Source organism: Prosopis cineraria, unplaced genomic scaffold, assembly GCF_029017545.1.
Source record: "Prosopis cineraria cultivar Desert tree isolate PC_DT_omini unplaced genomic scaffold, ASM2901754v1 PC1, whole genome shotgun sequence".
Classification (NCBI taxonomy): Eukaryota; Viridiplantae; Streptophyta; class Magnoliopsida; order Fabales; family Fabaceae; genus Prosopis; species Prosopis cineraria.
Genome location: NW_026555332.1, coordinates 2882580 through 2944133, shown reverse-complemented (window position 1 = coordinate 2944133; position 61554 = coordinate 2882580). Strand labels below are relative to the sequence as shown.

Genomic DNA, 61554 nt, shown 5'->3' with positions numbered 1-61554 from the left:
CATTCCTATTATCACCCGTAATTAATGATTCATCTCTCTCTCACATACACACACGCACACGTGCACGCGCACGTGCACACACAAAATCTGGATTTCCAAGCACATGTGCTAGCAAATTATGAAACCATGTCAGCCCCCTGTTTTCCTCTTATGATGACAAGTAGATACTGGATGGTTAATTTTGTAGAAAGAAGTTATTATTTCCTTAAGGCTACATTTTAAAATATACAGCATGCATTTAATTAACGCATGCAATGCCTTAATTTTGGAATTTGATTTTTTCATTTATTGAAAATATGATAAAAAATTTCAATCTAGTTTTTTGGAATAATTGCAATTAATATTTTTATTGCCAACTGATCATCATCATCCAATCACATTGAATACTATTCCTATTACAACCTATAATTACTATTGTGCTTTCGCATTTAAAAATTCGGTAATCATTGTTATCTGCAATTATTTCCATCAACATCTGCAATTCCTATTCCCATTTAAAAATATTATCCTTTCGTGTTGCATGTAAATATTAAATCATACAGCAATTTTGAAAACTTATCATTCCTATTATCACCCGTAATTAATGATTCATATATATATATATATATATATATAATAGTAGATATTTAATTTATTTCTTATAATTGTCTGGAATGTGAAAATACTGTCATTCAAAAGAATATATATATATATATATATATATTAATTATGGTCATTGACTTATGTTAGTTTTGTTGATATAAATCTTACTTGATAAACACGCACGGTAATTTCCTCCTCAAATATTTCATAGCATATAATTTTATAGACTAATATATATTGGAACGAAACTTGGAATAAATTGCAGTATATCACATTGATTGCATTTAACTCCATAAATTCATTTAATGTCGACCTACTTAAATTTATTTTCAAACAATCCAGATATTTAAATTTGCAAGTTGCGTGAATACTTCAAACATATACATTGGACTATATATATAGTGGTATTTCTTTCTTTCTTTCTCACGCAACTTCAAACATATACATTGGACTATATATATAGTGGTATTTCTTTCTTTCTTTCTTTCTTTCTTTTTTTTTTTGCCAAATATAGATAGTGGTATTTCAATTGCACATTTTCTTTCTTTCTTTTTTTTTTATCTTTATTTTGTTATAAAAACAACTAAAATAAGAAATATTATGCTTCCATGTAGGATCCATGAATTTCTCAGGTTGAGTCATGTGGATGAAAAAATTGCCTGTTTTGTGCATTTACTGGCATAATGTTTATAACTCTTATTTTGATTCACTTATTTCCAAAACGAAAAATTTGGTTTGACTCTTATTTAATTAATATCAATAAATGATATTACTTAATTATAATTAGTGATGGTAAAGGGAAACTTTCAAGGTCAAAAAATAATAACTAATTGAAAGTTGAGATTTCAAATCAAAACTAGTAAATCACCCGTGCGTTGCATGGGATGTTATTTTTGTAACTTCTTCTAATGATTAGATGGTGAAAAATAGTTACATATTGAGTATCTATATGTCTAAAATAATAATAAGACGTAACTATTATGTAAACGATTAATATTTAAGAGTGACGGTGAAAAATCATGGTGACGATTTGTTAGATAAATTTCAGACCACTATTTAATCTCAGGTAGTTTGTTAACACATATTGTATATGAAGACAACCAATTATTACACCAAATAAAGAGTCAACAAAAAAAAATTATGACATCTCAATGAATAGGCTGCTGTTATGTGTAAGTTAGATTGTTGAAATTGATTATAGCATATATTATATTGTAATAGTATATAAATTTGATGATTAATTTCATTAATGTCATATCTATCAATAATTGGCATATAGTTGTATGGTTCGAAATTCAAACATCCCTTTTATTAATGTTAGATCCTCTATATGTATGGCTCTCTTTTGGTGGGAATCATGTCTTTTGTGTCTTTCAATCGACTCTACAATTGTATGTTTTGATATTGTTCAAGTGATTAGCGTAGTCAAAGAGAATTGGTGGCATTTGAGAAGGCATACTATGGAGAATGCCTTTATCTGGACTTACTTGAAGATGTTGTTTTCATGGTTCGGCGATCATCACCTCTACATTGGTATTCATAGTATATATTACTTTGTTTATGTTTTTGCATGTGTCTTGGGGACTTTAAGTAATATAATTAGATATATAATATTTGAGTGTCTATTATTTTTTACTTTTTGATTGCAATTTGATTGCACGACTCTGTGTGTCTCAGTCTTGCAATAATATAATAATAAGCTTTTGAAATTGATAGAGGGTGGTTTGACAATTCATACAAAAAATTTTAGAAGGAAGGTAAATCCCTTAGAGGTTTATATTACTATGTTAAAAAGTCAATGAAATAAGGTATTTATATTTTTCATTTTCTCCATATGATTGTTCATACTCTTTTATCATGGAGTTCTCAAACATGATAAAATGTAGTGCTCTAGAGTTGAGATATGAGGTATTAGGTAATTCTCAAGAGCGATAAGATATAGTTCTCCATGGAGTTTTAAGTGGGCAATGTAAAATAAAGTTTTGTTAAATTTAACATTATTATTACTGGTAACCATTATAAATGTATAAGATATTATCATCTTGAAATTATGATGTCATAATAGAATCTCATAAATCTATTATGATATTCAAGATGAGGCCTCCGTAAAGTAAGACAGTCTCAATGTCGTTTAATTTCATTCAATCTTAAACATGGTAATATATTTACACACACACACACACATATTATATTAATTTCATTTTGTTACCATATTGTATATATACATTAATTGGTGTATGCAATCTTTATTGAAATTATATTTACATTTGAGATCATGTTGGCGTATTTAATTTATATATAGAGTGTTAATATGGCATTTGATTGTTAAAAATTCATTTGAATTTAGAGGCGTATATTGAATTAACTTGCACAATAAAATGGCATAAATCATATATCTATGTAAAATTAAGGTAAGCAAACACCTGTGCCATTGTATTAGCAAGATATGTCAGCCACACTTTTTCCTCCCATCCTAACATGTGGATGACTAACTCATTGATTTTTAAATAATATCAAACTTTAGGCATCGAGTACTACTCCATCTTTGATTATTCCTACAATTTTTTTCACTAATTTCTCCTTTAATTTGCAATATTTCAAAAATAATCAACCATTAATATTTTAAGTAAATATTAATAATATTGGATGCAAATTTAAATTTTAATAAATTTAATGATTATTTTATTTTGTGGATATAATGCAAATGTCCTTATAAATAAATTTTACCCTCTATGGGTCACAATATAAGTTCTTTTCTAAAAGTTTTTTTTAATTCAAAATATAAGACATTTGATAGGCGTTTTATTTTTTTCAATTATGCTTTTACTTTATTGAATAAAAAATAAGAGTGTTTTAAATAAGTCAAATGATATATTTATCACTTTCAAGGGCAAACAGTTGGAAAGATATGAAATTTTTAGAAAATCAAGATCTTAATGTAATTTATATTGTGATATAGAGGGAGTATTGGTTTGTCCTTTAATTTAAAAGAATTGAAAAATAATCAACTCACATTCAACCAAAAAACATTAATACATAAAGATCAATCACATTGCTTTTAAAGTGCATCAATATTTACTCAAACAAAATTTAATAAGATTCAATCCAAATTTAAAATTCATGAATATCTATGGAAAAAAATAATCTTAATTTTATTTTGTGAAAAAATTGCAAATATCCTTGGTAAATTGTTTTTCAATTCTTAATGATTATTTTAGAAATATTTGTGCAAATATCCATACTAATATACTAACATAGGCAAAATCAATGGCATGCTTGAAGGATGATCCTCTCTGGGATAATATTAGTGAGGTCCAAATCCCAACTCAAATAGATTTAAAAAATTTTAAAATTGAGCTTAGGAAGATTAAATTTCTTTCACTCAATTCAAAAAAAAAAATTGGCCAAGGTATATGACACATATTCATATTAAATACTAATTAACTAATCTCTTAACACTTAATTCATTTTGTATTAGAGGATACATATATATTTAAGTGCATTGTTATAGATATTTTCTTAAAAATTAAGGCCATATTTGGTATCAAAGAACCATAGACTTAGAAATGAAATTGGAACAGGAATCCTGGACAAGTGTTGTTTGGTACAACCTAATCACTATTCTTAAGAATCCAGATTCAAGGAGAAAAGCCATAATCAGATTCCATCCTCTTAGTTAGGAAATTGATTCAATTCCCTGGAATTAATTTCTATGCCTAGCTCTACCCCCATTGTCATCTCCTCCTCCTTGTTGATTATCGCTTTCTACCCTCACCCACTGTCACTCACTTCTGGCCATCACAGCATTAGGCAATGACCACTTTCATCGTTGGTGACAACACACCTTCTAGATCGATTAACAACTTCCACCTAATAAGTGGTTGCTATCTTCGAGCTGTTCTCTACGGCTCCCATATCACGATGATGTTTTCTTTTAGCTGTTTAAGAACCTTTGTAGCAAAATTGCTTGGCAATAGAGCATGGAGATGACGAATCAAGGACTTTGCTCCTCATACTTGATCAGGATTCTAGATTTGATTTGATTCAGTGGCTAATGGTTACCCAATTTTAATAATATGCCCATGCCTTATCTTGCATTGTTTCACCGTGCATCAAATAAGGGATTGCTTTTATTTATTATTTTTTTTCAAGATTTTATCATTCTTTCATACTCGTCTCATTAGAATTATTGCATCGTCATCGTGCACTTGATCTGTGCAATGGTTGCATAAACATATATGAAGGCTATGGCGGTAGTACTGTAGTTGCAAGAGTGTAATGCTGATTTTTTTTAATTTTTCCAAGGACATTTTAGTCTTTTTATATTTTAAATATATATACTTATCAAAATTATATCAGGATTTTATCTTTCTACCAAACATACTTTTAAAATCTAATTCTATTTCTATTTCGATTCCAATTTTGATTTTAATTCCATAAAAAACCTTCCACTGTACCAAACGGAGCCTAAGAAGATTCATATTGTTATGCATATGTGATTTTTAATATGTAAATATCTCAAAATAATCTTGAAAATGTATTTTAATATCAATTTAAAATTTTAAGATTTACATTTTTTCTTAAAAAACAATACAAAATTTTACTTGAGATGAAATGAGACATCTCAACACTAAAAGAGAGAGCTTGCTCTTGATTAATGATAATGTAAATCTTTGTTACCTCAAGTGATATTAAATTAAAGAAAAAAATAATTATTTAGTTTTTCAACTTTTAATTTAGTTGTAACCTAGTTTCTTAATTTTAACATATCGCGCTCAACTTTGGTTGGTCTAAAACATTTATCCTTGCGGTTAGTGGATCAGCATAGACCATGTTTATGCGTCACTAATTAGGTTAACTCCATTAATTTTTGCTTATGTGGCCTATATATTTACATAAATTCAAACTCAAGACCTTATGTTTAAGAGACTAAATGACCCATTTCAATCGAACCAATGACTATTAATGAAATTGACAATTTTTAATATTTCAATTATATAACATATTTGTACAAAATTTACTATATAATGATTATACATATTATATAATATTTAATATTTTATTTATTATTAGCTTGCATAAAAATAAAAAAATACCCCATGCATCGCACGGGTGTATTACTAGTTCACCAAAAAAAAAAAAAGAAGAAGGAGAAAGAAATGGGAGTAAATACTTTTAGGGATAATTTTGATCTTTTATTAAAAAGAATGATTTATTAGTACAATTTTATTAAATTTTTATTTCAATGTTACAACGGTAGATGGAGTTATAAATCTTCAAAGATGGAAGGCCTTTTCTTCAATCAAGGCCTAGGCAATTTCCGTAATTCATTGTTCAATATAATTTTTTGGAAAAGAACATTTTTCCTTTATTTTTCTCATGTCTTGATTTGTTTATTCTTAATACATACTCCTCTGATTTTATTTATAATCTAAAACAAAGAAAAATATTAAATATCATTAACTTTATCTAAAGATTCAACAATTTCTAACTTTATTCTTATTAAATATATATACCTTAAAAACAAAATTTTCTAACATATATAATAATTTTTTAATATTTAATAGGGGTAAAAGGATAAAAATAAAAATGATAATTATTGAAGCATTATACAAATAGGATTACTTTTTGTGTTTGCTCCATCCCCGTGTACATGTTAAGAAATGTGATAGTATCACCACAGTGACGGATCTATAATTTTTTTCTGGGGGCCAAATTTTCTTCTCCTACCCATTTTGAGTGGGTTGTGGGGGGTGTTGAGCTACAAAATTTTTATAGCCAATTTTTAAAGTTTGACTTCAAACATTTCCAATAACGTAAATATTTGTAGCTGAGCCTGTTTTACAATGAGGCAAATATTTGTGGTTGGCCGGTATTAACACCACTTGTGTGGAACCGTTTTACCGACTGCGATTTTACAAGTATCTTGCCATTTTACCAACTACTAAGAGTGCTCATTGGTTCCGTTGGGTTTGGTTTTGAGAAAAAAATCAAACCAAACTAAATCAGTTGATTTATTATAATTTGAGATTTATTCAGTTTTTTCCTTTGATCGGTTTGGGTTTGGTTTAAGTGTAGATCAAATTTAAACTTTTTAATGAGATATTATTTATAATCACCAATATATATTCATGTTTATTGATAATTTTTAACTATTAATTATTATTTGCAATGAAAAATCTCTTGAACACAAAAAATATTTTTTAACAATTAATTAGCATGTTGGAAAAAAACAATTAATTAGCATATCTAATTATTAAAAATTAATGTATTATCTTTAAAACACTTGATTATAAAATTTAAAAAATTATCTTAAATAGTTATAAATAACATTTAGCTAATTATAACTTATTTTTATTAATGATTTATAAATAACTAAACTTGAAAAAGGAAAATTTTTTTTGACAAATTTATAAAAAATATATAACAAATATAATAAGACTTGGTTCGGTTTGGTTTAAATTTTCAAAAGTAAAAACCTCAACCAATCATTTTTGTCAAAATAAAAATCAAAGCAAACCTCATTTATAATCAGTTTTAATTGGTTCATGTCGACTTGGTTTGGTTTGATTTGATGTGATTGGTTTGGATTAATTTTAAATACCCTTACCAATTATAGTCTCAAGTATTTTGGGATGCTTTTAATATTTTTATTTAATGTAATTGCATATTCTAGATATCAAACTTAAAATTTTAAGATAAGTTGATTCAACTCTCTAGATTAATTGAACCAAACACCATTTCATCTCAATACTACTTTAATCTATCTTTAAAATATGTGGTTTCGGCTTTGGTTCTTAATTTTGTTAGTTTTAGTGATTTTTAAAATCATTTTTCAATATAGTATTATGATAAAATAGAAAAATTATAATGTAAAAATCATTGTTATAATGAAAATGCAATTTTTTTTTTTTCATTAGGGAATCATGTCAAAGCGGCACGAGCTGATATCTTAAGGATAGGAATAGGATCATAGAATGGTGTTCATCCACTAAAAGTAACAAGTCGACAACAACAATAAAATAATGCAAATCTTTGACTAAATGCACCGTTGCTGGCGCGAGAGTTTTGAAATTTTGAAGGACCAATTGCATATTTGACTTTGACCAGCTTTTACTATTCGAAGTAGGCTATAGAAAAGAAAAGAAAAAAATGGAATTGCATTTTCCAATTGAATACCACCTTTTGGAATTTGGAGTACACAACTCTTGACTTGACCACTGACGAAGAAAAAAAGGAGTCCATGAAATTATTTTTTTAAGGAAAAAACTTATGCACTGAACATATCATTTGAAAAAACAATAAGAAAAAAGAATGTGAGTAATGGGGATTTTTCTTAAACATCAATAATTAATATGCCAATTAACGTTCTTACCAAGGAAGGATTTAATTTTTTACACATTTATTTTGTCTTAAGTGTTTATTAGATCTCCTTTATATCCCTTTGAAAATTGTTCTGCCTCTCCCTTGTTTTATATATACGTAATTTGAAAAAGAGTTATAAATCGTAATCATATTTATTAAAGTAAAAAAAATTAAAATATGGGCACTCTTATAAATTTTTCATAAACTCGTGGTCAAATCTAGTAATTTGATCCATTTTCAGCCAGTTATTAAGGACTAAGGAATGCTACAAACTACAGAGTACAAACTGATGCTTGTCTGCTAAAATAAACATTATATATCGTCAATGTCATTGCTGTTATAACACTTGTCTTGGCTTTATTTAAGGAAGATGTCAATTCTTGCTTGAATTAGTGTTTCTAGAGTACATTATTAAAAATCAATTATTGGAAAATACACGTAACTATTTTACAAAAAATAAAATAAGACGTTACATTATTAATTCAAAATTTGATTAAGCTATAAAATAAATTTACAATTATATCAATAGCTGCTGATTATATTTTAAAACTATATACCCTCATTTGATAATTATTATGGCCGTCACCTCCTTTTTTTTTTTAACCTATCATGTCTCTCTTTTTTTCCCCTCCGATCATATTATTAAAAGAAAGAAGAGTTTGCTAGGTAATATAATAGCAATAACAATATTATGAAGACCCAATAAAACTAATAAGATCATATTATCTTCCACTAGTCTTATTTCTCCTTCTCTCTCTTAAATGAAAGAAATCAAATGAGGACCTTTTAGTTCACAACAACACAGATAAAATTAATCCGTAAGTATTTATGATATTTCTCAATTTTAAATTAAGTTTTCATAATTTATTTTGTTTGAATCCAACATTTATAATTTGATTCATTAGATATATTAATTTCTAAAAGTTAAAATTATTAATGAATGATTAATTTTTTTCCAAACAAAAACACTTTTGAAATTTATAGAACATTTGATCTAATACGTTTTTTAAAAAAATTAATTTAATAAAATATTTATATTTTTATAAAATATATATACATATATATAATTATTTAAGAGACAACTTAATTATATAAATTTTGAGTTATAAATTTATGTAATTAAATCTAAAATTATATATATTTTTTAAAAAATATAAAAGTGCTTGATTTCATTGTTTAAATTTTTTTTAACAATTTTAACCTTTACAAATTAATAATTCTAACGGATCAAACTATAAGGGTTTAATTCAAACAAAATAAATTACAAGAATCTAATTTAAAATTGAGAATAACCATAAGAACATGTAAATTAATTTTTCTATATATATGGTAATATTTTACATTCATTAAATAGTAAAGATTTCTTAAACTATATATACGACCTTAAGCATCAATAAAAATAAAATGTAGGTAGTAATTAATCTTCTCAAATATGTACATACGTTTAAATTATCGCTATCTCCCTATGTATACATAAAATACCATTACACTAAAAGAAGAATGTCAATATTTCTAGAATTTAGTCCAAAAGATTGGGGAAAAAAAAAGGCATCTACATGAACCCTAAATATAATTAAAGTCAATGACTGTAACATACATGGTTGATTATCTAGGGTTAAAACAACTTGTCACTTTTTGTTTGGCAAACCGTGTTTTTTTTTTGGGGCTCATTGAAATCGAGATCTGAAGTATATTTATTTAATCGACCTCTAGTTTATAATGAGACAACGAAGAAAATTGTGAGGTAATCATGCTTTAATTGGTCGTAGCTTATGTGGCAGTGTGAACATATTAGATAATTACGAACCTAAATTATGAAGAATAGTGATCTTGTGAGTGTCTCTGCGCGTGTAATATTACAGAAGCACAAGAAAACATTGCACGTTCGTGATGAAAGCAATAATTAATAAACAAGTTTTAAATATTTAAGAATGAACAACGTAAAAAGTAATACGCTCTTATATTTTGACCTGTTGCGATTGAAGATATCCGCAAGTGCCGAGCAACCGTATCAAATTTTCAATCCTTCAGTATTATAATACATTGTACACTCTTAATAACTTAATTAATTATTTTTAAAATTATATATTCTCATTTTATGTTTGTCACTAATCATTCAATATGATGTTTTAATTAAAAAATCTTATTAATCATTATCTCTAATTACGGATAAATTCTTATATTGATCGAGTATGCCACATCATTTATAATATATCCAATTAAAATGCCTCAAGTTTCTAAATAAAATTTTATGTGACATTATTTTAATTGATTTTATTTTATAACAAAATGCATATTTAATTTTTTACTTTTCCTCTATTTACTATCAATAATGTCAGAATTAATTTATATTTAATGTTATCTAAATGTCATGTTTTTATTGGATAAACTATAAATAATGTAACACCCCTAGTCTATGCAATAATTTCTCCTAATTAAGGCTGGTTTGGATGGAAGGAAAAATATTTGAAATAAAACTATAATAAACAATTTTCAAAAATAATAATTTTTTAATCCTTTTCTTAGGACTTTTCTCTCCTAGCTTTCCTTCCTCCTTATTTTCCACCTCATCCAAATTAAGGGTTAGGATATTTTTGGAAAAATCTTGTTAATTGTACATTGAAAAAACCCAAAATGACTTATATTTTTTAACATTATATATTTTTTTAAAAAAAATACCTTACAATGTGGAACTGAGAGGGAGTAATAGCCTAACAGAGATGAATACACACGCAATGCATGATTATTGATGAGCTGGTAATGACAATATAAACTCAATAATATTAGTTTGAATCTTGCAAGTCTTAATTTGGACAAAGTTCTCGGAAAGTGATTTCTTTAATTTCTTTAATGTTATTTAATTAAATTATATACAAATTGCTGTTTCATGACTTTTTAATTCCCCCCCCCCCCGTGGCCGCGACAGTGACTTATTAAGACAATTTGAACCTATTAATTAAATATATGTTTGTCGCCATGTTAATGATCTCTGGAATAGTTTTGCAATGCAGAATAATACGTAACTTGCAAAACTACTCCAATAAAGGCTAACGAACTCATATACTTGAGGAGTGAGAATATTGCTTTCCTGCCAAAAGAAACGTCTATAAAATAATGTACTCATGGAGAGCCGAGATAGGTTCCGGACAATTTGCATTATAAGTATAAGTTAAAAAAAAAAAATTCATTCTAAAAGATTAATCCGTTAGATGAGTGAGTCTCTTAAATTTAAAAACCCCACTTTTAATATAGAAACTCTTTGATGTGAGATTTATATATAATAAATTGTACTATTTAGGAATGATCAAGGACACCATAGTTGATTTCTCAATCTCCATATATATAATTTATTAGACTCACTAATTATATAAATTTATTAGATTATATTATATATTTATAAGTTACAAAGAAATTGATAAGTGGTTACAATCCCACAATTTTATTATTGTGCAGCGTGGTGTGAATCCAAAGTATAATATTCAATAGTCAAATGACCCGGGCATAATTTTCAAGCTCAGAATCATTATTATTATTATTATTATGTCACAAATGATTATCATTTTGGAGTATCTTATTATTAGTCAATTTTTATTTGCGGTTGTATTGGCCAAAGTGGCCGTTATATTTGAAGACTGCCAAATTTGAATGTTCAATATCCGTATTCTTCAAATGCTTGTGGGTTTCAAATTAATATAGCAAAAGCGATCTGTTTACTAACGATGTCTAGCGTCTTTTCTTTTCCTTCCTTTTTTAATCAGATATTTGATATTATTAAGTCAAATTCAAGTATTGTTAAGATCTTGACGAAAGATAATTATTTTGAAAACATCTTTTACATTCATATAAATTCAAATATAAAACTGTGTTTAAACAATTATAATTTCTTTCATCAACACTAATCTAACACATATTGATAGTATAGATATCGATTCTTGGTCTAACTCTAACCTAGTTAATTATATCAATCAAAGGATAATTTTAGAAAATTATAAATTTTTTTAACATTTTACTAATTTTCTTAATCTCAACAAATAGTTAATGGTGTCAAGTTTTTATACTCCCTCCGTTCAAAAATGTAAGATATTTTTAATCGAATGTCACCCTCCAATAAAATAGTTAGCTGCTTTTAAACTAATTCTATTTTTTTATATTTACCCCTATTAAATACTCAATAATAAATATAATCACTATTAATAGGGACACTTTAAAAAAATACAATAATTACATCTCAAAAGACTAAAATACATTACATTTTTTAATATTCAATTTCTCAAAAAATAACTTACATTTTTAAATGGAAGGAGTATTAAGTATGCTTTAAAATTATTTAATAGACTAAAATAATTTAAACTATTTGGTTAGAGATGTTATAAATTTTATATATTCCTAATAAATAAGGTCTAACAAAAATCTCCGTGATTTGTGCCTCGTACGTTCTTCGCTAGTTTTTTTTTTTTTTTTAAGGACCTGAATATGCATCATCCATCATCTTCCTCAAAAAAAAAAAAAAAAAAAAAAAAAAACTGAAAACGGATTAAGGGATAATTTTAATATTAGTTGAACTGAAAGTGATAAAGTAGGAAATGTTTTTTCTTAGCATGAATAAAATAGAATACTACACTGTAAACCAAGGGATTGAATTGATTTTTAAAAAAGCAAAAGAAAAACTCAAACGCTAAAACTCAAACTAATTAAATCATACTTCTTTTTTAAAAAATATAAAATATTTTTAATTAAATTTCACTCCAATAAAATAATTACTTGTTTTTAAAATAATACAATCATTCTATATTTACTCTTATTTAATGTGGTATTTTACTTTAATATAAATATAAAGTGATTTATTTATTATAGACACTTTTAAAAAAGTACATTAATTTCATATTGAAATACTAAAAAAAACTTTATATTTTTTAATATTTAATTTTATTAAAAATATCTTATATTTTTAAATAAAAAAAGTATAGACATATTTTTAAAATTGAATTGAATATTGAATCAAAAAGGCTATAGTTTACGGTTCACATGGTCGAACCGGTAACATAATAATTAAATAAAAATAATATCAAATATATATAAAAAATAAATACAAGAAAAAATTTATAATATGTTAATAAAATGACATAACATAACTGTAAATTAATAACATTATAAATTATAATTTTATAACTTATCAAATATAGATAGATTTTGATTAAATTAGATACGAGTAAATTCAAAAGTATTTTTGTTTACATCTTTAATTGTCAGCATCTTTATAAAAAATGGTCTCAAATTATATTTTATATATATGAATTGTTTAAAAATAAAGCTGACTTTTAGTAGGATCTAATTTTTAAATTTTTCTACCTTTTTAAAATTTTTAAGCTTTTTTTAATATTAGGTTTAAAGCAATTTTCTAAAATCTGCTTCTGTTCTAGGCTCAACTCCGGTTTTTAGCTCAATAGCTGTTCAGCTCTAATTTAATTCGGCTCAATCATAAAAATGATTTTTCGACCCAAACCACGCCATTAATGGTTCTATTTGAAGGTCCGATCAATTCGACCGTTCAATTTAGTTTGATTTTTAAATCATTAGTAGAAATGTCTCAAACTTAACATTACCCCAGAAAATCCCATGCACGTGGTCCATCAAGTTGAAATTTATTGGAATTTAGTGTATGGATATATATCACGGGTTGAGATGATTATTGTACTTATTAAAATCTGTTTATATTATTAATGAGAAATATGTTTTATTTTACGTTCGTATGAAGATCGTCATAAGTGGTGTAGAAGTGCATTACATTGTTCAGGAGACAAATATAGGTTGATGCGTTTATGAAATATATACTGTTATATATGCGTTATAAAAATCAAAAGATTCAATGGCCAAAAAAAAATTAAAAATTATTTATTTAATTTTTCAAGTGTTTTTTGGATTCCCATTTATTTCTAACAAAATTTTCACAATTTTAAAATGTCAGTTCCATTGTTTTTCAACTAATTAATATTTTGAAGTTTACAACCCTTACGTGAATTATAACTGATTTGCAAATAATCTTTTTTTAATTTCAGCAACAAAGTCTTTTACTCTTTACAACTCAATTTTCAGAATGTATAATTAATTTTTTAAGAAAATTTGTTTGCAAATATCAGTATAAATAATTGTAAACAAGAATAGTAAAAGTAAAATTTGAAACTTAAACGTTTTATTTATAATTAAAACTCCTGGATTTATAAACGTATGGATAGGTATTGATAATTTATTTTTTAGAATAATTTGTTGAAAATTTAACTATAGTTAATTCATTAACTTTTCTCTCCCATTAATATATGCTTTCTCTTACGTATGGGCTCCAGCAGCAATAATACCTCAAGTCTTTCATCAATATACTTGCTACAATATTGAAGGTATTCTTGATAAGACAATTTTTTGTGGGATTATGAACTTAATTAATTATTATGTTTTGCCATCTGTTAACTTAATTATTATAACCTATTGTCACTGTGTTACATTAATTATTGCTTAATTTAAGCAAGTTTACAAAAACCAAAACCCAATCTCTCCATTAACAAAGTGTGTGCTTACTGAAAAGTTTGATCTGATTTTTAAACCTTTTTAATTTTATGAACCAAACAACTTGCATGTTTATTTATTTGGGCTTCCTTAGAGCTTAGAATTCAATTCAGGAATAGTCAGTATCAATATCTTCAAAATTAAATAGATATATCATCAAATTAAAATAATGTTTGATTCCATATTTAGATTTAATAGTGTACTTGGAGCCATATCGAGGTTGAACTTCTCTGCCCTTCTCTCTCACACGCACATTTGCATTCGGTGCACGGATGCTCATCAATCTTTTTGTTGATCTGAGCCATTCATTTCGTTTCAAAATAATTTTTGCCGTTTACTTTTTTTAAAAAAAGTATTTTTTAAAAAAAATGACAATAAAATCTTTCGGAAATTTGAAAATAAAAATCTAGTTCTTCAAAATGTCAAAATTTTTTTGAAATTCTTAGAGACTTTTATATCATTAATGAACTTAAGTAAATTATCAAATTACCTTTGTTGAAAATAAATTATTCATAACTTTTCTTTTTATATTCACAACTTTTCTTTTTAAATTCACAACTTTGTATATTTGCTGTTTTATTGTTACAAATATAAGAAAGAAAGTTACAAATAATTTATTTTAAACAAGGATAATTTTAATAATTTATATAAATTCATTAATAATAGAAAAGTTTGTAAAAACATCAAGGAAATTTTGGCATTTTGTGGAACTAAATTATTATTTATATATTTTAAAAAAATTTTATTATTATTTTTTCTATTTTTAATATTATAAAGCGCATTAACTGCCATTGTAGAACTAGAGCGATTACATATCTAAGCTAATACATTATTGGTTTGGGAGATTGTGGCGCCCAGACAAAAGTACTCAATCCGTCTTAAATTATAAGTACTTTTGAAAGAGTTTTTTTATCCTAAAATATAAAATACTTTGAATAGATTAATATTTTATTAAATGTACTAATTTTAATATTACCGTTTCTCTTTTTATAATTAATTTTTATAATTTTTTTAATATATTAAATGATGGGTATTTTGAGAAATTTATATTTTTATCTTGAAAAGATAAAGTTATTAAGTATATTTAATGAGATTTATTAATATATAAAATTTTATTTAAAAATATTTTATAATTTAAAATAAAAAAAGTATTTAATATTTTTGTAGTTTATGACAACGTACCCTAATTTCTCAAATGAACACCGGTTTTTTGTCCGTTGGGTTTGGCAGGCAGGTATGCCATATACCGGTTCCTTACACGGATTATTTGTTTCTTTTATTTTAAAAAAATGACGAAAAAGTATTTTTAAAATATGTAAATGATACTCCCTTTGTTTAAAAATATAAAATATTTTTAACTGAATCTTACCTTCAAATTAAATAGTTACCTATTTTTAAATTAATACAAACTTCTATATTTTTTATATTAAACACTTTACGATAAATATAAAGTCATTTATCAATAAGGGTATTTTTAAAAAAAAGTAATGATTACACGTAAAAAAACTAACATATAACTCCTTAAAAAATATTTTATATTTTTGAACGGAAGAAGTAATTAAATAGTGACATTTTGATTTTTGACCAATGACTATTATATATTGAGAAATCATTAATTTAATTAGGATATTAATTAAAATGAAATAAAAAATAATGACTTTTTTGCCAAATTTGACTGTCTTGTCATAAGCATACTGAACAGTAAATAAAAAAGTAATGATTACACTTTAAAAGACTAACATATAACTCCTTAAAAAATACTTTATATTTTTTAATGAAGGAAGTAATTAAATATTATGATATTTTGATTTTTGTCCAATGACTATTATATATTGAGAAATGATTAATTTAATTAGGATATTAATTAAAATGAAATAAAAAACAATGACTTTTTTGCCAAATTTGACTGTCTCATCGTAAGCAGACTGAACAGTGAATTTTTCGTGAGAAGGCTAATTAGTTTTTATGATATTTTGGTTCAAGGAAAATGAGGAGATATATAATTTTAGGCCATTTGATTAAAAAACTAGAGAAGAAAAGTTAAAAGTTTTTAAAACGACTTTAGTTACTATTTCCCTCTTGCATCTTTTGCCTATTAAAATCTTATAACCCCACGCCCCTATCTTATTTTAAAGTGAATTCATTAAATTTTTCTTTTCCCTTCCTTATATTTCCTTCAAATCAAATAGATGTTTAATATCCTTGTAAACTGCATGGGTCTAAAATCTAATTTATTTAGTTCATTGATCTTTTTTTGCTTACATATATTTTCTCTGATTTTATATATAAAAGAAACTGTCACTTAGTATTTGTTTTTCTTTATAAACAAAGTCACATTGTTCAGTAAGTATTTATTACAATTTTCTTAAATTACACCTCATAAACTCATAATTTTCATTCACGAGAAATAATTAATGCAGCCTTATTTTGATGAAATATATGGGTATTTTAGTCCAATTTTTTATTTCTAGATACAATTATTATAGTTAAAATTTCACAATCCATCTCAATTAAAATCTGATTACAATCAAACTTACACGCCACCACCAAACCTTTCAAGGCCACTGAGCATTTAGCTTTGAGGGGAGAATCTGCAATCACGCTCTTGCCAAGTCCACCCAAGAAATGACCAAATTCATTCCTGCAAACAAAGCCAATACCTGCGCAATTCAAGGAACTATTAAAAGAACCATCAATATTAATTTTTATTTCACCAGCCAAAGGCTTGACCCAATGCAACTTCCTGAAAACCTGCCCATCTCCCGTTCCTTGTTTCTTTTGCTTCCCAACAATTTTTAGATTCAAGCATTCATCAACTATTCAAGTAGTAGACTCAATAACCTTTCTAGCATCCACCCTATCACCATTGAACACCTTACTACATCTTCCTTTCTAAATTTCCCAACACATGGCAGCAATCAAGGCTGTCTCCTGAATGCCAATCTCTCTATTATCACCAAAAAAAAAAAACATTAAAAAACCAAGCTGCAGCATTGGAAACGTTGCATTCAGTCATCAAAATATCCAACCTACTGCCAAGCCAGCACACCCTAACTCAAAAACGTCTAAATAGTAAATGTTCACAGTCTCATCATCCACTGAGCATATGATATAGGACAGGTTGAATCTCCAGCACACTTCCTGCAAAATAAGGCACCTTTTGCAGCAATAGCACCATTTAATACCCTCCACATAAAATGCCTAATTTTTTGTGGAACCTCTAATTTTCGAATGCAATTTCATAGCTGATTAGATGGCACTAGTGTACAAATTATCATTTACATGAGACTTTTAGCATCAGTACAAAGGCAAATGGTGAAAAAATAAAGGCATGTCTAGAAGATTTTTAAGTGAATAAAAATTTACCCACTGTAAAAAAAACACTTACAACACTGGGTATACATTTACTCAATGTTGTAAGTTTTTAAATTTAAAAAAAATAAAAATTTTTGCACCCAATGTTAAAACTTAATTAATTTTAAAAAAATAAAAATTGTCATTTTAACATTAGGTGCCAAGGCACCTGATGTTAAAACTCTTTTAAATGTTAAATCAACCCATGCCCCTTTAGTTTTTAACTTTCCATCCTTTTCAGTCTTCATCTTTTTCATCTTTGGCCCCTATCGCCGCATGCCTCCACAGCCCCACTCCCCTTCCTCATTGTCTTCCCACTCATCCTCTACCCCCCTCACTCGGCCTTCCCTCCTAGTCAACCCCTCCCACGCCACCCCTCACCTTCCATCTGCCATCCCTCCCCTCCCCTTTTCCTTCACCTCCTTGCTCTGCCCCCTCCCTCAGCCTCCCTTCCATACTGCCCCCTTTCCCTCTCGTCCCCCCAACTCCTCCCTCCTGCTTCATCTTTTTCTTCTTTTCTTCATGTTTTTCTGGATATCTAAGCTTATTTGAGTTTCTCCAATAGGTGAGGTAATAGAATAGTACTTTTTACCAGAGATTTCTCTTTACGCAATGTAATAGCTAAAAACATTAAATGTTCTGACAAAAGTAGGCGAAACTTATATACTGGTGTAACAGATAGCGTACGTGTTATGACTAGGAAAGGATAGACAAAATGAACAAGTTCAAGACAATAATTGTGTTTAAATATCATTTAGTAAGGTTGTAGAGAAAATACAATTGATTGCAAATGAAAAGAATAGCTAAAGAATGAGTTTTGAAGAGATTAAAAACAGTCACAAAAGCACAAAAGAGCAAGGTAGTACCATTGTTACTAATGATAGCACTAGTACTATAAAGATGAAAAGCCTTTTCCAAAGAAGTTTAGCACATGTGTTGCTTTAATAGTATCAATGCTGGGCTTCTTCATAAATGATAAAGATTTTTAACAATTTTGAAAAAAATAAAGAATATTATGCAAGAACCAACTTAGCATGGGTGTTAGAGAATATAACACTAAAGATAGATATTTAACACTTAGCCCCTGTAAGAGAAGTTAAGAAGCAATACTGATGCTATGTTACTAATGCAAGTGTTAATGGAGTTATAAGCAATCAAGTACTGATGCTACTTAATAGCATAGGTGTTAACTTATCCAAAAAAATGGATCAAGATAGAAGAGAGGTGCAATATTGATGTTATATAAAAAGTACCAATGCTAATTAAGGATAATCAAACGAGAAAAGATCAATTTGAACAAACACCCAGGATAATACCGATGTTAGAAACTTCTAATACCAGTGTTATTTAGAGCTCGACACAAGAATGAAGGAAAGAGATGAAGGAACAGAATAGGTAGTATTGGTGTTAAAGGTATAATATTGATGGTAAAGACACTTAGCTTAAAAAAGTTTCAAAAAAATATTTTTAACACAGGGTGCAACTGAAAATCTCTAGCATAAGGATTATAATTAAGTCAAATACTTAACTAAGGTAGAATTACTTCAGAACAAAGAGATTCTGCTACATAGATAAGCTATTATGTCAGTTTTAGTTCAATATTTAGCTAATTGATTTTTAGTTAAGATTAGATAACTTGTAAAACATAATCTTCTCTTTTTTTTTTTTTGTAATCATTAATACCAAGGTTCAACAAATCTCCATGTTGTTTTAGCCAAGAGGGCAATATCAATATTGAAGGCTTTAAAATCATAAAAACCCAATCCTCCTTTCATTTTAGACTTGGTTAACAAACTCCATTTCCTCCAATGAAATTTACCACTGCCATCCTCACCGTTTCCCTACCAAAATTCAAAAATCAATCTATCTAATTCTTTACAAGTTCTAATAGAAAAGGAAAAACAAGACATAGGATAAACCAGAATAGGATTTGCAACAGCTTTTATTAACACTTCCCTGCTAGAGAAAATCAACAATCTTTGCCTCCAACCTTGAATCTTCAAACTTACCTTATTCCTATCAAAAGCTAGTGAAGCCGCTGTAGAACAACCCCAAATAACAGGAAAACCAAGATATTTTTCATGCTAATCTACATAAAAAAATTTGCAAGACAGAAGAAATTTCCTCTCTATCAACTCCTTACTACCATTGGTAGGAAAAGAAACAAATAAGATTTATACAGATTGACCATTTGTCCAGAGGCAGTGCAATAAATGTCGACAATATTTTTTTAAAAAAATTAGACAATTCTCCCTCTCAACTTTCATAAAAAAGAGCGAGTCATTTGTAAAAAAATAGATGAGATAACACTGGACATCCCTTTGCCAATCTTATACCCTTCAAATGACCATTTTCAACATGATAAAGAACCATTTGAGATAAAACATTAGTAGTGACTATAAAAAAGAAAAGGAAAGATAGAGGGTCTCCTTGTCTCACACTATTTTAAGGCTTGTTGCAATACTTTTATAAAAAATCATCAATTCAAATTCCATAGACGAAGCACACTCCATAATACAATTCAGCCATTTCACATCAAAATCCATTATAATCAAAACAGCATGCAAAAAATCTCACTCAACATGATCGTACCCTTTACTCATATCAGCTTTCAAAGCAAGTTTAACAATTTTACAATCCATCCTTTCTTTCAAATAATGAAAACGAAGTGTTAGTTGGGATCCGGAACCTTTTAGTATCCATTTTTCTCAGCATCCCTCAGCATCTCAATTTAGCCCCTTAGATCTGTATCCAATGTTTTATATTTTGCCACATCATCCTATATTAAAATAATTTAATTTTTTAAAAATAATTCTTTCTTTAGATTTTTTTTCCATTTTCTATTTTCAAAACTTATTCTAAAAATTACTTTGTAGATTTTTGCATAGGGACTTACAATCTAACTTATTTAAATTCTAGCTTGACATATTTTATAAAAATCTGTTTAAAAACAATCTACAGGGTAAGCTTACAGTCTGGCTCATTCAAATTTTGGCTTGACTTATTTAAGCAAATCTATAGTTTAGCTTTTTCAAACTCTGGCATGACCTATTTAATAAAAACATGCTTATAAAATCTAAAGAAAAAAATTTTTAGAACAAGGTCAGGCCAAAATTTGAATGCTCACTCTGTAGATTTTTTTAAACAAATTTTTATTAAATAGATTAGGCTAGAATTTAAATAAGCTAGACTGAAAGTTTCTTTACAAAAGATCTGTAAAATAAATTTTTAGAATAAGTTTTGAGAATAGAAAATAAAAAAATCTTTTTTAGATTTTTTTTAAAAAAATTAAATTATTTTAATATAGGTTGATGTGGTAAAGTATGGAATATTGAATCCAGATCCAAGGTGTAAAATTGAGACGTTGAGGGACGCTGAGAAAAATGAATACTGAGAGGATCCAGATCCGTGTTAGCTGCGAGGAGAAAAAGAAAAGTAAGAGAACAAAGGTGGTTGGGCGATGATATCAAGGATCGAATAAGGGCAGTTGGAAAAATTAAATGGAGGGGAAATTTGATGTCCTTTTAACAAATCTTGAATTTGATGTCCTTCTCATTTAGAGCCCGAAGCAACTTAAATGTAATGTGGCGTGTAAATTTGTGACATTTTTTTTGATTAAGTATCCGATATTCATGATTACTGAGTCAAATTTGATATTTGTGGAGCTGATCAATTTGAGGGAATTCTTTTGATGTTGAAGATATTTTTTTTGCATTTATATAAGCTTATAATTTATAACTCCTTTTATTAGGAGAAATGTTTGCCCTTAATTTATGACATTTTAAGATATTAAATGTAAAATATATATATATATACTTTCTAATTTTATTGAAATTAAAAATTTTTTTAAAACTTATTAACTCTATATTAAAATTAAATTACTAACTTTATCTCTATTAAATATATATACTTTAATACTCCCTTTGTTCCAAAATTATAGTATATTTTTAAACAAAACTTTACGTACAAATAAATTTTATTAAATACACTTAATAATTTTTTAAAAAATAAAAATATAAAATTTTAAAAATACTCATTATTTAATACTTCCTACAATCCTATTTAAGGCACCTTTTATAAGAAATTGTTAATCTAAAATATAAGATATCTTATAATAATTAAACTATTTTTTTAATTTTACCCTTTTTATTAACGTGAGTATATTTAATATAATTATATTATTATTTAAAGTTAAAAGTAAAAATAAAAGCATGTCTTACCTTTTTATGACATCAATAAAAAAAATAATAATCTTTCTTAAAATGTGTGAAATAATTGAAAGTATTTTATAATAAGAACTGAAAGAAGTATATTGAAAAGAAAGTTATATAAAAATTAAATAGAAAGATAAAAGGTAATATTAAAATATGACTATTTGATAAAATTTTAATCTTCTCAAAATGCTTTATATTTTGAAACTCCAAATCTCTTCTAAAAATATTTTATAATTTAAGATAGAGAGAGTAACATATATGTTCTCTCACTAATATTTAATGGAAGTAAAAGGAAAAACTTATAATAAAAAGTAAATGATATGATTTATAAGTAGAACTAAATAAATTATTTTTTATGTCTTATAAATAGAACCAAAGATAATAATAAAAGATGTCATAATTGTCAAACTCTCGAATTGACTTTTCGAATTTATTATTTTTATATTTTTAGCGTATAAAATCGTGTTAACTCACTCATAAACTCAGATTAGATGAAATTCAGTTAAATTTATGAGTTAACTCTTTGAGTTCATTGTTTTTACGTTTTTAATTTACAAAATCATATCAATTTATTCATAAACCCTAAACTAGTTGCAATTAATTAAATTTGCTAAACTTGTCAATTTTTAATTGAGTTGAGAAAATTATATATATAAATATATATATATATTGTATAGAACTCACTTCATAGAAGTAATAGGACACAATTAAAAGGAAAATCAAACTCAAAAAGCAAAAATTAATATTAATAAAAAAAATAACAAATTAAGTTGTCTTGTTTTAAAATTTTTATGTTTAGTATGATAATCTATCAATATAGTTAGATTTAATTTTAATAATTTATATTTAAAATATATTCAAATCAAATTATGATCATATTTTATGTTTTTATTATTCAGTTATATACTTTTAATAGCTATTTATTAATAAAAATAAATTCTTACGAGTTTATGATTCAAGTTTACATTTCTATTACGAGCTTACTTAATATTAGTTTAACAACCTCGAAAGATGTACATCCTTTCTATAGTATAGAATATATTTATTTTATTCTATTTATAAGTCACCTCATTAAATTTTTATCCCAAATTTTTCCATTTGACCAACAATATTGAATTTTAAAGAGAAAAAATATATTGTTAAAGTATGTAAATTTAATAGAGATAAAATTAAAAAATTATTAAATTTTTAGATAAGAGTTAATGAGTTTTAGGTACTTAAAATTATTTCTTAATATATACTCTCTCCGTCTTTATATATAATAAATCTTCTAGAACATTTTTATTCCTAAATTTAAGAGTTTATTGACATATTTTTTAATGAATGAATTATTATACTTTTATTAAATTAAAAAGAGAGAAAAATAAATATTATCATTAATTTATTTTTAAAAAATTATTTTTTATTTATAATAATTAAAATAAAATTAAAATATTGTTATATTTTTATATAGATAATTAATTTTTATTAACTTTGATTAAAAATAATTTACACACAAAGCCAAGCATTGGGATGTGTAACGTCGGTGGTTTGAGGCGTATCAAAAAAGGCAGGCATTAATTGCATTTGGCTGGACAAAAGAACGGGCAATTCCATATCCCAGACGGTGAGGGAACTTAATTAGAAATAAATGCTAAATGCAGACCACGCTCCTTTATATATGTATGTATTCTATTTTTTTACAACAAAAAAAAAAAAAGATAAGTTGGATTTCTAGACCTCATAAACTACAATCCAAAAAGGTCGTTATAGCTAGTTTCAAGTAGCTTTACAAGTTGTTAACCCAACATAACTCTCATGGACCCATATCACCTCCCCTCCATTTAAAATATTTCATTTATTTATATATATATAAAAAATTTTATCACACAGTTTAAAAAAATAGTTAACTATTATAATTACATCTAAAAATAAAAAAAATAAACTAAAATATCCTGTATTAATCAATATAAGCATACATTAATCGCCTCTCGTTAATGTAAATTTTGAGATGTAATTTAAGAAATATATATTAAATACTTATTAAAATGACTGATTTTTTTTTAAATATAAGCTAAAAGTATTAGTTTCTGTGACAATAAAACATGGAGGGAGTATGCTCCTACAACAAGGGTATAGAAATTGAGGGTAGAATTTGAATTATCTAGAGTCTCATAGTATGGTCCATTAATTGCAAAACATAAATTTAAGTTTAAATATATTTCCCCTTCTTTATGCTTAGTGCCTAAGTGAAAAAAATATCAATAATAACAACATTATGCATGTTGGAAGTTAACCAGAGAAAAATGAGTTCATATTTTTTTAAAAGGATAAAGTATATTTTTGCTTTTGAAGTATTCTTCGAGGAGCATCCTGCAATATCTTCAAATACTTAATCACAATTAAGTTTGCAAATCCAAGGTATTCAAGGGCCTAGCTCCAATAAAGATCACTAAGTTTATAATTTATAGACATGAGTTCTTAAGTTTTTATAATTTATAATTATTTAAAAAATCATTTATCAAATTTTTAATTAGAGTAAAATATTATTTCAGAAGCATGAGATACCTCATAAAAATAAAAAGAGTCAAATTCTATTGAAAAACATTAAGTCATGAAAAATAGAGGGACGTCTTGTGGCATGTGCACATGAGTCGTGGCTATCTCTCTCTGTACCAAGTGTCGCGACGTGTTGCACATAACATATAGCAATTCTACCGTCATTTGATAGTAGCTCGGAGCAACTTTCGACATGCCTCATTTTTTTGTCCAATGTTCAAATCAGGTGATCTTGATGTTTACAGAAAGCTCTTTTCATAAACTAGCTAATGGCATAAGTTTTACTTTCAAATTAAGTCACATAAAGAAGTTGAATACCCAAATACATTTTTATAACTTTTCACACTTTTCACAATTCAAGTGTGTTTAAAATCTTACACGTGTACTATAAGCAATTCTTAACACCTAGAACACACTTAAAGGACTTAAGACTATTTGTATAACACCAGACACACATAAATCTATCCATTCCAAGGATTTAAGACTATCTGTATCAACATTCACAATTATGATCGAATCAATATCCCTATACTTACACTAGTGTTTGGCCCTATCAATACTTTAACATTTTACATATAACATTCCAGAGCTCAAAATACATCTTAGTTTCATTAACAACAGTATCGTGCAAGTGTAAACAAAATGTATCGTAATTGAAAATATTCAATGTATTACATAAAATAAATAAGATGATAAGGTTTTACAGTAGGAAATCCATGAATTCCTAAGCCTTTAAGGTCTTTCCCTTTTCTACACTAAAGCTAGAGCATGTAAAATATTAAAAGAGAGGGGTGAGTCTAGCCACTCTGTAACCAAGGTATGCCATCCTATGTAGTTACATATCAATTGATTTCTAGCAATAAAAGAGAGTTGAATACACAAAAATATGAGATTACACATAGCACAAGAGGGTGCTTTTACAAATAAACTCATTTTCATAACATCATATATAACATATGTGTATTACAAATTCACCATCATCTTGCTATCAAATATTTCACATATTCATATTCCGAGACGCATTGCCACAATACAGGCAACCATGTGACAATAGTTCAATCAACAATAATGATGGACATTGCCACAATACAGACAACCATGTGACATGTCAAATACACATATGCATGATGATTCCTCCTTATTTCCTTTGACTGAAACTATAGGCTATAATATCAATCAAGGTTTAGTTCATGTGACTAAACTACCTAAGCTTACTAATTGTGAGATATGACCCTACCAAAGATCATAGTATTCACTATTGAACCACGGCTTAATTCCCCTATTCTTAAATCTCTAGGGTGTCGTATGACCTTAAACTAAAGATCATAGTTATCTCAAACCTTTGAAACGTTAAAGGTTTAGCCCTCAATATTTGCTTCCAAGCTTGCTTTCCAAGTCAAATATGGTGCCCAGAAAATTAATCTATAATTAGTCAAGTCTAAACTTATTGACATTGTCAAATACACACTTCCAATTCTCATTTTCCACTTCTAAATTACTCAAAGCCATTATTTCTTACATTTAAGCCTACCTATTAGGTGTATTATAAAATCTCACTCTACTAATCACAATTAACCAATCAAATCATGATAATCAAAGGATTAACCCTTTAAGAAGATTACCAAGTTATAATTTTTAAAATACGGGATCCCAAGTTTTCATAGTCAAAATAAGTTTAAATCAATCATGAACTTGAATATTAGAGTTAAAACAAGTTATGGAAGCATGGAATACCTTAAAGGAGTGAAAGAAATTAAAAACAGTTAAAAAACAATTTATTGGCTATAGAATAAGGCACTGCACTGTGGCTCGTGCATGCTACACCACGGTGTGTTGTATGCAAATGATAGTAGATTATGTTGTCATTTGATAGCAGAATCGAGGAACTTTTGATCCATCTTGATTCTCTATTCAACATCTAAAAGACATGATATAGGTGTCTATGAAAAGTTTTTTTCACAAACTAGTTAATGGCACGAGTTTTACTTTCAAAGCAAGTTACACCAAGAAGTTGGACATCCAAACATATTTTTACCACTTTTTACAACTTTCACATAAAAAGGGTGTCCAAAACTCATAACAAATATCAAAAGCTATTCCTAACACCTAGACCATATCTATTGAACCTAGGACTATCAATACAACATATCACATGCACTTAAATATCAGTTTAACATAAAATCACTCATCAACTCCTTTTTCACTAAAAATAGAGAGGGAGGTAATTTGCTTTATATTGCATCAAAATCCATCATAACATGATTAAAACATTATTTCTACATTTACATTAGTATTTTGGCCCTATCAACATATATATCTCATATACACAATTACTCAAGGCCCAAAATACAATTTAAATATTTACAATAACAAAATAGTGCAAGTGCAATAATATGCAACCTAGAATTAGTAACAATATTCTGTTACATAAAATAAATGTAAACTAGAGGCATATAGTATGAATGAACTAATTTGTAGCCTCTCGAGTCTTATCCCTCTCTGTACCAGAACTAGAGCCTATAAAGTATTAAATAAAAAGGGTGAGTCTAACTACTCAGTAATCAAAATAAAACCTACCTTATATAGTTATATATCAATTGTAAATGAACACCTGCATATAGAATCAAGTTCTTAAAACATGCTTTAACACCTATCATATCTTACTAATCCAATTAGCACATTTTCATCTCATACATCCTGGGTACATAATTACAAGACACTTAGCCATGTGATCATGACCCAATATATCATCAACTTGCCACAACTCAAAACATGTGACATATCATAAGTTTACATAGACAATGATCAACCAACCTTATATCGTTCTTATTTCCTTCGATTGAAACCGTGGGTTATAGCACCTAATAAGGCTCCGTTCGTATGAATATATTACCCAAGCTCACCAATTGTGAGGTATGACCTAACCAAGATTACAATATTTACTCTTAGATCACGGCTTCCCTTACTCTTAAATCTTTGAGGTGTCATATTCCTAAGCTATTCTTCTCAATAAACTGGAAGAAAAAGTTAGGTTCTAGTCTTTTGACAAACTATAGGACAATCCTTTGACAAACTATGGGACAAGGCTATATCCTCGTGCATCGAAAGATAGCCTAAATATCATATGAATTTTCCTCTACTCTTAATTCTTAAGTGAACTCCCACCCACAAATCATGCCATATGTGATACTTATTCAATTTTCACAAGCTCATTTAGACATTATCAAAGACAACACATTGGGCTCACAACCGTGTACTACCTAAGCAAGCATCAATACTCCTTTTCATACTTATCACATAATCCACTATTTTTAAATCCAACCATCCGTCAATATCACAATCATCATCAACTATTCAATTTCACACATAATTTCAATTTCCATTCACTTCGAAAGATCACCTTTGTAACATTGACAATTCATTTTTGAAGTAAATATATAAACATAACCTTTCATTGCATGATACACACATTTGCCAATCACAATTCATAAGTACAATATATATTTAACATCACAACACAATTAACATATAATTTCTTAAAGTAAAATTCTCTCAATTACCTTCAACTTTTGAGAGATCAATGATTTACCCCTCAATTTTAAGCTTTCAAGTTCAATTTTTCAAGCCTCAATGGTGTTCAAGAGCTCAATCTACAATCAATAAAGTTGGATTTCATCAACAATGTCAAGCACACACAATTCTCAACTCACTTTTCATTTCTAGCTCACCCAATGCCCATATTGCTTATATTTGGCCTACCCATTAGGTTTATTAACTATCTTTAACATTATATAACTTTATGTAATACCCACATTGCCATTAATACCTCAACAACTATAATAATTATAGATTTAATGTTCATTTTTGGGCATTTATGGAACTCATCATCCAACAACTGTAAGGTCCCCTTTACCTAACCATATTTAACTCCATAATTAAGGTAATCAAGGATTAACCCTCAAAAAATTACTAAAGTTGTAAGATCACAAAAATGAGAAGAATTCTCAAATAATTTACAATAGGATCCCTAAATTCAATATATATAGTCTCTAACAAACATTTGATATGCTCAAATTAGAGTTTTAAAATAATATGAAAGATTAAAAATCATATGGGACCCAAAACAATAAGTTTTAAAACTTAAAACTATGTTTTGTATAAAAAATGACCTATTTGCCACAGCTTACTCACCGCTATGCCGTCCACTACGACACATTGCATGAATTTGATAGTATTAACTACTGTCATTTGACAGCAGTAGGAGCAAACTTTAGATGCGTTCTAAATCACTGTCAGATGTCTAATTAAGATGGTTCGATGTCTATCTAGAGCTTTCTCCTAACTTTAGGTAATGGCACAATTCACAGTCAAATTTATTTTCTATAACAAGATACCAAAACCTATTTTTACTACTTTTCACATAAAATACAAAATTTTGGTATCCTAACTCAATCACAAATGCCAAAAGCTTACACCGACTCTTTGACCACATTCAATAGACTCTAGTGGACTCATGCAATACACCATACACAATCAAAAATACTTATTTTTCAAAATCATCACTCAACCCTAAATTCACAAAACACAAGGGGGAGGAAATTCATGCACAAAACCATCATTTTCATTTCAAATTATTCAAAATATACATGTTCCTACTTGTACGAGTATTTTAGCCCTAACCATGAGTTTACAATCAAAACTCACTAACCCAGGGCACAAAATACACAAGTTTACACTATAGTAATGCAAATAGTACAAAATAATGACATATGATCCTAGTTGGCAATTATACAACATCAACACAAAAATAGAGTAAAGAGGTATGAAAGCAAGATTTCACCACAATTTTACGCCTCAAAATGTTTTCCCCTAACTGGATTCGATGAGCTAGGCCTTGAAAATATTGAGAATTGAGGGGTGAGTATAATCACTCAGTAACAAGTTTCACCTAATCTTTACAATTGCATATCAATTATAAACAAATGCAAATAGGTAAAAATATACAAACATAATATATATGATGGGTTTAGCCACAGTTCATAATACTAATAGCCATTTGACCAAGCTCAGGGTACATATTCATATCCACAAAATGTTAATGCACATCCTAGAGTCACAATAATACCAACCATACGCCCTTAATACTTACTCAACCACAATACTAACAACTATGTGACCAAATTTAAATGCACGATCAAATGCCAACCTTATATCCTCCTATTACCTTTGACATAAAATCGGTAGCTATCATGTGGCTACATCCTTCACGAACTAACCCAAACTTTCACTTGTGAGGAGTTACCAGGCCAGGGTTACTCGCTTCCTTGTGTAATCCATTTTCCCCTAATACTAATAATTATGAAGTGTTGTACCCCTAATTTAACCTCCTCATAAATCAATCGAGAGTAATTAGGTTTGAGTCCCTCATAGAATAAGTGGGATAGTCCCGAATCAATCATGGGACACGGCCTATCTCCCAATTCTAACAGTCAATGCTAAAGCAAATTCCTAATTCTAATGGTTAGTATCAGTACCATGTAGATTTAAATCAATCTACTCCTCTCCTTAGGTGAACTCCCGCCAATAATCATACTATTCACATTTTACATAGAATATGCATTTTAAATAATCAATTCATAGCATATAAACTCACATACTCATACTTAAATACTCTACATGCTCAACACATTACACATCACAATTCTCCACCCACAATAACATGCCATAATTAAATTCATAAGTCACAAATGGGTGGCATGAAAAAGGTTTTCATTTAGCAAGCCATTCACAAGTTCATCATTTGCCAAAATTGCATCTGTGATTCAAAATATAAATTATAATCCAAATCAACCCATTTTTAATCAATAACCAATTAATATTCAATAATATAAAGTTAGGTTTTTTCTAATTACCTCAAACCTTTGAGAGATCAAAGATTTACCCCTCATACAAAACACTTCTAAAGCTTCTCACAAGCTTGAATGGTGCCACAATGATTCACACTACAAACACAATACAACAATACCATCATTATCCCATTTGATGAGTTTTTCAACATTAATCTTCACACACTTTATTCTATCAATCCATAAATTTACTACCCATTTATACTTAATTGGTTCACTAGGTTCCATCAATATACATTATCATTGATAAATTTTCAAACCGCCATTAAAGGATATCAAACTCCCCCAACTACATCATTAATGGCAATTTTCATATATTAATGGCTCTACCTAACAAACTCTTAATAAAATCATCAATGTAGAATTTATCTACTATAAACAACTCCCATTATATCTATTTTAACCGATGGGTTCAAGCCCATAGCTCCTATGGACTGAAAATCACCATTAATGCTTAAACCCAAACTCAAATCTCTATAAGTGAGGAAGAGAAGGGAAGAAAGAAGAAACATACACTCACCTTATAAGTTAGGAAGCTCTAAAATATCATCAATAATCCCCAAGGTCATGCTCTAACAGAGCTAAGTGGTGCTCTTCGTGTTTCTCCTTCTTCTTCTCTATTTTTATCTTGTGCAGATACGAACTAGATATATTTAATTTCTGGCCATGCGTTGCGATGTATGCTAACCTTCATCATAGCACATGGCACAGAGAGTTCGTTACATTTAAATCTACCCCTATGGGCCGCAGCAAATTGATCACACACTGCAATATGTGGCATAAAGGGCTTCACCTTACTTTTTCTTCCTCCTTCCTTGCCCCGATGGCCTACCATTAATCTGGACCCACTTTTAGGGCTAAAATCATAATTAATTGCATCAATTAGGCCCATCTGGTTACACACATTATTAATTCATTAATCATACTCATTAAGTTAACTAATCAAGCTTAACTTTTTTGGATATTACAACAACCATTAAAATCATTAATACTAGATTTTAATAGTCTAAAAAACTCCCATTAACTCCATTTGAGTCAATGAGTTTGGACTCATAACCTATATGGATTGAAATCATCATCATCATTCAAACTTTAACTCAAATCCTTGAGAAAGTAGAAAAGAAAAGGGTTTAAGAATCTTAACCTAGATGATTTGAAGCTTCAAACCTTTTCAAATCCTCCCCTAGTTTGTGCCCTAGTAGAGCAAGTACAAATTCTTATGTTTCCCTTTACTTTCCTTCTATTTTTTGCATTAATTTGTGATTTATCTTTGTAAAATTTACACATGTGGTATAGAGAATACAGTTTCTCGCCTTGTGGCCTTGTGCGTCGCGGTGTACCATGCATGCATTGTGGCATATGACACAGAGGCTTTTCAACTTGTTTTTCTTCACTTTTGATCCCCAAGTAACCCAATTTTACTTTAAACCTAAATTGTACCTGAAGTTCCAACTAAAAATACTTATTATTCTCCTCTGATCACACACCACATAAATCTTATTAATGATGCTTGATTACTTAATTATTGGAGGTTAAATTTTCAGGATGTTACATGTATTAACTCTCTTTAGCTCACATTAGTTCCATTAATTATTTCTAGGCTCATTACCAGCTTCCAACAAAGTCTAACCACTATAATAAATGACATTTTTGGCTATTAATACACTTATAATCACCAAAACATGTAAATCCATTATCCTTGGGTTTAAATGTCTTAAGCAACTCTTATTAACTCTATTTGAGTCAACAGGTTCAGACTCATAGCCTATATGGACCGAAAATGGTCTACCATTATCAAACCCTAACATAAACTTAAGAAAATGGGTTGGGAAGGAAGAAGAATAGGTTAGAAAACTTACTTTTAGGATTTGATAGCTTTAAAATGCTTCTAACCTTAAAATTGAAGCCCTAGCAAAGCTTTAAGTCTCATCCTTCTCCTTTTCTCATTTTCTCTTTTATTTTTCTCTGTTTTTTGCATTAGTTTTGTATCTTAATTCTAAAGAAAGTATACCATGCGCCATAACAGCTGTGCCAAACACCATAGTATGTGGTATAGAGAGGGATCTTTGAGTTCTAATTGGCCTGTACATCGTGGCATGTGGCATAGAATCATTCCTCTTTGTTTTTCTCACTTTTTCATGCCTAGGTGGCCTAACTTCACTCCAGACTCAATCTTAAGGCTGAAATCACAACCCAACAACATCTATTAGCTCTCTATAACCATATATCACGTTAATCTTTAGCCTTTCTTAATTATCCGCTACTCCATTAGCAAATTAAACCTAATTATCTTACTAATTAACTAAGAATTATAATTCAAGATGTTACATATCTAATATCCTAAACTATTTGGCGTGGCATTTTTGCCCCTAAAGTAATTAAAAGGTAGCATTCTTCACCCTAACATTAAATAATTGCAAACGTTTGTTAGATAGTTAAACTACCTTCTCTCACATTATATTAATAGTCAACGTCTATTATTTAATGTCAAAGTAAAAAATATCACATTTTAATTACTCTAGGGGCAAAATATTACACCAAATAATTTAGAGTACTGAGTGCTCTTCAAAAAATTATTCAAACGAAAAATGCACCTTTACAATTTTGAAAAAAATAAAAGTTTATATGAGCTGGTCCCAAGCTCATCAAAGACAAGGCATGCTTTCATACTAAAATAACTCTTATAAATATGAGAAAACTCACATTCAAGGACCACTCAAGCAAATTAATCATAGACAAGGACTAACAATAACTTCCAATTTAAAAAAGGCAAATCTACATTCCCATAATAACAATCTATTCTATATTGGTTATTGTCTATAAATAGTTTATTCAAATGCTTCTTGAATGTAATTCTCTCATAAAGATATTTACAAATTCCCCATTAATAGTGTTTTCATATCAAGATTTAATTTCACATTTGGACCAACCTTGGGAAAGTGAGGCTGTTATAACCAAACCAACGATAGGTTTGGTGTAGCCAACCTTTTGCTTCTGAAAAAGTAAGTGCATATAATCCAAACGGAGGGCCGAGAAAAGTTCGAAAAGCTTCAATATGACTGCATGAGACTTTTTTTTTTTTTGAGTGTTTGTTAGACTCACTATGTACTGTTGTTTTATCGCTCTTGGGTTATTGTCGTTCACCTTTGGGTCCTTTTTGATTGTATGTGCACGCAGCAACGTGTGTTGGAATTGCAAAGCGTGTCTGCGTGGGTAATAGAACGTTGTGTCAAATCCTTTTGGGGGCTGACTTCTATTCCTCACTTTATTCATATGACGTCCAAATCAATTTTTCCATTTTAATTATTTATATCATGTTTGGTATTTGGGAATCTCTTTAAAGACCCAGAGACTTGGAAATCTAAAATGAAGATGATTTTTTTTTTTTAGTAAACTAGTCTAAAAGTGTTACTTCCATTTTATGACTTGCACCTTATTAAAATAATAATTAACAAGTAAAATTTTCCAATTTATTAAAAAAAATTGTCATACATATCACAACTCTTGGTTATTATTTATAATTTTTAGTTTTTATTTAAATTTAATTCAATCTTTTTTTCCTTAAATATCATTTCATCTTGATATTTCGACTATTTTCTTCCCTATATTTTTTAATTTCTTCTTCCGCATACTCCAACCACAAATTAAGCTCGAGAGCTACTTAAGCTTAATTATACGAAGAACGTGGCGGCATATAAATTAAATTGCCTTCAAACTATTCTTCTCTCACACAAAACTTATTTCAGTTTGACATGATAATGATCACGGAAGCTTGTTTCTCAATTTTTTTTTTAAATCCTTAACAACTCGCAATCCAATTGATCAGTTGCTCTTCAAAGAAAAATAATAAGTCATTCAAAATACGCACCTTATTAATGGAGACTTTTCTTTGTTGAGCTTTTGCATTAATTCATATATTTCTCTAATTGTATTTATAAATCACTTTTAACATGTTTTATTAGAATCAAGGTAACCCTTAATACTCATTAACTCTATTTAAAAATTTAATGAATTTTGAATTTTGCCTTTATCAAATACTTATTTTAACAATATAATTTTTTCTCTAGCATTCAATGAAGAATAAAAGAAAAAACTTATAATTAAAATTTATTGATATGACTTATAGATAAAACAAAAAAGAAATTCATTCTACCCTATAAATAAGACTAAAGAGAATATATACTAATTAATTCTTATGCCTCAATCATATATATATATATATATATAATCCCCACATGCTTGATATTGATTCAGAATCTAATAAGAAATTAGCATTTTCACTCCACCAGGACAACTCTTTGCCCACTAAATTACTGTTTTTTATTTATTTTATCCAGTCTATATATATATATATATATATAATTTTGAGAACTTATCTCATATCTGCAGATCCAGCTATGAGTTTTTGAATTATGACATATATATTCATTTTCATTTTCCCATGTGTCAGAATGACTGGCACATGTGTGGACCAGTTGTCATCCCCAAATCATACAGGTCAATGATTTTTGAATAGTCAGACTGTTATTAAGGCTTGTCTTGATTCCTTGTATTGCGGCTTTTATCAAATCTTGCTTAAACTAATCTGAATCGTTATTATTTCATATGTAAAAGCGTTATTACCAACGATAACTTTACAGGTACTTTAAAATTTGATATATTTATTTAATATAATTATATATTTTAGAATTTAAATTTCATGTGTAAAATCGTTATTATCAACTATAACTTCACATGTATTTTAGAATTTGATATATTTATTTAATATAATTATATATTTTAGAATTTAAATTTAAAATTTTAATATAAATTAATTCAACTCCTGAACTGTTGATTTTGTCATTGTTAGTCGAACATTGGTACTGTGAAGTCTTTCTTTCTCTCTATATATTCATTCGGCCATTCCAATACTTTGCATTATTGTGAAGAACGAAACCGTACGCCAGTGCTCAGTGATATTAGGGGGAGTTCAATTGGTGGAAGAGAACGTCATGTCGTTTTAGGGAGGACCACCGTCTCTGTTCCCTGATACACCAAAACGACACAAGACATACATATTCATAAATTACCATGGTGGTCGCCAGAGGAAGACCTGTCACCGGTGTCCTTGGGTGGTCGGACATGAAGGGTCTGGCCATGCAGGTGATCGGCAGCCGATGGTTCGTGGTGTTTGCGTCGTTTTTGGTTATGGCGGCGGCGGGAGCCACCTACATGTTCGGCTTGTACTCGCCGGACATAAAATCTGCTCTGGGCTACGACCAAACCACCCTGAACCTGCTGAGCTTCTTCAAGGACGTCGGCGCCAACGTGGGCATCCTCTCCGGGCTGATCAACGAGTTGACGCCGCCGTGGGTGGTGCTGGTGATCGGCGCCGTCCTCAACTTCTTCGGCTACTTCATGATATGGCTCGGAGTGACCCAAAGAATTTCGAAACCCAAAGTTTGGCAGATGTTCCTCTACATCTGCATAGGTGCGTACCGGCGCTTTCATCACCCATCACCAAAATTAGCAATGCTCCTCAATTTTTATTTTTTTTAAATTGTTGTTATCATTTAATCTTGTGAACAAATCAACAAATAAATAGAGTTTCTTTCTTTGTTTGTCATCACAATTTACTAAATCTTTTTTAAAAATTCTTATAATTTTATACTCCAGGAAAGTTAGCATGAATTCTGGATTATGCTTTAAAAAAACGTTAGTTAATATTTTGATTTTTAAAAAATATTCTCGTCTTTCTATTTATATTTTTGAGTGAAATATTTAAACTGCACTTATCAAGTATAATAATTTCATTAAAGCAAGAGTATAACTGTAAAAAAAAAATAAAGCATAAAATTTGCTCAATACCTTATATTTTAGATCATGCAATACTTTTAAAAAATTACTTATATTGTAGTTCAAGAAAGTTTTTTACCACCTTATTTTTAATAAAAACGAAAAGGAAGGGGAAAAAAAAACTTTGGGCAGCTATGGATCGTTTGAATTTATGGCTCACACTCAGGTTTCAACAGCAATAACAATAGATACACCAATAAGAACAAAACCTCTTGACATGGATTGTGATTTTTGTTGACATAAATATGTAGGTCTTGTTTATTTAGTTCCCGTTTTTTATTTTAAAAAATGATTTTATAAACTAAATTTTAAAAATGTAGTTTTTGAATAAAGTGGGATAATGAAACTTTTGATTTTTTTTTTTAAATTTTACTTCAGTTACAACGATAAGCCATCTGGTATCTGAAATTTAATTTTTTTAATCGAATTTTAAAATTTCATGGCTATGCACAGTTAATCTTTTAATGTTATTTCTTCCTCAAAAAAATAATGAATTAGGCATAGTTTTGAAAATTTCAAGACTTAATTAATAAATAATAATTGAGGTTTGACTTATAAGACAAAATTTTCATTATCCCAAATAAAATAAAAGAAAAAATTTGTTTGGCTATGTTAATTTAAAAATCAATTTTAAAATCTTTTTTCAGAGCCATCAACCAATGACAGTATCACATGGTGATGGCCTGTAATAAGAATCCGTTAACAGTGGTTAACGGTGACATCGGTGGCGGTGGCCGGTAAAAACGAGAACACAATCAAACGTGCCTATAATTCCTCTTAATCAATGGTATTTTAATTTGTATTTTCGATCAAAATTAAAAATTGTGATGATGAATCTGGGTTTGCATAATTGCAGGAGCCAACTCGCAGACGTTCGCGAACACAGGGTCTCTGGTAACATGTGTGAAGAACTTCCCGGAAAGCCGAGGCGTAGTTCTCGGCATTCTCAAAGGCTACGTCGGTCTGAGCGGAGCCATCATCACTCAACTATACCACGCCTTCTACTTCGACGACACTAAAGCTCTCATCCTCCTCATCGGCTGGCTTCCGGCCGCCATCTCCTTCGCCTTCCTCCGCACCATCCGCTACATCACCCCGGTCCGACACCCCAACGAGCTCAAGGTCTTCTACAACTTCCTCTACATCTCCCTCGGCCTCGCTGGATTCCTCATGATCATTATCATCGTCCAGAAACAGACCAACTTCAACCAGTCCGAGTACGGCCTCAGCGCTGCCGTCGTTCTCTTCCTCCTCTTCCTCCCCCTCGCCGTCGTCTACATCGAGGAGTTCAAGCTCTGGCAAGCCAAACGCCTTGCCCTCCTCGAGCCCGTCAAGAACATCGTGGTCGCCGACCCGCCGGAGATAACCGAGACCAGTGCTCGTAAAAGTTCAAGTACTACTTCCGGTGATATAACCAAAGCAAGACGAGAAGGTCAACCAGAGATAAGGTGGTGGCAAAATGCTTTCAGCCCGCCGGAGAGAGGCGAGGATTATACTATTCTCCAAGCACTGTTCAGTATCGACATGATTATACTGTTCTTGGCTGGCATTTGTGGGATCGGAGGGACGTTGACTGCGATTGACAATCTGGGTCAGATTGGGGCATCCTTGGGTTACCCGAAGAACAGTATAAGCACGTTCGTGTCACTGGTGAGCATTTGGAACTACCTAGGACGTGTCTTCTCAGGTTTCGTGTCTGAATATTATCTGTCCAAGTATAAATTCCCTCGTACACTCATGCTCACTCTGATACTCATAGTGGCGTGTGCGGGACATATTCTGATAGCCTTCAACGTGAAGGAAGGTCTCTACGTAGCTTCTGTGATCATTGGGTTTAGTTTTGGAGCACAATGGCCTCTGATTTTTGCTATCATATCTGAGCTATTTGGGCTAAAGTACTATTCAACTCTGTATAATTTTGGCGGGTCAGCTAGCCCGATAGGGTTGTACATTCTTAACGTGAGAATCACTGGTCATTTGTATGATAAAGAAGCTAAAAAGCAACTTGCAGCTTTAGGGTTACGAAGAGAGGAAGGCAAAGAGTTGGTTTGTGTTGGGGCAGAATGCTTCAAGATGTCATTTATAATCATCACAGCTGCAACTTTCTTTGGTGCTCTTGTATCTCTCATTTTAGTCGCCAGAACAAGGAAGTTCTATAAAGGTGACATCTATAAGCGGTTCCGTGAGGCCGCCGCTGCTGAGGAGTCTGCCGCACCTGTGACGACGGAGATGGAGACCAAAAACACAGTCATGCCGGCAGAGAACGGTAGCGCCGGGACCAGAGAAGCCAACCGCGAGAAGGAAATAGAGATGAAGGGTTAATTAGGAATAGCACATCTTGTGTAGATAGGAACGAGAAAATTAATTAATGGATGCTCGCTTCATAAGGTTGTCCGCGTTAGTGTAAAATGGTGATGAATCTTGGATTTCACAAAGAGCTGCAAAATTTTGTTATTTTCTTTTCTTTGTATCTTGCTCCATATTCTATTCAACGTGGAATAAAATATGGCAGTGATGGATTTGATAATTATTGTAATAATCTGCCATTTTTTATGCAAGTTTTCCTTAATTTGCCTTTTAACGTGACAGATAAGATCGGCAATGATGCTGGCAGCTTTGTCTAAATGAGCATTGGGTTTCTCTCTGCTTAATATTTTTTATTTAATATTATATGGATTTGGAGATTATCATATCGAGCAGCCATGAAGGAATCCAAATTTTTTGGATTTTTCTAATGAGGGCTTGCAAGTTGAAGATTGATGTTGACATATCAAGAGCTAGCATGAACCCCAGCATTCGACCCATGGATATCCACTCAATAGCGATTATTTCAAGACAAAAATTCAAATATTTAAGGTAAAATAATAATAAAATCTCTTTGAATTATATAAATGATAATCTAATCACTCAAAATATCATAGTTTCATTAAAGTATCTAGGAACTTATGTGTTTATAAATTTTAAAGTAGAAAAGACTATTTTACTTTTATTGAAAATAACAAACCCCAACCACAACTTTTACTTAAGGAATAATAACTTTTATTTTATAAATCACAAGACTTAAATAAAGAGTCACAACTTATCAAACGTAACTTTAATTATTGAAAAAAAAAGTTCTTAAAATAAAAAAATATACTCACAACTTTATTTAAGAAATAACAACTTTTACTTAAAGAATTATAAAAATTAAACAAGAAATCACAACTTATCAATGAGGATAAAATAATTTTTTTAATTTAAAATTTATTAACATAAAGGTTCCTATGGACTTTAGTGAAATTATGTTATTTTGAAGGACCATATTACTATTTATATAATTTGGGGAGATTGTACTACATTTTCCCATGAAAGAAGTGTGTTAATTTTCGTTTTCTTTTGTAAGCTGGTTGGTAGTTGATTCTGTTTGCATAGTTTTTATTTGATGGAATGAAGTTTTAAATACTTATTAAAAAAATGTAAGCTTAATATTTGAACGTTGGATATATAGAAATAAGTTATATTATTTATGATTATTGATAATGCGTCTTTGCAAATTTTATATTGTATATTTTATTTGATATATTGCCATGAAAATAACTATCACAAAATTTAAAACAAAGAAACAAACATTGTGATGTCTTAAATATTCACTCAAATTAAGTCTTCAGCGTTAATTTTTGAAATGGAATGATATTTAATTTGAATTTGTTGCAACATAAAGTTGCAGCAGTGCACCTGTATATATTATGGGAATGGCATTTAAGTCCCATAAGGGAATCAATAATAGTTATATTTTCTACATAATTATCTAAAAATAAGTTATAAATATTGATTCAATTTTCTGTTAAGATTAATTCATAATTCTTGGAGGTATGCATGAAAAGCATCTCTTGGGATAGCATAACCTCTTGAAAGGCACTTAAATTTTTTGATGGATTAATTTCATGGCTACCAATTGTAAGGATATCTTGAGAAACCAAAAAAAAAAAAACAACCATGTTTGCAATCATTTAAATAAATATTTACTCATTTCTTTTAAAAATATAAGACATTTTTTACCGAATCGCACCCTCAATAGAGTAGTTACTTACTTTTAAATTAACCCTGTCTTTTTATATTTACCCCTATTAAATATCCTATAATAAATATAAAGTCATTATTAATAAAGGTGCTTTTGAAAAAACAAAAGCAATGATTACACATCAAAAGACTAAAAATATCTTATATTTTTTAACATCCAACTTATCAAAAAATGCCTTACATTTTTTAATGGAGGAAATGTAAGTTATTTTTTAAAATTTTTTTTCAGAAACTTAGTTATTATAAATTTTCTTTTTAAGACTTTAATTTATCTTATCATTCTTCCTACGCACATTTATCCCCAGTTTTCCACCGCGTAAATCAACATTTTAATTTGTTTACTATACAACATGGACAAGGACACATATTATAGGGATGGAATGTGGATGGAATTTAATGTGGGAAGATTTTATATTTAGATATTAATTTTATTTTTTGTTTATTTTAATTTCACCATTTGGATTGATTGTTTTCAGCTATATACTTCTTCAGAGGGCACCGCAACTCATATAAAGTAGGGTTCTTATTTTATTTTTGTGGTCCAAAGATCTAAATGCTGATTAATTTGAGAGAATAAGAAATCATTTAGCTCGAAATCCCAAACCTTTGTTTTAATAAGGGACCAAAATGAAGTAATTACAATACGTAGGGGGCAAAAAGACAGATAAATTAATCTGATGTCCAGATTCCCTTAGAAAGGGCTTATCTACACCAAATTTCAAGTCAATTAATGAGTATTAATATTACGTGGAATCTGTTCAACGTTCACAGGAGCTTAATACATGTGCTTTAAGATAACTGGTGGATTTTGATCAAGCACTGATAGTTTAAAAGTTTGATTAACTTGTTAGAGATAGCACGTTACATTTCTTTTTAATTAAAAAAAGTTTTTTGACTGATCTTCGTCACGAACTCCGAGTACTCTGGGAGAAATTAATTAATTAAGCGCAAATTGATTCAAATTCAAGGTGTTTGATTTTAAGCAATGTGCGAATTATTATTATTATTTTTTTTTGCACGAGTATCTAAAGTGAAACTATTCCCTCTTCAATATTATGAGAAAATTTTTTGAAGTATCATACTAAATAAAAGAAAACATGAAAATAATGTGTGATTTTAAAGGTTATTCACTTATCACATCGAATTAAAACTGCATGTATATGTGAGGAGTCCAAGCAATCCTTGTTAGTTCATATTACTCAAAATAGCGATTATGTGCGCGCGCGCACGTTAGGGGAAACAAATGGTTAATTGGCAGATGGAATAGTTGGGCGATTTCACCTAATTAACATATCCGTTAACAATTAATAATAGCACCACAACTTTCATATAATGAAATAGCCACGTCATTATATGTGTTTTTTCATGCGGAGCGTCCAGTACCTCCATATTAAAATTAAAGTCTTTTTCATGGAGCTTTGGATGCTTGTGTCAATTTTGGGGAGCTTTTAACACCACCCAAGCTAACTTGGGTGAAACTGTGAAATGGGGCCCTTTCTAGCGAAAGATGTTCCATTTTTAGGATTCAAATTCAATAGCGGTTAATTGATGCAAGTTTCTTACCCATTAGACCAATCATTTTCTAGATATAGAGGTCGTACGTATGTCCATAAGGAGGGCTAAGTTGAATTTTGTGTTTTCCAAGGTGGTACTATTAATGCCTCTATTAAAAGGTAGAAAAGGCCTATCTCTAAATATTGAAAGATAGATTATAAATATATAATATATTTAGAAAGTATCTCATTAAATGACTTAAATTATTTTAGTGGAGCATATTATCTTTAAGCGTGTTGAATATAAAAAATATAATAACCTCCATTCACTAACAAGATCTTCATATTAATAATAAAATTTGAATTTATAACCTTGTGAATTATGAGTTAAATTCTTACAAATTAAATCAGCCTTTGTTGATAAAAAATATTTTTTTGGCAAAATAATGTTTAGTTGAGTTGGGTCTCAAGAATTCACAAATATTAAGGCATACCTCTGGATTCAAAGAGTATTTACAAATCATTCGTCAATAAAGTTTTCACATCAGCAGTATGATTTGATTTTACAATCTTGTGGATTATATATGAGCTAAATCATTACTAACTAGCAAATCTTTGTTGGTAAAGAAATATATTTTTAGATCACATCTAAAATGTCTTAGAAAATGGGATGGAGGGGGTATTAAATCAGTAATTAAAGTATCAAAATTAATTTTTTGTTTATGAAACAAATCTTATTACGAGGAGTCTGCCTTCTAAGGGATGTCATCAGTCTTTGTTTGCCGTGAAGGATGCTTTTAGTCTCATCAAAAGATTTTGTAACTGAGCTTTTTATATAATATTTTTGCGAATAGTTAACTTTCTAAATTTTATCTTCTTTTTTTTTTTTGTCATTTCAATAATCTAGAATGAATTTCACCACAATACATTTTTATATGTAAATTGAAAAATATCATTACGTGAAGAGATTAAGTGGAAAAATATTTGTATAAAAGATTAAAATAAAAAAAGTGCCATTTATTAAGTGCTAAAATGAGGTTTCAAGTCCATCAACTTATGGACTAAAACAGAAAGCAGAGAATAATAAGTTTTGAATACTTTTTTAGATATTAGGCTGAAGAATCTTTTTTTGTTTTTTTGGAGGATATGTTATGTGTTTTATTGTCCTTGATCTGCAAATATTGGTATCCTCTGAAGCACAAGGGCATATTACACCTTTAATCCGTGAAAAATTGGGCTTCTAAAATTAGCCATACTTAAATTCAAAGCCTTGGCTCAAAAACCGCTCAATGATATGCTATTATAGTTTAATTAAAAAACAAAAAACAGCGCTGTTTACTCACTTTGACAATTTTAGTTTTGGGCTTCTGTGTTAGGAATTCATTGTAGAAATAAAAAGTTTAAAGAGCCCAATGGGTATGCTAAAAATATTTTGAAATAAATTCGAATGATAAAAAAATTTGCTTTCTTGGAAAAACTTTTCAAGCCCAAATTTATATTCTACCTCCTCGTTTAATTTTACAAGTTTTCTTTTTGGTATGAACAACAAAGAATTCAGCTATAAATAATATATCAAGCCTACTAAGTTTTGTAACTCATTTATAAATGAATTTTTACTTGTTAATTACATATAGTAACTTGTTAATAATAAAATGTTTTGTATTTATAGTAGAGTAAGACTTGTAAAACAGGGATCATTAGGTCTTTTTTTTTTTTGGAAATCTTACTTTCAAATATATCCCTGAAATGCAGTGATATTTTAAATTTTTGGGATCCTTTTTTAATATTAAAACGTTATAAGTAATCTTAGATGATATTTTTGCTTCTTCTTTTTTTCATCCTTCGGTCATTGGATAGTTTTAATTTCATAGACTTTTGTTGGGGTTATTTTCTCTCTGATTGCTGGGAAAAGAATCCGGGAGAACGTCATTGACACTCCAAGAAATAATATTATTGCATTTTGGACTCAGAAAAAAATTCTTCTATCGACCCGAAGGGCTCATGTAAAATTATGTTCCAAGAAATTAATAATCACTTTTTATAATTATAACCAACATAAAATAATTTATGTTTTTTATTAAAATATCTATAAAATAAATTATTTTTTATAAAACCTTTAAACTATATAAAAATCACTTAATTTAAAATTTAAATAAATTGTTCCTTAATTAATTATGCCCTTTATGAATGACCATTGAGATTAGCAATAGGTCAAAATCAATTTAATTATATTAAATTTTGCATTTGGGTCACATTTGCATCCTTACTAATCTGCCCATCCACGAAAAGTACAAAATCGATATCTACCCAACTTGGTTGTATATATCCATCATCTGAAAAATTTAAAACTGTGATATTGATTTGTTTTTATATGACACTTTAAGACGTACAAGGGGTGCCTCTGAAGATCATGTCGTTTATTAACTAAGTATCTAGATTTCCTTTTCATGACAACCATGTTTGAAAACATCTTCATAAACTTGTTTTCCTCTTCCTATTTTCCAAACAAAAATTTACGAATTCCGTAATTCGTTTGTAGCGTCGCACGCATTCAGAAAACCTCCACGTGTAGAGAACAAACACCTTTTTGGTATTGATGGCCTGGTGGGGACGATTCACAAGTTCCATACATGCTCAGAGCGACTGGATTCAATGGCTTAGACCAACACACGGTTCACAACACAACACATCTTCCAATGCAAAGTAGAATCCAGATCAGCTGGCTTATTTAAATTGGACTCATTTTAAATTAGATTTAAAATATTTTAATATATAAAAGACAGCCAAATCATTTAGTCAAGCTCTAGTGTCTGACCCCAACACCGTGAGCGTTTAAACTTATTTGAACTAATTCAAATGCCTGAATTATGAAATATTACTTTTTTTCAAATTTTATGTTAAAAAATTATTTTTTTCAAATTTTATTTTATTACTAATAAAAAAATTTGAGTATTCAAGTTCATATTTAACCCCAATTTCTTTAAACTTATTCGTGCAGTTCGAATAAACTTTAGGTGAAGAGAATTTTCTAAACTCTTGATCAGGCTTGAATTACCGCTCTACTCCAGAGCCTGAAACACGATTTGTTTCGCGGTCATCACGTTCGTCCTTGAGTTTATATTGATGATGTTTTCCCCAATGCCAAAATCAACTCCTTCATTGATCAGGTAACTGCGATGAACCCAAAAGACATGGTTGGCCGGACTCAGTTTATTTTTTTTTTAAATTTTCATAAAACTAAACTCACAGTATAATATATCAAAAAGTAAAAACACAAATTGGGAAATATATGCTAAATGCATACCAACTGCGATGTTTGGTCTCAAATTTAATATACTATAGTATTAAAGTTTGAGTCAACTTGACTAGTTGAACTGCATCAATTGTATCTTAACTTGACTAGTTTAATAAAATATTTTATTTTTATGACTAATCTAATTATGATTTTGACTATTATTAATCATTAAACTTGTGCTTTAACCAATTTAATAATTAGCCCAATTTTCAATACCTTACAATACATCATGCCTAAATGATGGAATAAATATATAAACATGTGGAGGATTTGATATTAAATATCAAATATAAATGATATGGCTATAAATTTTTTGGATAGCCGAATGTTTATACCAAAGCAAGACTATTTGTAAAATGCTAAAAGGGTAATTAAGTCTTTTTTCTAAAATCTTATTTTTAGATATGTCCCAAGGTTGCAATGATATTCCAGATTTTTAGATCAGTTATTCTTTAATATTAAAATGCTATAGGGATTCTTAGATGATATTTAATCTTCCCTTGTCCTCTTCTTCTATGATTGGACAGTTTTAATTTGGAATAAAACAACTTTTAGCCCTTCACATTTAGGGGTTCTATTTATTTGATCCATCAACTTTAATTGTTATAATTTTATTCTTTAACTTTTTCTTCAGTTATTAATTATTTCTTTAAGTTTTGTAAGAAAAATTAGTCCTAAAAAAACTAATGTGAAAATTAGATAGCTAACATGGAAATACGTGTGAAAATTAGTTTCGCATTGGTGGGGACGATTCACAAATTCTTGCACAAGACTAGCTTAGAGCAAGATAGCTAGCTAGATTCAATGACTTAGACCAAAACAAAGTAATCACAACATGCACAAACATGTTTGTTTCTCCCTTATTAAGAAGGTGACGCTACACATCTTCCAAACCCATATTCTAAAGTTTGAAACATAGTCAGTGGCCTCATAGTAGAAAGATTGACTTGCACAATATTTGAAAAAATACTTTCTCTCACTGCTTAACCTCAATGTAGTAGAATGTCCATTATATAAAGAGAAAACAGTTACAATGCTCTCCAATGAGAGAGTGACAGCACAACAATTGTACAACCAAAGGATAAGAACACAAGGTATAAAGGTTACAACATAAGCCCTAGGGAATATTCCAGAATATACAGACAATAAAAGAATATTACACAATATTAGTTATACAGTGTTATGGGCTTCTGGACATGTTTTCTTCTTGGGCTTAGACTTATAAATGTTAAGTTCAGTATCATCCCCCCTCAAACGATGGGGTAAAGTAGTGAGCCCCAGTCTGTTATGAAGAAGAATGAATCGAATGTGGAAAGAGGCTTAGTGAGACCATTTGCAACTTGATCTTGAGTTAGGACATAATGAACAGAAATGACTTTATTGACCATTAAATCACAAATGAAATGAGCATTGATTTCTATATGCTTGTTCTGTGCATGAAAAATAGCGTTGGATGCCAAGGCAAAGGCATTAATATTGTCATAACATATCATAAAACTGCACTTAAAGAAGAAGGATAATTTGAGAGTAAGGAACGCAACCAAACCAATTCAGCAGCGGTGTGGGCCAAGGCTCAATACTCAAATTCAGCACTTGAGCCATCTACTCTCGTTTGCTTTTTGAAAGACCAATAGACGAAAGATTCACCAAAGAAAATCATATATGCACCCATAGATCGTCTGTCATCAAGGCATACTGCCTAATTAGCATCTAAGAAACCAATCATGTCAAGGAAATTGGAGCCTTTGATGTGAAGACTAAGATTTATTATGCCCTTAAGATATCTAACCAAATGTTTAATGGCTGTCCAATGAAGTGTGGTTGGGCAAGAGAGAAATTGACTTAGCTTGCTAACACAGTAGCTTATATCAGGTCGTGTATTACACAAATATTGTAAGGCTCCAACTATGCCTTTATACAGATGAGGATTAGAAAAAAGAGAATTGTCATTAAGAGGAAGACTTTGACCAATGGTCATAGGAGTAATCACTGAATTGCTGTTACTATATTCACACCTTTGGAGTAGATTTAGAATGTATTTACTTTGATTAACATAAAATCCACTAAAGTCATGATAGATGCGAAATCCAAGAAAATAATGTATGGCTCCCATAACCTTAACGAAGAAGATAGAGTTCAGTTTTTGAACAAATAGATTTAAACTTGCCATGTTGCTCCTAGTAACAAGTATGTCATCAACATAAATCAAGATGATCATTATCTAAGTAAAGTTTTTGAAAATGAATAAGAAAGAGTCACTCTTGCAGGATTTAAAAACCTTAAGTTACTAGTGTATTCTTCAGTCGTTCATGCCAAGCCCTCGAGGCTTGTTTAAGCCTATAAAGTGCTTTGGATAGCTTACAGACATGTTTAGGATGAGAAGTATCCATAAACCCGTCAGGTTGTGACATGAAAATAGTTTCACTTAATTAGCCATTAAGGAAAGATTGTTAATATCTAACTGATGCACATCCCAATTGAAAGAGGCTACAAGAATGAAAACAATGCATATAGTTACTAGTTTGATAACAGCACTAAAGTTATCACTAAAAGCAATGCCAGCTTTTGAAGGTAGCCCTTAGCTATTAGGTGTGCTTGATACTTGTCAAGTCTTCCATCAGCTTTCTTAAATACCCATTTGCAACCAACAACATTTTAAGATAAATGAGGAGGAACAAAGACCCATATTTTATTTCTTACAAGAGCATTAATTTCATCTTGCATAGTAAAAGTTTAGTATGGTGATCTGAGAGCCTTAATAGCAAATTGTGGCTTTAAATCAGAAAGTGTGGCTTGAACCATATCGACATATGGTTCTTTTAGTTTAAAAATACCTCTTTTAGCACAAGTCACCATTGAATGATTATTAAGAGGCATGTCATCAGTACTTGAATTTTTAGTATTAGGAGCAAGTGTGGTGATGACTATAAGAGGAGTATTAAAGCCACTTTCTAGGAAGACAAAGCAAAAGTTGATCCCAAATGTGACATGGGATAGTTAGGAAAAAAAGGAGGTGTATTGGTGGTGGTCCCAACTAATGGTGGTTTAATTGCAGATAAGGACAAATTTGTCAAAGGCACTAATCTTAGAGAAGGAGAATTGTCAGATCTAGAGATAGGTTCTAAGGAATGTGTACCTGTAAAAGGGAATTCTTGCACATTAAATATTACATGGCGTAAATTATAAAGTTTTCTTGATGGACTCAAGCATTTGTAGCCTTTATGGTCCCCACTATAACCCAAAAAGGTGCACTTCTCACTTATGAATTCCAATTTGTGCTTGTTGTAAGGATAAAGACAAGGATAGCAAGCACACCGAAAAGTTTGAGTGCAGTATAATCTAGTTTTTGTTTATACAAAACCTCATAAGGTGAACATTTTGCAGAATAGGAGTGAGTAGTCTGTTAATAATATGAACAATCATGGCAAAGGCTCCCACTAAATATAATGGCATACTTGCTTGAGCCAATAAACTAAGGCCAACTTCTACTACGTGCTGCTGCTTTCTTTTCACCCTGCCATTGTAGGCAAATGTGTGAGGACAAGGGTGTGTAAATAATATCCTAGCATCATTAATAAGAGATACAAAATTTCTATATTCTCCTCCCTAGTCACTTTGGAGAATTTTTATCTTACAACCAAATTGATTTTCAACAAGTTGTTTAAACTGAGTGAAAGTAGATAAGGCTTTATGTTTAGCAAGCAGAGGATAGATCCATGTAAAATGGCTGAAATTATAAACAAAATTGATGTAATATTTACAGCCATTTTTGGATAGAACAGGGGATGGACCCTACAAGTTAGTGTGAACTAATTCAAGTAATGCTTCAACTTTAGAATCAAACAAAGAAAAAGGTAATTTATGGGATTTTCCATACTGACAAGCTTAAAAAATTGAGATTTTCATTAATGCCAATTGGTATATTGCAATCGCTTAGGATTTTTCTCACTGTTTACAAGAAGCATGGCCTAATTTTCTATGCCATGGCTGTAACTCAAATAAGAAAATGGTTGGCTCTATGAAAAGCTGAACAAAATGCCTAAGATCTGACACAACTTGGTATTTCATCTAGCTTGTAGAGTCGGTTGCTACTATTAAAATGATGCTTCCCTTGGAGCAGCACCTTGTGGGTTTGAGCATCCTTAACAACACAATCAAATTTAGAAAAGACAATTAGAACATCATTATCATCAGCCAATTCTTCAACACTAACAATATTTTTCTTAATATGAGACACTACTAAAACATCTTTCATGTCTAGTTTAGGCTTATGTCCATTAAGAAAAACTGCAGAAGTTTATTGATGTATCTTTAAACCACAAACATCACCAACTAAAAGGTTACTTGCATGCTAATTGATATTACTATTTGGAGGAGTATTATGGGTAACATGGTTTGTTGCTCTACTATTTAAATATCAGGTTGGGTCATTAACAGTTTTAGCAAATGCAAGGTATGTAGATGCATCATTATTATTGTTATGGTAGGGGACTTGCTCATCATTCCTAGTGTAGGTTCTATCAAACCTATAGAAGCAGTTGTATGCAGAGTAACTAACCCTGTTGCACACTTGACAAGTAGGTTGGTTATTGTTATTATGATGAGAACATCCTCAGTCCCTACTAGGCCACCTCGACTATGCCAAGGAGGATGAGAATTATTTCCAAAATGAGCTAAAACTGTATTAGGACTAGCAAAATTATCAGAATGAATTACTAAACTAGCAAAAGCATTGCTCATAATAGAAGTGTTAATAGAGTGGAAATGTTCCAAGTGCCTCTCAAGGGTCAGAAGCTGATTTTGCAACTCCCTTCAAGTCATATCTCGATCGAACAAGTACATGATAAAAGGAGTATATTTAGTATGTAGTCCTAAGAATGTCTGCATAATGAGATCAAAATGTGAGATTGGACTTCCAGCAAGTGAAAGACAATCAACAAATCCTTTTATCTTCCTAAGGTACTCCTCTATCTTTATTGCTCCCTTGCGAATATGATAGAGTTTGTTTATGTACATGATGATGCGAGACTTGGTATCTGTTCTAGCATATTCTATCACAGCTTTCTAAATATGAGTAAAGGTCTTACAATAAAGAACCTAAAATGCAACATCAGTGGTGATGACATTTAGCAGCCAGCTAAAAATAAGTTGGTTTGTGGCTAGCCAATCTTCATATTAAGGACTGACCTTAATATCATCATCTCCTTCAAGTAAAAACTCTAATAGAGCACTTTGGTGCCCAGCATGTAGACATCTAAGTTATATCCTCTAAGAATATAGAGAACAAGAGAATGCTAAAGAAGAAAGTTGGTTTTATCTAACTTGACAAAACTAGCTTGGTTCAAACTTGCAAGAAATGGAACAGTCTTGGTGTTCGTCATCACTATTGGAGTAACAGCCCCAATAGAGGTAGATGAACTTGAAGAACTCATGGTTACCATTACCAGTATGTTAGTTCTAATACCAAGATTGACTTACATAATATTTAAAGAAATGTTTTCTCTCACTGCTTAACCTCAATACAGTAGAGTCTCCACTATAAAAAGAGAACATGATTGTAATGCTCTCTAATAAGAGAGTGACAGCACAACTGTGATATAGCCCAAAGGATAAGAACACAAGGTATAAAGGTTACAATGTAAGCCTTAGAGAATATTCTAGAATATGCAGATAATGAAAGAATATTATACAATATGGGTTATAAAGTGTTATAGGCTTCTAGACATGTTTTCTTCTTGGGCTTAGACTTAGAAATACTAAGTTCACTATCATAGAATGACATGTAAACTCTATTGCCCATTTGGGTACCCATTAAAAGTACTTTTAGCGACATCCTAAAAGTGATTGGAAGCACATTTTTATTTTTGATGGTGTTTAGTTTATTTTCAATTTCAGTTTGGCCGACATTTCATATAACTCAAATAGACTTTTACTCAACTCTCACTAGAGTTTCTTTTGGCATTTGGAAAAGCACATTTGAAAACTTAGTTCCCATATTGCCCTTTAACATTTTTATAGTATTTATATATTTTTTCAACAAATAAGTTCAATATATTTTATTCAACATATCATATTCAAACACATGTTTTAATGAATAAAGTTCACAATTCAATCAAAAATAAGATTTTACAATATAGATTGAACAATTAATCATATAAATTTTCAATATTAATATATATTTAACTATTTATTATATAATTTTTTCCAATATATCAAACTATTTTTTTATTCTTATTATCTAACATATTAGATTTTGTTATTTAGCATATTTATCACATTTTTTAAACATTTTTAATGTATTATAATTATATAATAAAAATTATAAATCATCATAAATCAACGTCGTTTTTAGTAATTATACATTCAAAAGTAAATTTTAATATATATAATCCAAATAACTTTAAATTTAGTAAACTAACTTTTGAATAAAAGTATTCAAATATAAATTTTATTATAATAACTGACTTTTACTCAATTGACTTTTGTTAAATAAAATTTTAACAAATCAACTATAAGTAGGAGGTTGTGGCTTATTACATGCTGATGATTTGGCCATCTTCTTTGAGTATACTCAATCTGATGTTCAGGTATTAAAGGACATTATTGATGTTTTTTGTCATTAGTCTAGGCTTTAGGTGAACTTTCATAAGTCTTCACTCCTTTTAAGTCCAAATATATTAGGGAACATACAAGAATCTCTCTACACCCTTTGATGCAATTAGTCTTTTCATGATGCCAACATTTGGTCTTTCCTATTAATAGATACAAAATGTTAACCAATACAATTTGTGGAGGAGGAAAATATACCTAAATGAGATAAGTTGCACTTGATAGGACGTATGTGGGAACGGAGTCATGATGCAAACTTAGTTCAGGAACACATCAAATGCCTAGAGAGAAGAGAGAAAAGAGATGGGAGAAAGTTTTTTGGGAATGCAAAGTGTCTATATTTTATCTCTAACTTATCCAGTAAACCACCCACAAAGTGGTTATGTAGAGAATGTGCATATTCTCAGGGAAAGCTATTCCTACTTAAAATTAAAAAAATGAACAATGGGAATATTGCACTTATAGTTCCAATTTTATTAAGCACAAAGACCCATACTTCTAAAGTATTTTGGTAAAGCCACAACTCTGATTTTGAGCTTTGATTCACAAAGGAAGAATAACTCAATATCTCCCATTCATACTTGGTGGATAAGATATGACTAATTTTATCCCTTTCTCTTCCTTATTTCATTCTAGATGCCTTGTCATTACCACATAAGCTTGGTATCTTCATTTTAAGTATTTGTACTAGAAACTAGTGTTTCTAAAGCTGGATTGGATAGTCAGACCGGTCCAACCATTGACTGGTCTGATTTTCGGTCTGGTTCATACAAAAATCTATTTTAGAAGTTGAGTCATTTTGAACCGACGGTCGGACTGGAAACCAGAATCAAGTTGAGAACTGGATTCGGTTTTCAAAAACTGGACTGTTCAAAAAAACTTTTTTTATTTTTTATCAAATTTTTTAAAAAAATGACTACTTTTTTAATCATTTGATATTATATTGTATTATGTGGCTTGTTAAGTCATGATAAACTTAAAATATTTTGTTTTTAAAGTTAAATAGCAATTTTATATGTATTTTTTATATTTAGATTATTATATACATATATAATTTTTTTTAATTTAATTATCACTTCATCAGTTTGACCATCGGTCCAACCTGGTTGAACTATACAAACTATGAATCGCTGACTTTTCTAGTTCAATATCCGATCTGATTCTAAAAACAGTGCTAGAAACCTTACTAAGGATCAACACAAATAACCCTCTAATTAATTTATTTTTAATTAAATTTATGCCTTGAATGTCTTAGGTTTACCCATGCACACTTTTTTCACCATGACTAATCTAATCCTTCTTAAGTCAATTTGAGATTTAGATAGACTCTTTTGTATACGAAGTATCCATGTAAAATCACCTTTATATTGCCCTAGTTACTTAACCACAACCAAGTTTAAATCAAATAATAACAAGTATGGGATCCCAAGTTTTCTTAAAATAAAAATAATTTCAAACCAAATCAAAATAATTTATGTCAGAGTATAAATATAGCAGAAGTACGATAATCAAATTAGCAACTTCAATATAGTCAGGGTAAATTTCAACTTTGGTACATGCATCTCCTAACCCAAAATAAATTTAATCCTGTATAATCCCAATATTCTCATCAACTAGAGGAGCTGAATTCAATTTACATAGATTTAGGCCCATATCAAAATCAACACAGTTTGATGAATTTTTTTTTAAATCTGGTTTTCTTGATGAATGCTTTTTGTTTAATTTACGTATAACTTATGACAAGTTATCATCTTGCTTGTATTTAATACTAACGGAGTCTAACTTAATGCTGCTCATATGACATTTATAACTTAATGCTGCTCATATGACATTTATTGTCATCTCCAAAATTAACTATCTTAAAATCTTATATTTATTTAATATGGATATGAATAACGTGTAGCTTGCCCCTCTTTTCCTTGGCTTACATTGAGAAATATTATAAAATCTTTTCTCATTGATTAAATTAAATTAAAAAAACAATTGGTCTATAAGTCTTTTACACTCCGATTTCTTTTTGTCACGTTTTCTTAAAGTTAAGAACAAGGCCCATATTCTGTACAAGTCCAATGCCAATTACAATCCACATGATAGGTCTAAACCTAAGTCTTTTATATCAAAAGATACTAGAAGACATTAGAGCATATATTTTATTTGTTCTTATCCCTTATAGCATACATGTGTACTGTACCTTTTTCATTGTTTCTGCACAATTGTGCGCTTGCATGACAGTGGCTCTACAGGTTCTATATAATGTACCTTATTCACAATCAGTGATACTAACAAGAATCATTTTTCTATCATATTCTCTCTGTCATTTTTCTTGTTTTGGTATCAAGAGTCATGGCTACCTTCAGTTCACCTTCCGTCACCAGTACCAAGAATCCCCCCGCCACAAACACCAACGTTGCCACTGTTACCACTTCCTTACTCAAAATACCTTCCATCATGTCATCAGGTTCCCAGGCTCTCTCAATCAAGTTGGATCGAGATAATTATCTTCTATGGCAGACTGTTGTTCTTCCTATTAAACGTGGCTACTTTCTGGAAGGACATATTGCAGGGGCAAAGATGTGTCCCTCAAAATATATGTTCGAGAATGATGAGCTAAAAAGCAACCCATCCTTTTAGGAATGGCAATCCAGTGATCAAATGTTGATAGAATGGCTTTATAATTGGTCTTTTCGTGATGCCAACATTTGGTCCTTCCTTTGAAAATTAAACCTTCCATACAAGACTCTGCTCTTTATTTAGAATCTTGTTCACAAAACTATTCTAACTAGGGATATACTTCTTAAGCATCACGTACCGATATCTATTTAATGTGTTTTTGGTTGTGATTGTAATGAATCCCTACAACACATTTTTCATGACTATCCTTTCACTAAACCATTTGGCATGCATGGCTCATGCTCTATCCATTCTCTTGCTATTTTTGCTGTATTAAGAGTTGACTAGATCATCTCTACATTGGAAGCCCTATATCATGATGATGAGGTTCAAGACCTAAAAGGAATCTTCTTTCTCCTCCACTTAACATGGGTGAAGAGATGTATAGGGCTTTCGAATTCTCCCCAACTTCAATTATTCGAGAATTTCAAGGGCTATTAAGCTTTATCAAGAATATCTGCCAATGGAAGCCAGCATTATCCTCGTCGGTAACATCTAACTCAAAAGAGGGCTTGATTGTTGGATTGCCACAGGCTAATGGATCACTAATTTCAAAATTCAAAAAAGGTAGACTAATCACCTATGGAGCTCAAATCCTGTACAATGGTGATGAGTTGAGCAGGTTTCTAATTCAAAAAGCTTGTCAGAAGGATCCTCATACTTTTGGCTTGCATGCTTGAAAGAAATTCTTTACTAAATCTACAATTTCATGGGTAGCCCATATTGCTCTCATAGTCTAGGTCACATCACCATTCTCACTCAGAGAGAAAACTTCAAGCAATCTTTGAAGGAAAAAGTTAATTGCTTCACTCAAGATGTGCTTCAACTGCTTGGTTATTTTAATATTATTTCGATCAAGAAGCAACAGTTGCAATAGTCTTTTAATTTTTTTTATCTGTAATTGTCCTTTTTTTTATTGTTTTTGTTGTAAAACTATTTTTTATACTTTTTAGTGAATATAATCATTTGACTTTATTTCAAAAAAATATGAAATAAAAAACAGGGGGGAAAGGGAACTCGGAAGAATCAATTAAAAGCCACGCAATCAGTTAATTATGTCTAAATTCTAAATCCGTTACCTTTGCTCGTGAACTTCTATGCAACACCCACTAATCATGAGAAAAGGTAAGACAAAAGTAAATATATATTGAGTAACTTTACAATACCACCCTCCATTGGGTGCTTTAATTAACCCGCTATATTTGCCTCGGTGGTCCAGCTTCTTTGTGAACCACACCAATTTCTGTCTCGTTATGAAGATTTTTTTCCTCTGATCTGAACTTCTTGTAAATGTCACTTCTGTAAAAGCTTCTTGTCCTGGCCACCAAAATAAGTGACACCAGTGCCCCAAGCAAGGTCACTCCTGTGATGATGAAAAAGGCCAATCTGTAACACTCACTTCCATTACAGTTCAGTTCTTCTCCTTCCTTCCTCTTCAATCCCTTCGCTGCCAATTGCCTCATCGCTTCCTTGTCATACAGATGACCCGCCACTCTCACGCTCATTAAATAGGACCCTATGGGGCTCGCCACAGACCCTACATTATACAGCGTCGAGTAATATTTCAGCCCAAAAAGTTCCGAAATTATGGAGAACAGTATCGGCCAGTTCGCACCGAAACAGAACCCTATAATCACTGAGGCCACGTACAGTCCGTTTGGGACGTTGAAAGCCACGAGAAGATGGCCCACGCATGAAAGGACCAGAATTGATGTGAGCATGAAGGGTCTTGGGACTTTGAGCTTTGTAACTACGAACTCTGAGATCACCCCTTGCGCTATCTTCCCCAGATAGATCCAGATCGCCATCAGAGACACGAATGTTGTTATGCTGTGAGCCGAGTACCCTAAAGCTGTCCCTATCTGGCTTAGATTGTTCACCACCGTAAGGGTACCTCCAAGCCCACATATTGTAGCTGAAAACAAGATAGCCATGTCGAGACTTAAGATCGCTTGCAGGATCGTGTAGTCTTCCCCTCTATCAGGTTTTCTGAATATGTTTCTCCACCATGAACAAGACGTCGACACGGCTTCTTTGTGTTCTTCAGGCTTGTAATATTCAAGCTTGGGCTTTTCTGTGGTTATGGTTACTTTCTGTGGTTCTTGTTGGTTGGCTTTCCATAGCTTGAGCTCCTCCGTGATTACAACCACGAAAGGCAGGAGGAGGAGGAGGAGCATGAGAGAAGATGAGAGATAATACTCTTTCTGGGTAAATTTCAGACATTTTTCCAGAATGATGAGGATGAGGAGAAATCCTGCGAGAAGAAGCGACAGGTAGACGAACTTGTAGAAATTTCTGGTGTCGTTTTGCTGTTGAACACCCTTGTGGTACCTTATTACAGGGAGAAACAAAATCGAAGTCGCCGTGGGAAGCCAGGCCATGAGCAAGAGAAGTGACTTGGAATCGTTCCCATAGAAAGCGTAATATAATTGAGTTATAATCGCCGCGCTCAAGCCCAAGTAGCCGCTCAGCATTCCGATGACGATGCCTCGGGAGCCGGGGAAGTTCTTGACGGAGGTGACGATGACGCCGGTGTTGGTGGAGCAGTGAGAGTTGGCGCCCATGAAGACAAAGAAGGCCATGAGGGCGACGCTGGGCGGGAGGGGGAATTTGCGGTTGACGGCGAACCAGATCATGAAGTAGCCGAAGAAGTTGAGAACGGCGCCGACGGAGACGACGACAAACGGCGGCGTGACCTCGTTGAGGAGGCCGGAGAGGATGCCGATGTTGGAGCCGAGGTCTTTGAAGAAGGAGAGGAGGTTGAGGGTAGACTGGTCGTAGCCGAGGACGGACTTGATGTCGCGGGAGTAGAGAGCAAACATGTAGCTGGCGCCAGAGACGGACATGATAAGGAAGGAGGAGGAGATCATGAACCACCGGCCAGTGAGGAGCTGGCGGGCGAAGGATGTGGTCGGTCGGAGCCATGTTGTGATATGTGGTCCTGAAGAGACGGCCATGTTAATTTTTGGGCCAGAGATGATCAGTGTATTTAGGAAGAGATAATAACGAGTGAATTGATATGCGATTGTAACACACTTAGCTTGGCAAAAAGAACTGCGATGATAAGTCTTTGCTGAGAAGATGTGGAGTTATATAGTGAAATTTCAAATTAGGGGCCTTTAATGTACTCTTTTTTAAAGTTCTTATAATGCCCGGACATGTCAATTTTATTTTTTATTTTTCTTTTAATCATTAACTTCTACGTAAAATAACAGACATTTGAATATCTTGATATCTTAAAACGATAAAGATTTATATTTTTTATGATTTTTCAAAAATAAAAGGGTGTATTTATGATATTTTTCTTTAAAAAATTATAAAAATATAAATCTTCATCATTTTGAAATATCAAGATATCTAAATATTTTTTATTTTATGTAGAAACTAATGACCTAAAAAAAATAAAAAATAAAATTAAAATGTTGAGACATTATAAAAAATATTAAAAAATGACACATTCGAAGCTACTAGCTTTGAAAATTTCAAGGAGGTTCCATGTGATAATCCTTGAAGTGGTACTGTAGACCTGTTGTAAGTCAAGATTGAGGAAGCCGTCAAGGAGAGGAGTGGGTCTCGGGCGCATTTGCGTGTGAATTGCGCGGGACCAGTCTTCACAGCGATGAAATTTGCACCATCTACATTTTAATTTAGACAGTACAAAATACATCTAAATATTTAATATATAATAATTATAAAAATTTAAATATTAAATTAAATTATTTAATTTAGATTTAAAGTAAAAAAATTTATAATTTTACAAATTTTTATTTTGATAAGTATAAAATAAAAATATATAATAATACTTTATATTTATTAGATGGTTCAAATCTTATTACAGTGATGAGCATTATGGTATTGATTACTATGATAAGTATCGAAACTGATCCCATGAATTACGCCATGATGGGTCCTTTTTGTTGAAAATATTTTTGTAGCTTTAAAAATATTTATTTGAAATTGCTTATCATAAAATGTGTTATTACTATTTATTTAAAATATTTTCTTTTTTGGAGTTGAAATATTTCTATTCTCAAACATTAAACTTGAAGTGTTTTACCTTGCCTAGGGCATAATGATCTAAACAGAGTTTTTAATCCAGATTCAATGTTTCAACATTTTAAAATATGTAGTGATTAACGGGAAATTGTTAATCCAGGTTTGATGTTCTAATTTTTAGAAATTCGCACTTTTTAATGATGAAGTTTTTAATCCAAACTCAATGCCTAAAAAATTCCTTATGAATATTTGAAATCAATTATGCTTTATATTTATTTGTGATTAAATTATCTATTAAATAAAGTTGAATATAAATATTATATTCAACTTTATTTAATAGATAATTTTATATAACAGTCCTCGCCTCATTCCACCAAAGGTATTTTGGATTAGGCTCCAACACTCCTTACGAAGCTCAAGCCGGCTTTTCCAATGTGATACTTGAATTATTCCTCACCCTACCCTTATAGGGGTTTTTTGGAACCTCTTCAGATTTGAATCTCTAACTTTACCACCTTACAAAAGTTAAGCTAAGTCTAGTACCATTGAGTTAAATTGACTCAATGGTACTAAACTGGGCTTCACCCCACTGGAGGTCTTTTGTATTGGACTTCAACACTTCTCACGGAGCCCAAGTCGACTTTCTCCAAGGTTATATTTGGAATTTGGATGGGTTAAAAATTCTAACAACTTATTACAAACCTAACTAAGCTCTGGCTGGGTTAGAGCTAGGAATTCGGACGGGCCAACCCTTTTGGGGATCGGCCCGAATAAGTCCAACCTAAATAGGTCCAAACCCAAACAGACCCAATTCTCAAAAAAGCTTGAATAGCTAAACCCGGCCTGAATGTCCAAATTTTATTTTAAAAATCATTTTTAATTAATTTTTTAACTTTAAAATTAATTATTTTATTTTATAAAAATATAAAATATATATTTTTGATACTTAAATGATATATAGAACTCAAATATATGATATTTTAGCATAAAATGACTTAAAACTTAAAAAAATTAATTAATATTTATTATATTTTATATATTTTTAAAAAATAATTTTTTTTCATTCGGATATTCGGGCCAAGCCCTGAACCCGATAGGCTTGGCTCGAATTTCTCCAGGCCTATTCTGGCCTGAATAGACCTGAATATAAAATAATCATAATTTTTTAAAGCTCGACTCTAAATTTTTTCGGGTGAGTTCGGGCTACCTTGTCGGGCTGGCTCGAATTACCGGCTCTAGGGTGGGTTAGATTTTTTGACCAGTATACTCTGGGTTATTTTTTGATTTGACAATTTTACCCATCCAAAATTATATCCATATTTCATCTCTCTTTTACCCCGGACCCGGCGGCTTCAGCATCCAATTCCAACCTTCGGAAAATACAATTTTTCAGATTGGAGGAAGCAAGTTGGCAAATTGACTCTTATGCTACCCAAAAAAAAAAATATATATATTTACCCTACTATACTTTTAAAATTATTTCTCTACATACTACAAATTTAAAACTTGGTTCATATCAAACCAAGCTTCAATTTTTTTAATCTTACCGTACAAAACTCAATGTATGCTAAACCGAGTTCTATACTTGTACATTAAAAAAAATAAAAAAAGGCAAAATGTAGGCTTAGACTACTCTGCATCCACTTCCTTTATCACTGCACGTTTTCTAATGATAAACATTTTCGTGGTGAGTGGCCTCTTTTGCTTTCAACATATATTTTTTTTCCTTTTTTTTTTGGCAAAAGAAGACCCAACATTGTAATTGAATACATATATAATATAGATAATATATTATGTATCAAAAAATAATATATTATTTTTTAATTATAATTATAATAATTATATACTTCTAAAAATTATAAAATAACTACATAATCAGTAACAACATAAAATTATATAAATTTAAATCATAATATATAATTTTAGGGTTAGATTGTTAAAGATCATTTCTCCTTTCAATGTTTTTCTAGCAACATCTTATAGGGTATCATATCTAAATATTTTATCCGTTCAAAATGTAAAGCATTTTTAATTTTTTAAAATGTAATCATTATTTTTTTACTAAAAGTACCCTCATTGAATAAATCATTTTATATTTATTTTAGGGGTCTAATTTTTTTCAATCGAATCTCACTTCGTAATAAAATAATTGCTTGTCTTCAAACTAACATTCTCTTTTTATATTTGTCCTTATTTAATAAAATGTTTCACCCTAAAATAAATATAAAATAATTTATTTAATGAAGGTGTTTTTGGTAAAAAAATAATAATTACACTTTGAAAGACTAAAAATACTTTACATTTTTTAACGTCAAACCTTTTTAAAAATACTTATATTTTTTAATGAATAGGATATTTAGGAATGATATTGCACCACCCTATAAGATGTTGCTAGAAAAACATTGAAGGGAGACATGATTTTTAACAATCTAACTCTAAAATTATATATTATGACTTAAATTTATGTAATTTTATGTTGTGACTGATTATGTAGTTATTTTATAATTTTTTGAAGTATATAATTATTATAATTATAATTAAAAAATAATATATTATTTTTTCATACATAATATATTATTTATATTTTATATATATATATATATATATATTCAATTACATTGTTGGGTCTTCTTTTGTCAAAAAAAAAAAAAAAAAGAAAAAAAACATATGCTGAAGTGAAAGAGGCAACTCACCACATACTAATGTTTTTCGTTAGAAAACGTGCAGGGATAGAGGGAGTGGGGTGCAGAGTAGCATGAGCCTACATTTTGCTTTTTTTATCTTTTTTTAATATACAAGTATAGAACTCAGTTTAGCGTAAACCAAGTTTTGTACTGCAAGATTAAAAAAAATATTAAAATTTGGTTTGATATAAACTGAATTTTAAATTTGTAATATGTAGAGAAATATTTTTAAAAGTGTAATATCTGAATAAATAATTTTTTCATAGCATAAGAGTCATTTGCCAAGCAAGTTATATAATATTAAGAAAATCCCACAAACACAAAAAAAGAAACACTAAACTTGTTAATTAAAACCAGGGATAAAAAATGATTAATAGTTCAAAGATGACTTATATT

General features: G+C 30.0%; 2 protein-coding genes across 2 annotated transcripts; one reads left to right on the top strand and one right to left on the bottom strand.

Annotated features, from left to right (window-relative positions):
• Positions 1-35422: 35422 nt before the first annotated feature.
• Positions 35423-38933, top strand: LOC129291109 (uncharacterized). The gene is made up of 2 exons (XM_054928279.1): positions 35423-35987; positions 37209-38933. The coding sequence occupies exons 1-2, from the start codon at positions 35588-35590 to the stop codon at positions 38672-38674; spliced, it is 1866 nt and encodes a 621-aa protein (XP_054784254.1). The 5' UTR covers positions 35423-35587; the 3' UTR covers positions 38675-38933.
• Positions 38934-55502: 16569 nt separating this feature from the next.
• On the bottom strand, positions 55503-57619 carry LOC129305459 (uncharacterized). Its single transcript, XM_054945487.1, has one exon. It carries the CDS (start codon positions 57433-57435, stop codon positions 55675-55677), a length of 1761 nt encoding a protein of 586 aa, XP_054801462.1. The 5' UTR covers positions 57436-57619; the 3' UTR covers positions 55503-55674.
• Between the last annotated feature and the right edge of the window lie 3935 nt (positions 57620-61554).

Bases quoted from the DNA above. Each gene is read 5' to 3' on its own strand.
- LOC129291109 (XM_054928279.1), top strand. From the start codon at position 35,588: ATGGTGGTCGCCAGAGGAAGACCTGTCACCGGTGTCCTTGGGTGGTCG. The intron at 35,988-37,208 runs GTGCGTACCGGC...GCATAATTGCAG, and splicing joins GTTCCTCTACATCTGCATAG to GAGCCAACTCGCAGACGTTC.
- LOC129305459 (XM_054945487.1), bottom strand. From the start codon at position 57,435: ATGGCCGTCTCTTCAGGACCACATATCACAACATGGCTCCGACCGACC.